We start from the raw sequence: 72,089 nt of genomic DNA, 5'->3' as shown, positions 1-72,089 counted from the left end.
GAATGATCGCTTACCGGGACATAGAGGATGTTATCACGCAAGCCATATATTGCTTGACATCACTCTACAATTCATAGTGTTGCGAACGGCCACGGAGGTTATGTTGACCGATTTTACTGAGATGCACAGATTTCCACGCAGAACAAAAAAACCGTTTGTGACTTGGGTCCTGAAAATATGTGCGTAAATAGCCGAGTATAAAGCGAAACACTAAGTCGCATTCCCTTCATTCCTCCGGGCCAATTGTGGCCAAAGAGTTCCTGGGATGGTCATTGGCTGTCGGGTGGCAAGCCACCGGGATCTGCGTGTGTTTTGCACATGTGCGGTACGCTGAAGAAGTCTTCTTGACCCTTGAGATGCTTTGAGAAGCAGCTACCCGGAAGTGCAGGCATTGATAGCGAAGAGCAGGCACGTACTGCTCACAGCCTCCCCCCCCCCCCCCCCCTGCAGACGCGCGCTTCCGGCGCGGGCACGCCGACACTCGGCTGACGTCACATCTCTGACAGCGCTGGCCGAACCCTCGCCTGACCGGACACCGAGCGGGCCGGACGTCGCCCGGCTCCGCGCGGCGGCCGCTCCTAATGACACGGTGCGCCGCGTCGTTCCCGCAGGGCGCCGTCGCCGCTGGCGGCGACTGTCCGGCCGGCTTTGATGCAACATCGGACTGCAGCTGCTCCGACCTCACGCGCCGTCCAGCGGCGCTCGACGAGCACGCCCCTCGCCAGCAACAAGCGGCACGGACGCTCACATTTTTCGGCCAGCTCGCTAATCTGCCGTGCCGGCTGTCATAACAGCGCTCTCGCTAGGCCACTCTCTCATTTGATATTCATAAGCCAATTTGAACCAGTCATATTGGCGGCGGCGGCCGAGTCGCCGGCGCCGCTCGCTGCTCAAAAGGCGGACAACATTCGGCCTGGCAGTTTCCGATGAGATGTTGTTTAGCGGAGCCCGACTCGGCGCTCGTCTGTTTGATGATGCTCCCAAATCGATGAAAAAGTCCAAAGCAGCGCAGACCGGTTGAGGAAATTTGTGTCGGGCCCCAGCGTGTGTCTAGAAATGGCGGCGCGCGAGTGAAATGGCCGGATGCCAGCCATAAACTGGCGTCTGGCATCAGTTAACTACCACAAACAAAAACTACCAGCAGATATGAACAATCGACTATTCACTCGGTGTGGCATGTCTAATGTGCATTCATTTGGCGTACTGCACCTAGCTTAGCCTTGTACGTCCCCTATAACAGTATTTATAGGTGTTAGTGCGTATAAAGTACGTGGTATACACATCTATGGTACATGTGTACATGCTGTATTTATAGAACTACATCATGATCTACCGCCGTGAGTGCCCCTGAACGTAAATGCGAAGGCTATGGCGCTACAGATAATTCATGGTGCATGACCTACGAAAGATAAGTTTTTCAGAATTGCGAAGAATATGTCAAAGTGCAACGCTCAAGTACTGAAAGCTTCAGTGCCATGCGTTCCATAATTATTCACTCACTCTGCTGCCATTTCATACAGGACCAAATGTGCGCCGACGTGTTTTTATATAGTCTGCCTGTCCTTATGTGTGAGCATTTGGACAAGCAGAGCATACACGGATGGACCAATCGTCGCTAAACCTTCATCGTCGGATTCGACGCGATGGCAGACAGTTAGCAGTGCCGGTTTCGAGCCGATTGACGCCTATTGACACGGGCCACGCGCCGGCCCTCAGAGATATACAAAATTGAACTGTCACAAGTGCGGGTCAAATGGACGGCCGCACGGGCGCACCCGTCGGCGAGAATAGGACCGCAGACGCGATCTACGATCGTGTTAGCGTCCGGCCCGCCTGCGCGGGCGCGAGCCTTCGCCAGGTACGTGTGTGGACCGGGACGCCTCCGGGTCTTCGACGCTCCTGAACGCATCGATACAGTTGCTTGGCCGTGTGCGGTTATCGTCAGAGTCACGAGTGAATTCGAGAGGGAGCGAGTCGAGAGGCTCAGCTCAACATCAGACCTACCCCCCCCCCTTCCGCGCCATAATGCACGTGTGAGTCCAGCCTCAAAGTCAGGAGCATAGTCGAGAGCAAGGGAATCGAGAAGATCAGCTCAACATCAGACCTACCCCACCCCCTCCCTTCCGCGCCATAATGCACGTGTGAGGCCAGCCTCAAAGTCAGGAGCAAAGTCGAGAGCAAGGGAATCGAGAAGATCAGCTCAACATCAGACCTACCCCCCCCCCCCCCCCTCCCTTCCTCGCCATAATGCACGTGTGAGGCCAGCCTCAAAGTCAGGAGCAAAGTCGAGAGTAAGGGAGTTGAGAAGATCAGCTCAATATCACGCCTGCACCTCTCACACATGGGGTGGGCTGTGCCCATATAAGGAGGACCTCGAGTTGCAAAACTTGATACACCGTTGGTATGTACAATATTCAAGACCAACATACCGGCAGATATGCTCCTGCGATTTGGTACTGTCTGCAATGGGCGGTGCGTGGTACATGCGCAGACCTTTTGATGCCCCTCAGCAATTTCCCTTGGTCAGGTGGTGCTCCATGCAATGGATTTCGCACACAAGGTCCTTGAAACATTTCAGACTCACCGGCACGCGTGATTTACCTGCGCGCGGTCGGCAACAGAGCTGGCAACTGCACCCTCTCACATACACACCGTCACGTACCAGACGGGAGGAGTCCATAACGAGATGAGCTAGGACTACGAAAGCTGGTGCACTTCACGACCTATGCAGCTGCTATGAGGGCACTCACTTTTCCGTGACATAGTTGACTTGGGTGGCTCGTGGCACACGTAGTCGCGTTTAATACCCCCTACTTCCTATAGCGATGTCTGACATTCAGACGTGAGGTTTGGACATTGCATGAATGTTCCCTAGGTCCACAGATTTTGTATGCTGGCCATGCCAGTATTTTGTTGGAGTTCGGCCAGTGTCGATACTGGCAGGTACACGTGCAAAGTGGCTCCCCCCCCCCCCCCCCCCCCACACACACACACTGGGAGGGGCCGTGTCGGTGATGGAATGAACCAGGGCGGCCAAAGTTTGCATGCGGCTGGATGTGCGGAGTGCCAAGATGGATGCCAGTATAGTCACATTTGTTTCAGAACGTCGCGTTGAGATGGCTTATGAGGCACATGTGCACTCGGGCATTCGCGCTTGCGATCCTAGAGGGGCCCGGTCCGCGAGCAGCATCGGCTGCCCCGGCAGGTGCACGATTCATGTTTGATTGCAGTGCTTCTCCCCTGAAGTCCTGGAGCCCTCAAACTGCGCATGTGAACACGGCATAAGTGAGGACATCAGGCTATGTGATAATCGTAGCGACTGGAGCCCCCCCCCCCCCCCCCCCATTAGCATGTGTCACATCTCTCGTCCTTAACCGGGCCATTGCTCGTGTTCGGGCGAGGTGTTTGTAGTGTGACAAGCTAGATGGAAAAGCGAAGAGCTAATTCAAGGCATTTGCATCAAGTGGAGGATGCCAGTGAAGTCGGACTGCACGTGGAAGTGGTTTGCCCCCTCCCTCCCCCCCCCCCCCCCATTACCGTCGAGTGGCCAGTGCCCCGTGCGCGACATCCGGGGCACTGGACCTTGGAAGGTAAGACCATCATCAATACACGTGTTTAGGGCCAAGTGCAGTCAGCTTCGAGCTAGGCGGGTGCAAGCGCAGACTTGCCAACAGCTACATGAGTCGAAGTCACCACAAAACGTGCAATGATTGACGCTCATAGTTGTTCGCTGGGAACGAACCTTGTCGTGCAATAGATAGGACAGTAGTATTAGCATTATTCCTCGGAAAAAAAAACGGGAGAACAGGGATATAGTTAGGTTCATATTTCGGCTACATGCTTTTCTCGAAACAAGAGCAGAAGACGGTATAACTGTCATAACAACAACTGTGACAATAACTGTGACAATAACTGTGACAATCTCTGTGACAATAACTGTCTCATCTATGTGCCTAATGTTCCTCGGTAATGCACCGAACAACTTGTCGTGCAACAGCTGCATTGTGGGGCACGTGGGAGCGCAGGCTTCTTTCCAATGCTAAAAGGCCGTGTCCCACAGCTGAAACTTGGCCCACTAGATCCTTATGGATCTGTACCTGATCGATGGGCGTGTTCCATCTGGGTCAAACCTACTGCATGTTTACCATGCCAACTGCAGCCGCAGACGTATTCCATCTGTCATATTTATCATCCGAACTGCAGCTACAGGCGTGTTTCATCTGGTCATGTCTACCACCCGAACTACAGCTACAGGCGTGCTCCATCCGGTCATGTCTACCATCCGAACTGCAGCTACAGACGTGTTCCATCTGGTCACGTCTACCATCCGAACTGCAGCTACAGGCGTGTTTTATCTGGTCATGTCTACCATTCGAACTGCAGCTGCGGGCGTGTTCCATCTGGTCATGTCTACCAGCCGAACCGCAGCTACAGGCGTGTTCCATCTGGTCATGTCTACCATCCGAACTACAACTACAGGCGCGCTCCATCCGGTCATGTCTACCATCCGAACTGCAGCTACAGGCGTGTTCCATCATGTCATGTTTATCATCCGAACTACAGCTGCAGGCTTGCCTTCTGACCGAACATCTGGCGAGCTGTGCCAAGCACGGGATGGCATGGAACCGACAAATCTGGTGCACCGACGTGTGCAACTGGTACGTGGCCACGCACATTTTCTGATGTAGGTGCGCTGCGTGGCTCGTGGTCCATGTGTCCATATCCGTGCCCTTCCTTCATTCAAGCCCCCCGTCTGTAGCGCACTGTTTGGTGCCCGCCATCGCTATGTGAGCGTTTAGTTCTTCTTGGGGTAGGAGCGCTAGTTGGCTTGTGGTGAGCGAGCACATATTTGGTATCAACTACTGTATTTGCGGTAGCCTGTGTTTAGCCTTCGTGTGGGCCATTTTGGCTTTTCGTTGGTGTTGATGCATGATGGCGTGCCGCTGTAAGGGGCAGCCGTCTTCGAAGCGATGGTCAAACCTGACCTCGAGAGTGTCATGCGCGAAAAGATATCCTTAATAACTCCCGGGTGATGCTTTCTGTTCCCTCGGGGAATGTTCAAAAGCAAAATTTATCTCGCTAAAGCTACTTAAATTTTCTTTAAAGTTGAGATGTGTATTATTCTTTACCCAACTTGAGCCACCTGGGGGGGGGGGGGGGGGGAGCATGAGCGGTTAGACCTCATTGTGTCTTTCCTTGGTCAAAGGTCACTGCGCTCTTTCTAGCTATTGATGAGCACACATATGCCCACTTCAATCAGAATATCGGGCACAGAGTGTGCGCGCTGGCCCGCCGTTGGCTTGGTGTTGCCCGATCTAACAACTGATATTTAAAGGCACACCACATTATGCTGTCATCTCCTCGGCTATTTGCGGTCGCTTGGTCATAGACCTTGCCTTTGACGCAAACCAATGTTGGGTATATTTGGTTGACTCCAGTTATAAACGGAAGCAGAAAATAACAAACCCTACATGTGTTTACGTCACCCAGTCCTATGTTCAATAGCGCCACAGATATGATAAACCACCAGGCCTCATAAGCCAACCGTTGGGAACGCCTTCGTGCCTCTTGTCTTGAGGCGCAAGAACAGAAACGAGGTCTCGTAGCTAGTTAGACAATGCGACCTTTTGGTAGAGTATGTGAAATAAAGATACCATCTAATATACATCTTTGTGACTTCATGGTTGCCGTTCAAGTCAGCAATTGTCTATCTGTGTTCAATTATTTGATGCAATCGTAAACCTTGGTCTGTCCCATAACCTGGCGTTGTGTACTTACGCAAATGTCTCCCATGGTCATTGCATTCATTTGGCAACGTTTTGTGACATTGAGAGGATGAAGGCCATTTAAGCGTTTTGTAACTCTATTTCGTGAAACACGGAACGAGTTCCTCGCATGCAACTGCCAGGACATCATAAGGACAAAAACGCTAGCCGAGGGGATTTCCACGTACGCTTAAGGAGGTGAAGCGCTTGCCATAAAGCCGCGATTTGGCCCGCCAGTTCCATCCAGAGGCGTCACGAACAGCGTGTTTTAGTGCCGCGCGCCGTTTCCTTCCAAGCTGTTGGCTCGATAGCCGGATGGCGGCACCCGCCGTGGGCGGCGCCGTGCCCGGAAAGCCCGGGCGTGCCCGGACCCTATGGACACACCATTATACGGACAATCACGCCCGCATCGATTTTCGCCGAGACGCGGCTCGCTTCGGGCGCGGCCAGGCGGCGGCGGCGCCGCTCGTGAGCTGCGGGTGGATGAGACGAGTTCTGGCTGAGCTGCGGGTGGATGAGACGAGCTCTGGCTGAGCTGCGGGTGAATGAGACGAGCTCTGGCTGAGCTGCGGGCGGGTGAGACGAGCTCTCGCTGAGCTGCGGGCGGATGAGACGAGCTCCGGCTGAGCTGCGGACGGGTGAGGCGAGCTCCGGCTTGGTTTCTTGACGGATGAGACGAGCTCCAGCTGAGCTGCGGACGGATGAGACGAGCTCTGGCTGAGCTGCGGACGGATGAGATGAGCTCCGGCTGAGCTGCGGACGAATGTTATGAGCTCCGGCTGAGCTACGAACGGATGAGACGAGCTCTGGCTGAGCTGCGGACGGATGAGACGAGCTCCGGCTGAGCCGTGGGACGCTCGCTTCGGAGATATCTCGCCGCTGACGGTCGGTTTTAAGACATGCTTCTCGTATCTCGGCATTGATGTAAAGTCCGGATAGCTCGAGTTCCGTCGATTTTTGAATGACCTGATTTCTTACATGTAAACATCTGCACGGTATATGTGTGGCGTATGTTTATGGATAAAAGTATGTTCAAGATAAAATGCAGGTAAAATCCACTGCAACGCAACTATGGCGCTATTAACCTATCTTTATTTTTGTGTTAATAATGACATCGGTGACACCAAAAATACCCGGAGGAATCTGAACATCTCATGTAGCTATAATATGGCAAATAAGTGTCACATGATCCTGTTACCTGGCAGCACTTAAGTCGTACGGAAACCCGTCCCTCACTCTCCTCCCCCCCCCCCCTCCCCTCACACGGCCATCCCCCATCAGCAGCACCAAGCCACACCCGTGCCAGGGGTTTGTGTGTGAGTGGACCGCCGTTAGGCCGAGGTCGAGGATGGGTCGGCCCGGGCCGGGGCGGGGCGCCGGCTGACACCGGTCACCGCCGCCGCCGCCGCCGGCTGCCACCGGCTGTCACAGCGCCGGCCGCCCTCGCCTGCCGGCGGCGCGCGCTTCCCCGAACTCGGCCCGTGACACGGCCGTCGCGTATGTCTGTAAGTGGCCGGCCCGCTGCCGGCTCGTTAGCGAGCGCCTAACCGGGCCGGACAGCGTGCCGGCCACGGCCGCTGATGGACCGGAGCTGATGAAGGGGTCGCTGAGGACCAGCTTATGTTAATAAGTCAGGCGGAAATTGCCTGATGCGGACATCTCGCGGTATTTCGGGTCGTCGTCTTTGTTCGTGGACTTGTTCTTAGCTTTACTGCCCTCGTTCCTAATGGGTCAAGGGCTGTGAATAATTCGTGGGGTGCAGTCAGGCTAGCCGAGTTGTTAACTAGCAGGGCGGGTCATAGTGAACTTAGAAGCCGTGGCTACGCCATTAACTTGATGTTGGAGCTGAATCGGTTATTAACATGAAGACCTCTGCAAATGATGAGGCTTATTAGTACCACTTCTGCAGGAGACTTCTGCCGTAGAAGTGCGCGTGCGCGCTGTCCGCAAGTTTGCTTCAAGTCAGATTTGTTTCATGATTAAGCTACCACGCTAAATATTTGTTGGGTAAAATATTATGCTTGTAAGAGGAGTTCGAAAAAACGTTTGCAAGTGCTCTGTAAGTTTGTAAAATGTTTGCAACTACGCTGCAAGTTTGTAAAACACTTAACTGTTGCAAGAAAGAGAACATGGCTAAGTTACAGGCGAACATGCTATGATGATCCTGAATATCACTGGATACCAATAGGCGCATTCAAAAGCCCCAATAGGGCAGAGCAGTTGAGTGACGGGATTGCCGCAGCCACAAATGTGAGCGTCATTCCCCCAGTGAAAATGAGCCTAGCTTTGACATGGACGGTGATCCAATCTTACCGAGTCTCCATTCACATATAAGCGTCCTCACAGTCACCTTTATGTCAACTGTACTGCTCTCGCGGTTCGATCAGTGCTCTTCACGCAAGGCGTGGGAACACCAGCGCCTCTTAACACGCGCCTGGGTGGCCGGCTAGATACCCTTCGCTGGGGTGGGGGGGAGGCAATTTGACCCCCCTGAAGTCTCGAGAACTAAAAAAGCTAGATACACCAAACTCACAGCGTTTGTTGACCTGTACGTGGACTTACTTAGGGCAAAGTTTGAGGTTCCTATGTCATGGCCTTCAGGTTAAATAAGCTCAAACGAGGTCAAACTCCAGGTTGGTCCCAAAGTGCCCCAGAACCTAGACAACTGTTTCTAAGCAAAAGTTCATGTGCTCAGTTCAGGTCAGTGACCTTATTTCACCTTTTGAAGATCATGGTGACCATGATCCTGACCATACAAGACTGCTATGAGTTTTGCATTTGAATAAGTGACAAAGATTACGCTAGGTAGTATGTTTCTAAAACAAAATATTGGCCTGGGTCATTTTAGATCTATGACCTATTGCGACCTCTAAGAAGTCCATGGTAGATGTAGAATGTGGTTCCTGCAATCAATAAATTCGAAATGAGCACCAGAAACTATCCCATACAGCAAGCCATAGGGTAATAAAAACCTTGGTTTTTATCATGGTCTGACCTTTACAACTGACCTTGGGTCAACGTTATTTGCTCATGCAATATTTATGTTGCGCAAGAAAGCATGTCAGCGATGTATGGCTTCGTCTAACACTCCGTTGTTGCATCATATTGAACGATTCCCTAAAAATTGGCTTCGCAGAAACCATGACTGGACTTTGACCTGCCATCATGCCATGCCAACATTTGACGCCAAATGTTGCATAGCTGTAGACAATTGAATAGCAGATCGTTTGGCATCAACAATTTATATGTACCTTGTAAGGTCAGCGACCTTACAAGGTACATATAAATTGTTGATGCCAAACGATCCGCTATTCAATTGTCTACAGCTATGCAACATTTGGCGCGGCTGCGCCGCGCCGTTCGGAAACCATTCTGGGAAAACCTTCGGGAGGTCAATTTGACCCCCTCCCACCCGAGGGCATGCTAATGCTGTGCTGTTCCTGAGGAGAGAGAGAGAGAGAGAGAGAGAGAGAGAGAGAGAGAGAGAGAGAGAGAGAGAGAGAGAGAGAGAGAGAGGAGAGAGAGAGAGAGAGAGAGTGAGAGAGAGAGAGAGAGAGAGGAGAGAAGAGAGAGGGAGGAGAGAGAGAGAGAGGAGTGAGAGAGAGAAGAGAAGAGAGAAGAGAGAGAGAGAGGAAGAGAGAGAGAGAGGAAGAGAGAGAGAGAGAGAGGAAGAGAGAGAGAGAGAGAGGAAGAGAGAGCGCTCTTGCAAACTGAGGCTCACAATGCTGCATCGTCTAGCGAACAGGGCAACGAACCGCTACGGCAAGGAAAGCAAAGCATTTAATGCAGTTATGAACATTTATGAAATCAAAAGACGAAGCTACGCTGTTATGTTTTTGGAGTGGTACTTGAACCAAACGAACCATAGTTCGACCGGATCAAGGGTATGATTTTGACATGCAAGCCTCTGTCGTATGACTCCAAGTTTGAGGGCCACAGCGATGGTTCACTGGGGAAAAACATGCTGTCCGTGCGCTACTAACGTGCCGCGCTGATAATGGATAACTTTGATCCAAATTTAGTGATGCCTCATGCACGTTCATATCTCGTGCAAGGACAATGCGAATCAAGGCGCTTCAGACTGACACGCCAGATATCCAATCCAAAAATATTGGCTTACATCGAGCGTATTCCAATGCTGAGAGATGTAAGCCTGAGCAAGACGGCCATTGCCGTGGCTTTTCCGGCTCCGTTGCTAGCTTGCGGCGGGACCCGAGTCCACGCGTCGTTCTGATTGTCCCGGGTCCTCTCAGCAACTTCAGCGAGTCACGCCACCGTGGCATACGGCATACGGACAACGTAATGATCAACAGTTTACTTGGACCAGTGGTGTCTTTAATTTTGGAAGACGGCTCAACCCACGTGCCGTTCCCTGTTTTCAGCGATTTCCAGCATGTTACAGCCGGTGTGGCTGCTTACGGGACATGCGGCAGCGGTTCACAACCCGACTTTATCAGAGGACGTTGCTATATTTGTGTCCTTCCCCGACACATATTACCCTTAATTCATACCGAAGGCGCAGCGCACAGAAGCTGAACTTAGGGTTATCAAACGCAGTGTGCGATCACTCCACTGGACATATTCAGTGCTTACCTCAAGCAATAGGAGTAATGTCGGCTACGAACTGGTGATGTGGCGACATACCACTGCTATTCTGGCCGCAGTTATGGCATCGCAGCTTGGTGCGGGACATGCACAGCATGTTCTTCCTCGAAACAGCACGCATATGAATGGTCGCTAAGATCCACCTCAGAGGCCCGCGCTATAAATGGGCTAGTCTATAACTCGCCGATCCACGCCCATAAGCTGTCGGGCCCGCACGCTGCTGAGGGGAGGTCCCGCGTGTCCGCGAGCATCTGCACCCGCTTCTGGTGATCATGTGCACTTTCATCGCATAATGTGGGACTGAGCGGACATTTACATTCATCTCACGCATACCGAACGATTTTAGGATTCAGGTTATGTCAGGTCAGTGCCCTAATTTGCATTTTAGTCAGGACATGTCAGGCCAAACCGTCAATGAAAACTTGCAGACGGTGTTCCCAAGGCGGATAAACGCGGCGCGATCGGGTGGAGGGCCGGGCGGACCAATCTGACCTCCCATGGGACCTCAGATCGTAATGGAAATAAGGGCATCTACCTTACAGGTCAGGGAAGGCTATGTGGAGTTTTGAGTGGAGTTGAATTCGCGGTATGCTTGCATGTATCCACGAAAGGTGTGCTGAATAAAGCCTATACGACACTGTACTTGGCTTAACCAGCAAATTTTAATGTTATGCTTATGGTTTGATACCATTTGCCTGCTGATGTGGCGTCACACGGCTTTCATCAGTGCATTGGAAAAACAGATTTTGAAGTGCCCTCGGACCTTCAAAGGCAGCTACCCAAAACCAAAATATATTTTCGACCAAACAGTCATCAAAGGCTATCTCGGGTCAGTGACCTTATCTGACCTGCACAAATGGAGAACACTTTTAAGATCATTTTGGTACCTAAACATCATCTAGGCAGCAAACTCTTTCACGCAAAACATGAAGCAGGGTCATTTAGTCATTGATTTCCCTCGAAGTATTTATTATTTGCAAGACTTATTTCAATTATGCAAGTGTTTAGAAAGTTGCATGCAAATCGAATGATGTCCTCTAAACTATACTCCCGCATTAATTTGAAAGCTGCCCTAAAAGATACATTTGCAGACAACCATGGCTTGACTTTGATCCGCTTGATGTCAGTGACCTTGGCAAACAGCTTTTTGCAGCACATGGTTGGCTATAACAGTTGGCTACAGCTATGCTACCGGCTTGGGGTTACCACACTGTTGTTCGAAATTTGTGTTGGAAGCCTTACTAACTTAGAAAAGGGCCTAATTGACGCCCACCCGGGCTCGTGTGGATGCAGATTTTACCATCAGTAGGTTTTCTTTGGTGATAAGTAGTTCTTACCCATTTGTATCCCCAAAATGAAGCCTTATTGTCTGCAGTTATGCGTTGAGATACCTGTTGGTAACTGGCATAGACTGACCTTTTATTCTCAAATGGTAGTAATAAGTGTTCGAAAAGTGGTCTTATGTTAATTTCATCCGGTTTCCGTATCGGTCCAGCAGTCTTGCAGGCAAATCGAGTTCAAGAATCTCAAGGTCACGAGGTGTTATTGGCGTAGGTTAACCTCTGGCACTAGTTTTGATTAAAAAAAATTTGTTCCGCTTTCGGAGGAGGAAGCGTCATGCTATTCTAGCCATCCCACCAACAACTTGCATAATTCTGCATGAGGTTACATTAAGTCACTGACCTCGGTTTAACACGTTGGTTACATTGTTTGCTAATAATCGTTTCGGTGAGCGTTTTTGTTGTGATGTTATTTTCACATCTCTCCTTTCTATCAAATGTAATCTATAGGATAAAGTGATGTAAAGGCGATTGTGATATATATATATATATATATATATATATATATATATATATATATATATATATATATGCAACCCGTCATGTGTCAGTTTACCAAATCATACACAAACTTTGATTGCATGTATTGCAACGATGCTTGCCTCTTTTCTCAAATGTGTAGTAACTATGTTTATGCCATGTGACAACCTATTTTCCCCCTTACACAAACGTATTACACAGACACATTTTCCCACTAAATGGGAGTGCCTTCGCATGGACGCTGCCAAACATGTAGGCAGTTGGAAATCGATGGCACAGGTTCTGGTCTGTCACGAGCCGTCCACCAGCCGGAGACGGCGCCGGGCCAGCTGCTGCGCTGTCACGCAGATGTTTTATGACCGCATTTGTTTTTGAGCACGTCTGTCTCAACTTGTCGAGGGTGGTGGCAGTGGAATAACCTGCACAACGGAACTGGGTTTTACACTTGTGTGATGATGATTGGGGTTTTAGGGCACGTCGACTTTTAGGGTCATTTTGCCCCCATTTCCACGTGTGTGCGGGAGGATAGAATATATCGGCCGTTTGCTGACCAGATACGCTGAGGCCACATAGAAGTAAATACGTGACCACTTGCACCGTACCTTTGCACAGCGTCTGTGTTTGAAGACATCCATTAGCGTTTTTAGAAGCCGTCCAGGTGCTCTAATAACGTCGTAGAGGAGAAGACCCGATCTGTCACCGAGTCGAGCGACAAACAAAACATCGGCGGCTTTTTGTCGCCGGGTTGGGATGAAGCCTAAAAAGATACCATGGTACCCTAGGGTACAAGGAGCCTTAACGGAAAGGTTCACTTGTGTTGCGTGACGAAATGTGTTACCAGGGAGGCAAAATAGCTAGGTATGGAGGCCTTATGTTCGGTTCTGCATAGTGCGCTGCATTATTTCGTCGTGGCTGTCACTCAAATTTCTCTCAAAGGCATTTTTGGTACCAAGCTTCGCCTGAAAAAATCCATTTTTCGCCGACCTTATCCACCAAGTCGGCACGTTTTACCACCCCTGGTCGGCAAAGACACCACAACATATAAAGTGATGTGCACCAACGAAAATCGTGAAGAAATAAAATAGAAATTCGTGCGGAGCACAGCATAAGAGAATTGGATCAAAAACAAGCCAATGTTTTTACCCGTCTGGGGCAAGGAGCTGCCCACGTTCCAGGCACCGTCCATGCTTTTCACCAGTGGATGGCGTGAAGATGTCCGCGTTCCTCGCACTGTGCATGTTTTCACCGCGTCGGGGTCTGTTTGCGCCGAGCGCCGAAGTCGCGCGAACCCTCCCACCGGCCGTGCGTGGGATGGGAGGAAGGCGCCCTGTTTACTGAGCCGCTGGAATGAACCAAATATCAAAATAACGATGCCATATGTACGCAGCTCAGGTAAGCATAACTTCGTGAAAGTATAGCAGAACTAATGTCGGCTTCTTTCTTTTCTAACTGCAAATAATTTACGTCCATTCCAATGGTGAAATACTTACGCGACAGCATTGGGTCGACTACAGTTGGAACTATGAACACAAACAAGAGGTTCTCTCCGAAAGCGTGCAAGGTCGTCTTTGCTGCCTCGTCCCAGCGCAAGGAGCCGCTGGTCTACCAGCGCACCAGGAGGTCAGAGATGATCTTATGTTGTAGCGTTACGAAGATGCGGACGTGAGTGGTGCCATCATGAATAACTTCGTGAGCTGATGCCTCGTACAACGCCGGCCGTCGTGAATACTCTTCACCATGTCAAGTGCCGCCTGCACGAACGCCTACCGCATCATCACGAGAGACCCGATCTGTACCGCCGCCGACCAAGAGCCCGGAGGACGGACGGGTTCTGTACGAGCGGTAGGGACGGAGCTGCTCGCTGATGAAGGCTGACCACCACGCTGAGCGGACGCGGCAGGCCAGGATATCGTCAGGCGCTCGTTTGTGAAGGCCAAAGAGGGGTCTGAAGACCGGGCGTGCGATTGTGAGGACACGGGCAAGAAATCGCCCTGCGGCGGGAGCTCACCCATGACCCGTCCGAGCCAGTAGCCTGCTCTCCAAGGGAACTGCACCGAAGGCCGGCCGCTGCACCGTCCGACTCCGCGCGAGTCACGGCGAAGGAAGCTAGCGCGCTCCGTTTGATTCGATTTTGGCCGTTCGATGCTCGATTCTCGCACACCTGGTGCACGAGGTGCGAGTGTCCAACGTTTAGCTAGCACGGTCAGCTCACGAGTATGCGCACTCTCAGGGCGGCGAAAAGAAAGCTTCTCGGGCACAACCGCGAGGCACCACTGTATTGACAATGTGCTCCTCTCGTGCCAAGATTATGTGCTCGTCGCTGTGTGTGTTTTCATTGCGTGACAATACAGCCATGCTATTATCAGTCCGAACTGTATTTATTACACAGCTCCTTGGCATTTAGACTGCAATCAGTAACAAAGCACGCAATGCGAAGTAAGATCTTCAAAAATGCTGGTAATCCTAGGCCACGGGCCCAGGCGGGCTTTGGCTCTTGGTACAACCGTTTTTTAGGAGGATGATTTGCCGATTTTGGTGACCTCTTACCAGCCGGCGTCATCTGTTCATCTCAGAGTGGTATGTTGGCCTTCGCTGTCATCACTGATCAGGTTATCAGGTCTTTACCAACCTAATAGACCTTGGAGTCTGCGTTTCAAAACATTGTGGCTCAACACCGTTATGCGTAGGTGTCATTTGAAAATGGAATTTACTCGCACGCAAGCGTTAACTTTGGACCACAAAGGTCATCTGATGGTAGTAGCTGTAGTGACTTAGCATGATGATGATATGTAGCATGTGATTATCAGTGCTTTCCTGACGTCAACTTTGCAAGCGTAGGTCGCTCTTTCGACCACTACACACTCTTGTCAAGATACGGTGCCGTGGCCTAAGGAAGATAAACATAGGCCACTGGCCTAAGCTGAAAACGTAATCCAGATTTTCAAGTCAATCCTGACACCGCGGCGGGGGGCCAATCAACAATAATCGTACATGGCAAGCAAACGCACTTCTTGTTCAATGGTAACAAGAAGTAGTTCTTTGATGATCCATTTTGACCGTTAAAAGTACCTTCGTTTGGTATCAATAGTGTCCCTGCAATCTTGAAAGCGCCATGATAGTAAAATACGCAGAGATAAACTAAAGAGCCGTTGCCTTGAGAATTCCTGATCACGCAGGAAAACATATTGACATAATGTGACTTTGACCGTTACCTAACGCCCAAACATATTTTCAGAAAATGTTGTTGAGCTTTGCATGACTTTCCAATGATATTTCAGTCTTTTTTCCAGCCTCCTCCAGTCCGACAATATCAGAGGACATGCACATACCCTCCCTCCGTCAGGACGATATTGGCGCAGACCAGGGATTAATGGCCCTTGATGTTCACCTAGAGTTGTCTATGTTTCTTGTAGTAACATCTGGAACAGTTTTCTAAATGGAGGCAAGTTACAGATAAACCAAGAGGACATGTCTTGATTTTTCGCGTGCATGCCACCACGTAAATATATATATATATATATATATATATATATATATATATATATATATATATATATATGTGTGTGTGTGTGTGTGTGTGTGTATGTGTGTGTGTGTGTGTGTGTGTGTGTGTGTGTGTGTGTGTGTGTGTGTGTGCGTGTGGGTGTGGGTATGTGGGTGTGGGTGTGGGGGTGTGTATGTGGGTGTGGATGTGGGTGGATGTGCGTGGGTGTGTATGTGGGTGTGGGTGTGGGGGGTGTATGTGGGTGTGTGTGCGTGGGTGTGGGTGTGGGGGGTGTGTATGTGGGTGTGTATATGGGTGTGGATGTGGGCGTGTATGTGGGTGTGGGTATGATGGATACGTCATGGTCTGTGCGTGCAACTGTACAGGGTGAGGCGTGTGACCAGCAGTCGTCAGCCCTGTGGTGCTCAGTGATACAGATGTAAGGGGATACCAGTGTCGATGCTCAGTTATAAACCTGCTCGACCAATCGATAAGATCGGTGTGCTTCGTGGCGCCAAAGTTGATGTTGGACAGCTAATGCGGACGCATTGGTGGTTCCTGATCATTCCTGATCTCGGTATTAAATACCCATAGCCATGGCTTCTCGACGGGTCTACTCGACGCGAGCAGCGAGCATGGCCAAAAGTATAGCCTCTGGATAAGCCTAATATCCGGTGCTCATTCCGCTGGATGACTGGTCGGGCTATGCTTTGTACGGACGGAGCCAAAGCATGGCTTCTGGACAAGTCCAATATCCGATATCCATTCCGCTGGGTAACTGGTCGGGCTATGCTTTGTACGGACGGAACCAAAGCCTTGAATGCCTGGAAGCTTAGGAAGAACTGCTGGAGTTCTTCCTACAACGCCGGTGTCAACACATAAATTCGAACCAGACAGGCATGTAGTAGCTTACAATTAACTTCACAAGTTCTTATAGCGTTTTACATTAGACCGAACATGCCCGTGTTTGATTCCAAGTAGGCTTTCGTTTTCGTTTGATGCGTTGCCATAATGATGCACAAACAGCAATAACTGTTTGTCGCTATTGACCTTACCGATGTCGTTTGTCAGAATAGCGTGGCCGCCACATCTATCCCATTCTTAAGTGATATTCCATTTTGTCAGCACAATCTGGCTTGACGACTGTTTCGTTTTCAACGCTGCTGCCTACAGATAAAATCGGCTGGAAGTGATGTGGACAAACCACGTATGCTAGGCCGGCTTGCTGAGACCATCCATTTTTAATTGCTGCCAAATCAAATTTTTGACTTAAGCTCTAATGTGTCGGAAAGATACAAAGCCATCTCAAGAGTTTTTAGTGCATTTGTTTCTACCTTGTTACATGCCCGAGCTGAAGTTGAAGTAAAAAAGAGCGCTGAACTGAAGCTGAAGCTGTAATATTTAGGGGCTCCATGCCTCTCCCCAGCCACTTCCAACCGATCGCCCACAACGTTTAGCTGCTGGTGTTCTGTTTAAGCGCCTTAAGACCCGATTCGCAGGTCTCAGCAGCCAGTAAACTGCTCTTATTACTGTTCCACTCGAAAGATAGTGCTTGAGAGCGTATTTCGAAATCGGCGCGGAAATTGCAGAAAACCGGTTTGATTATACGAGCATTATAAAACAGCATGTAGACACGTATGGACAGTGAGCCACGCGTGCATGATGAAGCGACACAAATCACTTTTGAGGTCAACTAGCAGTGATCATGAAATTGACAGTTCAAAAAATCATGTTTCGTCATGTTTGAGTTCCAAGTTTTAAAGAAGCATGCAAAAACTCACCCAGCAAACGGCCGGCGGCGATCTCCTAGCTTGATCTACAAGAAAAAGCAAATGACACCATCCAGGTAAGTTTGTATGATGTAGCACCAAAGGATTGCACTATTCATAAGCATTTATTTTACGAAGCGGCCCAATATGCATACCTTTTCAACCACTGAGATGTCTTTTGTGATGTGGGATCAGTGGCACGATCGCAGACGTATGTGATAGCACCGTACCAGTGACACCAAAACTTTATTATGTGGGGGCCGTCTTCTCTGGAGCACCACCCATACGTGCCTTATCGATTAATTTTGGCATTTCTTGAGTCTATTCAATGAGCTCAGTAGGTACAAGTATACTGGCCGTACACTGACGCTCAGCATTCTTGTACAAAAACACGAATAGCATTGCATTACAGGGTTTGTTCCTCATTTGTATGGGACTTGATCTTAGATAACCACATTCAGGACCAGTCAATGCAGTTCACGGCCATGCCCTTTTTCAGGCCTAAGCCCTGTGATTCCGGAGCTTGAGGCCCACGAAGATGTGCTCACTTTTTGCGCAATACTTTTTCAAGGTCACCCTGGCATGCATGGCGCCATAGAAACGTAATACAAGCGCCGTCATCTTACAGGCTGTTTTCTGTCCATAATGAAAATACAGCATGGTCGCTTATGCATTCGTGTTAGCGATGATATGGCGCAAATGGTCCAAACTTCGGTAGGTTATTGGCTACTAGTCAGATTTCGCTGCCGAACGCGCGTTTCAAACGCGACCGTAAACACTGCGGTTTTGCTGCGCCGCTGCGACCGTATTTCGCTACGGTAAATCTGCTAAGCTGCTTTATCGAATTTACACAGGTGTAGTATGCGCACCACAAGTGCTGCGTGTACGGAGGTGACCGGGCGAGGTGGAATCAGATGGCTGCGTTCGCGTATGTACCCCACTCCCAGACTGCAAAATATACCACATGTGCCACCCGTCGCTACCAGTTTTAACGTGTGGAGCCGAAGTTTCTAAGAAATTGTAATATTGCCAAAATCATATCAGACACAAGAAATCTCTCAGAACATTGTGAACCAAAACAATTTACAATTTTGACACAAGTTGGCCTGGGTTGCGTGCAGTGTGCCAGCGCCTCAGGTCCAGTGCCCTGATGTGCAAGTATAGGTGTAGATGCCCAGTGCTGTGGATGGATTGCTTTTAGGCACGGGTCTAGGTCAGATTTCTCGTTATCTACCTGTGTGGATTCCACATTCGACCTGAATTAGAAGGCTGGTAAATGGAAATGCGCTTTTGTGGTGGATAGTCAGACTACAGCAAAATGCAATTTAGAAAATTGCAAACAAATTATGCCCCATACATGGTATTTCGAAGCTGTTTCCTGGCATCAGTGAGCACTACCAACGCATATTAACGCGTATATTAAATCTGAGTGGGCACAGTTTAGCTTGTTCAGCTCGCTTTTGATATATTTTGGAGTGGATATTTCCCCCTGTTGCCCGCTCAACCTACTGCCTCCCCAATTCAATTTGTAAATCTACACCCTGACCATGTGATTTAACCACCTACCTGTCCAAACGTAGGAATTTCAGAATGAATGATGCAGACAAACCGGACCCATAGAGATCTGGTAAAAATGAATCCAGTGCACCAGATGTCGAAGTATGATCATTGCGCTGAACCGTTTACTGAATTGTATGTACAGAAATGTGATGCATGCCAAACTGAGCATTCAAAGTTGGCTCACCACGGACTGGTTGAGCAAGTCCGGCTCGACGACATGCTGAGCATGTCTGGCAAGATGAGCGTGTTCTGTTATTTAGTGTGCAATGAAATGCTATTCAGCGCTATTGTTGTAAAGACGGCGGATCTGAACGTCGGGGCTACGGTGAACGACGGAATTTGATAACAAAATGCACAGAGCCACATCACTACCAGCGCGAAGACTCACCACAGTTTTCTAGTCAAACAAGGGTGTAACATACAGGCTCACATTGGCCAGTCCTGTCCACTTTTACCACAACAATAGTAAAGATTTGTAGATTAATTCACGACTTGAGTTACGTTTTTTATACTCTGACACAGCTACAATTTGACACAGTTACACTTTTCTGTTAGCCTTTGGATGCAAATGAACATTCAAGAACAAAGTACAAAGAAAAAATTGCAGGGCACGTCGCTGGAAGTGAACATTAATACTACAGCACTGCATAGAATGAAAGACCAAAAGCACTGGATTTGTATCCACAGCAGTCTTTCGTATCACAATCATGACCCTATGACGGTTTCGACAACCTGTCCTGACTTGTTATTACTAATATAGTAGGCAATTATTACGTTGTGGATGTCAAACAGTCCATCTAACCTTTATCTATGCATGGTAACCAGGCTCTCAAATCGACAAAAAAGATCCTTATCTGTACCACATTCTCATCCACCACTGTAGCCGCCACGAAGGGAGTCATTGCGCATTCCAAGGTATTCTTTACGCCTGGTTGCCAGTTAATGCCAGGTAGCCCAGACGCTACAAATCCATTCCACGGCGTAACCAAACGATTACGTTATGTGGAGCATATTTACTGATAAGTGAAGTTTTGTTTGGTCGAGAATTTTTCAGCCTTAAATGCACACCAATAGCTACAAGTCAGCTTTTCCATCATATCTGCTGCTTGCCCCAATATTTTCAAACGAGGAACATTTCCTTTACGTTTCACTGTTCTCTGGCCTGGCGAGGTCCGGAAACTTTAATTGACCACTTTTTAAGCTTGAAGTTATCTACATTTTTCGTGACTTGTAGCCAAAGAGTTGAAGCCGTAAAACAGCCTGGTTTTATGTCGCTCCACTGCGGTTTTTTTAATTTCGTAAGCCTCATCTTCAAATTCCCGTCAGCAGGGCTACAGTGCGTCGCATTAGAAAACGTGCTGGGCGATTAAAACAAACGAAAGGTAGTTAGAAAAGGTGAAAAGAGATAGACAAATTAATACCACTTGATTCTGGCCTTCCCCTGGCACCCACATGGGTTAGACGGTGCACCAGAGCACAGCTTCGTGATTTGCAAACGACACATGTGTCTGCTCAGTGCAGTTCGTTTAACGGTGTGGTCCGCTCCAGTCTCCGATATCTCATATTAGTCCTTAAGAACGCTCGACGCTGCCGATCCATGGTTCACGCACGGATGCGTGACTTGCTGAATACATCGACTTGCTCTTTTACAACAAGACTACCCGTCGTTTCCCCTGACAGAATGCGTTGTTGCCGTGGCCGGTGCAAGCGGGCTCTTGGGACCTGCGTCTGCTTTCAACTTGTGTTATTAAGCCTTTTCGCTGAATTTTTGGATTTCTGAGTGCTACCTTTTCTTAAATAAATTGCGTCACTTGTTGGGCAAAACTGCGTGTTAGTAGCACAGCGACTGCAGAAACATACGCCCATCAGAAGAGTGAATTATCGAGCCGGGCCACTGAAGCTACAATGCTACCGGTGAAACGAAATCAAGATTCTGTCGGTCTGCGTCCTCGCTCCTAAAGGAGTACATCCCATTTACTGAGCTCAATGCCGAGCCAGGCGCCTCGCTTGGCGAAGAGTCCATACAGGCGTGTTCGGTGGCACTGTAGGAAGTGGCAGGCCGTCGCTGCATGCCCACTTACACACAATAGCAACTTACATCAATGGCACGACCCTGACATGCAATAAGTGGACAATTCTGTTGAAGCCGTGGGCATTTACACGTCTTTAAGCCGGTTGTAGAGGCACGGCCACTTGCAAGACATCAATAAAGCACATCACCCCGCACGTGTATTGCCGCGTGCATGAGACCCTCCGGAAGCAGACAGCAAAGTGTCCAACTGCAGCAGATCCCAGCGGGGCATCGATCACCTGCGGTAAGTGTAACTGTGCAGCCCACTCAGCGGAGCCATCAGGCAATGGCTATAGTTTGTCAGGCCGGTACACCTTCCAGCAGCAAATGCTCCATTATCGCGGGCGCCCGTCGGTCGCGCGGCGCGCGGCCGACGCCCCCGGCCCTACTGCCGCAGTTTGGATCGCGCCGGTGCGTAGCGGCGGGTCGGAGTGGGCCCGACGGCTGCACCCATCAGTCGAGCGGCGAGGGCCGGCTCGTGTGGCAGTCATCGGTCCAGCTGGCACGTACGCGGCGTCCTGTTTCGGAAGCGCGAGATCACACACTATTGAAGAAAAGTGCCATGTCCGAACGGGAGTACTACGACACAGAAACTTTCCTAGCGCTTCAGCCAGTTGGACTGAGTCAAAAGACAAGAAATGCAGGTATAATTCTAGTAACTTCAGATGTTGGACCGCATTAACCAGGACCACCAATGAATCTTGTTAAGCGGTGGGTTTTCGAAAAGGAACAAATTCCCAGGGCAGTCAACGAGATACGGGGTTGTCAACAGCCTAGATAGATGTTACAGGGCGATACAATGGAAAATTCTGGAACCGCAGAGTGTCGAGAGTGCCTATATGCAAATGTATGTCAAAATATGCGTTCTTTCCGTGCAATGTTCTGGACGGGGGATTCGGCTTCTTCATCTCCCGAGATGTAAGCATTGGACCAGCAGGCTGCCTTGCAGGTGGTGTTATTAAACGCCTGATGATATACTGGTAGAATGGAAAAGGATTCTATCTGCATGCAATCGGAGAGGAAACCTTTCTGCCATAGGTAGAGTAGCCCACAAAACCGAGTTATTTACGGCACCCGCGATGTATGGTGATCTAATCGTGACATTAAACGTAGCGCACGAATTACGGTGGAAAGTGCGAAATACTCGCGTTATATATTGTTATGAATGGTTTTAAAGAATAAGTGTTGTTTCAATTGAAGGTACTCGGCATTTCAAGCTGAGCTTTTGAGCATCCGTGATCTTAAGCACAGGTTAAAACATCGACTGTTGTCAGCGTAACCAATGTCTGCTCTGTAACGTCAATTAACCGGAACTACGGGTATACTTAAGGTCGGCAACTCAGTATTGAACTCATAACGCCAGTCAATTTTGTGCCCATCTTTATATTCATTGTACGACATACGTTTGATAGGGGCATCCACAATGCCAGCGATATGTGTTGAGTGATTGCAGAGTGATGTCAGACAAAAAGCAACGGAAATGTTTCAGGCTCATCGTCCAGCGATGGTAAAATACGGGGTCAAATAAGTGATAAACCCGAGCTGGAATCATTAGCTAATCTAACGCTGGGACAAGAGGAAAAAGCAACTTTGATACCATGGGTTAGATGTGAGCATTGAATTTGCTGACGTAGAGAGCGTATGGACATATGTGTACGCAGTTTGAGAACTGCATAGGCGAGAAGATTTCGTGTTATTTATGAGACAACATGCTCTCGACTGCGCGATGTCCGCACAACCACGGCAACAGCGCGATACACAACATTGCTCAATGTGACGATCTGTTTCTGTTGACTTGTACACACAAATTGTGGGAGAAAACTGTGCCAGATTAACGAGTTCACAAGGTGTTCCATTATGTTGCAAGAGTGTTCACAATACAGATGCCACGTTTTGAAGAACGAGGCTGCACAAGCGCACTCAAGCTGTGCTAAACACGGATTGCAACCGCAGCTTCCTGTTATGCACACGACATCGCAGCCATATACAATAAGTAAATCGCTTACACGCCATATCACGCTGATATTTATCTGCCGAGCCAAGTAGCGGTGGAATCTTTCCCACCTTCGGAATGGTAATGTAAAAATTAAAGTAATGATAGCTATGTTTGATCATTTATTCCTGATCACTGCGCTTATGGCCAGCGTTAAATTTTTAGAAAGTTATGTAAGCTCAAACCCCAGGTGCGTAGTTCCCGCATTCCTGGTAGCTCTTACGCATGACAGACTATGTCCGTTCCAAACATCTTGTTCAATAATCAGACTGCTCCGATCTGATACAGGAAACAGCGCACGCAACCGCAGGAACGTTATAAAAATCCACTGCCATTGGTATATGATGTTTGGCGGCATGATGTTGACGCGGTGGATCGCTATCAAATACCCTTTTCAGTTCATGCGCCACCAATGCCGTATAAAATCACATATATGCATATATATATATATATATATATATATATATATATATATATATATATATACAGGTCCGATACCCCATACAACAAAATCCGACATCACTAACGTCAAAATTGATCGCTTTTTTAGACGGAACAGTCGTCTGTAACAAGTCATAACACATAATAAAAATCAAGAATGACGATGCTTTAGATGCATTTATATTTTACAAGAACGGTATCAGCAAACATGACGGGATACAGATACTTTTCGAAGTTTGTATGGCTCGGAAGTTATTGTACTACCTGTACAGTACCAATCCACTCACCATTTCTGCATTATTTTGCGTGCGTACGTATGCCTAATAAGTCGTCATTAAAGGAGGGGCAGGTAGCCTAAGAACATCCGTGGCGTATTCCATTATGCTGCTTCCTTTCTGTTTTACCATTACAACTGTTGTTTTTACTGTTTTTACCATCATAACTGATGTTGTTATATATATATATATATATATATATATATATATATATATATATATATGCTTATATACACGTATATCTATATATGCATATATATATATATATATATATATATATATATAGCACATTGTGACAATGACCATATCGACCGTGCCATGACATATGTCAGAGATCGCATCGATCATGACATGACATATGAGAGAGATTGTACCGCTAATGACATGACATATGACAGAGATCCTATCGATTATGACATGGACATAGGACAGATCGATCGAGGCGTAGTTGTTGTCCAGGCCTGAACTACGCCTTGCCATAAGGGGATGTCTGCAAGACTTCATTGTACTGTGCAGGATCCAAGCTATCCATTAGCATAACATAAATGGGCTGCGGTAGCGGGTTCCAGCGTAGATTCGCCTTTACGCAGGGTCGTAACTCCCACGAAGTGAGGGGGGGGGGGGGCGAACGCCACATGCTTGAATTTGTTGAACTACGCCGCCGCATGATGTTGAATATATCATCCAACTTGGAGGAGAAAGTACAAGCTCCACCAAAGTTTGAGGGTTGCTGCCCCGAACCGCCTCCCCCCTCCCCCCCTTCCACCCGTGCCCTTACTCCCACCTGTATTGGAAGACCCCAATTTCCTCCATGGTTTCGTAAGGCATCGCAGTCAGGACGCTGACGGAAACAAAACAGCTTGCTCTCCCCCCCCCCCCCCCCCCCCTCCTAGCGTACCGCCGCCGTGACGGCCACTCCGGCCACCGCTGCTGCGAGTGAGCGCCGCACGCGTCGTCCCCGCCCCGGGCCGCTCCATTTCACCGCGCTATAACTCGTATGTAAACAAGGCGGCGGCCGGCGCCGGCTGCCGCTCATTGCGTCTTGGGCCGGCCGGCGGGCTCGACGCTGATTGGCTGGCGGCATCGATGAGTGCTATATGGCCGTAAGCACCGCCCCTCGGCCGGGCGGCCGCGATTGGCATAACATTCTGTTTGATTACACTAAATTGCCACGAGTGGCGCTTTTGTCATCCGCGAACAAGTGGGCGCCGCGGCCGAATGGCAGCGCGCGGCACACGGCGGCGGCGCTGAACGGCGGGCGGAGCGCAGCGGCGGCGGCGGCGGCGGCGGCGGCGCACGCGGTGGGGGCAGCACGCCGGCCGGCGGCGGACGCGTGCGACATGTCGGCCTCGCCGGAGCGGCCGCAGCACGGCGGGCCGCAGCCCTACGAGACGGAGCGCTGCGAGAAGGAGTCCCGCGAGACGGAGCGCTGCGGACCGGAGGCCTGCGTGGTGGAGACGTGCGAGCCAGCGCCGGCGGTGGGCCTGAACCTGAGCACGCGGCCGCGTGCGTCGTTCATGATTGGCGACATCCTGGCGCGGCGGCCGGCGCTGGCCGAGCCGGCTCTGCTGGCCCGGCTGGCCGAGGAGCGCGCCTCGTCACCCGACTCGGCCGCCAGCGCCCGCGGCAGTCCGCCGCTCAGCGCCTGCGGCGATAAGCCAGGTCAGTGGCCCTGCCGGCCGAGCAGACCGCGGCCACTCAGCTCTGACGCCTCCGGTCCCGCTCCTGTGTCCCGGCACCCCTCTGCATGCGTATGTGTGTGTGTATCTGTGTGTATGTGTGTGTCTGTGTCGTGCTGTGGGGTCAGCGTTCTTATGCTGGGCAGAGACGGCTGCCGGCGGAGCTGGACCTAGTCACTGTGCATCATCTTGGCTTACCCCAACCCGTCCGGTGGACGCCTACAGTCTTGCACAAGTGCCCGCCAGGCCCAGGCAGAGTAAAAGCAGCACTTTGGAGCTGCTGTGGTGGCCTCTTAACTCGCGATTTGATGCTCATTCTGGCATTAACCAGGCCCTAATTATCAGCTCAGATAAAACACTCAGCTGGCATGGCTCAGCCCTGCCCAAAACTGCCAGAGTACGACCACTTACTGCTCTGCGCGAGTGTCAATTTCTGTTATTTATCAGTTGCGGGCGGTCGTTGACCCTGAGTTCAAGCCGTTCAAGCCCAAAAGGATAGCAGGGTACCGGTGGCCAGACTCCGGCCTTGTTAGCCACCTGAACCGCGAATGACCTTGCTGACGTCCAGTGACCTGCCCGCGGCGGCTGGGCGTCCGGCTGCTAGGCTGAGTGGCTGCGCGTGCTGCTTGCAAATGTGCCGTCCTCACAAGCTGACTATACAAACGACTGGTACGCTGGCAGCATGAGAGATGCTGCGGGATACCCCCTGATCGGCAGCTTAAGGTAGGCAACACGAAATAAAGTCCGCTATTTTTGATAAAATAGCAACTGTATGCGGGGTTATGCGTACGGAGCTCGCACTGGACCGCGGGAGTTTGAAGCATATGCCTATTTGCTGATCGTCTGCTCTGTCGCCATTGGTTACACCCTTCTAGTCGTCCGTTTCTCAGGTAGCCCTTAAGCATGGTGCCGGGTGTCGGTTGTCAGCATGTAGAAGCCGGAATGACTGAATGACTGGTGGCTTAAAGAAGTACATTTCTGGCCTTAGATTCGGTTATGGTCATCGAGACCTCCTGGCTTAGACGTCCGTTGTGCAGCTCTTTACAGAGGTCCATGTATCGTGCCTCATTCTGAGATGCATTACTGATCGATCATCTTGGCATCTTTTCATTGGTGGAGTCTGCTCAGATCCAGACCAATTTCCTTCCTGTATGCACCTCATGTTTTGTAATATTAACTTTTGTGCAGCTTTGTACACTGGTGACGTTAGACCCTGCCTTATGAAGTGAAGTTCATTCATGAATCATGCCAGCTCTACACGGCCGCACAAGCCAGAGGGTCTCGATATATTGAAGGTCGGCTATTTTCCACAGAAAAACTCATGATGCTAAGAATCCAGAAGCTGAATGCTTTTGTTTTCATATGACCTTCTGCTGAGAAATCCCTCCTTAGCGTCCTGAAACGGCACAATATATAACAACCCTATTAACCAAAACAACTTGAACTTTTTGGATGGTTGCGTTCACTGGCGATATTTGACAGCGTTATGCATTCATTGTTTTTTCTTGCGCAGCTTGCCCGGTGCGCAGATGCTCTGATTACCAAGCAATGAAAGGAATGATTTAGGGATGATGATTTAGCGCAGGGCGCTTCACCAGCTCGGTTATACAGCACCCACGATCACTAAACTAAGAGGTGTGAAGCAAATTGGTTTAAGTGCACAGTTAGTTACGTTATCGTGCCAGGAAAAGCACACAGCAATTAACTGCGATGGGATGCACGCCCTGTACCTTCCACCGTCCACACCTGTCACTGTGCAGCCGCCTTCCATGCCTGCTGTGTGAGCGTGGACTTGATTTACTATGCGATCATGATTATTTGCGATGACGTTTCCTTTGGGTGCGATCTTGATTCATACTTAACATGTTACCGGGAACAGAAAAGGCGTGCCAGCATTTCGATTGGATTTCCATGGCGAGTGTATTGAACGAGTGATGATAAATATGGAACATATAGAACTTTTGGTAGTTTCGATTTTCGGCTCCCCAGACATTATTGGGGAGCGGTGTGCCAGAGATGTCCAGAGAACTTGCTCGTCCTTGACGGGGATGAGTCTCTTGGAAGGGATTCGCTTTTCCCCTAAAATTTCATTTTCTATCGTTCTTTTTCGTCGAAGAGAAACATAGCTTGAAACTGCACCAAATGCACGTTGTTCTATCGTGTTACTAGCGCATAATGCATTGTACTGCAGTTTCAGCATCCTTGCTGCAAGTTATGTACCAAAAATTGATTCTGTGTGGCGTTAATGGCTGACTGTCGTATGCAGTCACTAGCTATTATTTCAGCTGTGGATTTGCCCTCCGATGACAAAGGCCGCGATTGCATAACCATTACGATGAGCAAGCCTGGCCGGCAGCAAGTGTTTTAAATATGCGTCACCGTTCTCTACGTTGTTTGTTGAAGCCCGTGCAGAAACATCCACCCTTCAAAGCTACCGGCACCTTTGTTTCTACCCAAGATTAACAAGCGGCGGGAAGACGTTCTTGCAGCGGCAAGTGTCACTGATGGCTACTAAAAACACACATTGATAGCCTGGTCTGGTGGCTCGCTATAGCATTACCCTTTGCCATTGGGAACACACGTTTGTGTGCGCGTCAAACAAAGCTGTTTGTTGCCACCGCGTCTGTGTGTACTGGTCCGGCTCAATCAACAATCTAATTATGTCACAAAAAGTAATCTCGCCTAAAGCAAAGATAACCTTAAAAATATATCCTAACACCCATGTCATTGGATATTCTAAGAGAACAAGCGATTGCTTGGGACCTTTTAGTGACCCTTTAGGGCACCACATGTGTCTTCAGTTTGCATTACTTCCATGGCAGCAGGGCCAGCATATCATACCGTTTAAGGCAATGCCAACTTACCATGAGGTTTCGACGAAGTAAGTATACATGTATCGCATATTGCAGATGTTAGATAGCATCGTTTTACGGGTAACCGTTGTGCGTTAAACTATCTTCATGGAGCTGTTATCAGCGCTGAGAATGAGGCTTCGTGCAGGCCGTTCGCAGCCATCTTTTCAAGCTGACCAGAAATCGCGGGCCATGTCAAGAGCTCTTTGGGGCTTGGAATGGCTGGACCATCCTTCGACGCTTATTTCTTCCGAAAAAATGTGACTTTGTAAGCGGAGCCTTACAACATAGATTTGAGGTGGTCAGAGTTAAAGTTCCCGAAAGCGTGAGAGGTTTGCCTTTGTTGGTGTTTTTGGACAAGTATTTGGCGATTTAGGTCAAACGCTGCAGAGGCCGAGACAATCGTGGGGGGGGGGGGGGGGCAAGGCCCTTTGCTATAACTCCACTGTAATGGGAGAACACTACACGTAACTAGGGCACAACCATTTGTACCGATTTATGAGCTCGTTTTGACAGGTACAGGTGACACAGAAGGATTACACTCGAGAGAGTCGACTCTGCGCTGCCTGCAGTGAATGCGAGGTGGAAAGGCGGCGGCCTGTAGTGATGCAAATTTACTGATCACATGACGTATTCAACCTGAAATGGTTTTTGAGGTCAGACCCTTTGAGGTCAGAAAACATCCGCTGTCTCAACTGATATTACACCAGCTCAGATCACAGCCAGCGTGATTTGTTATTCGAATTGGTAAACATGCAGTTCACATATCTATGCATGCCAATCGCCGCGATTTCTGATTTGACATTACCTGAACTGAGCAACAACGAGGAGGATAAAAACGGTAAGAGCAAATGCATGTCGTAGGTGGACACAGTTTGCATAAGCCATTGGTATCATGTTGCAAGCCTGTAAATAAGTCTGAAATATTCATATGTTCGGAACAAATACCGTGGCACTTGCTTTGCCTCCGACTTGGCTGGACTGTACGATAATGTATCCCAGGTAATTGAAAGTAAACCATTTCCTAAAAGGGCCTAGAACTCATGATCATTCGTGCCGTATGCAAATACCGGATCAGCGACACACTATCTTGGCAGCCCTTACCTGCATGGCCCTGACATGGGAACACAAACTGCCTTTGACAGTCGAAGGTACTCCAAAATTCCTTGAACAGTTGACCGTCCACTGTATCTGGTTTGTTATTTCATGCTTGCTTTAGGCTGGTACGGTAATACCCTCAAACAGATAAACTGCCAGCTTGATAACTTTATTCAGTTTCCTGTTACCTAAAAATGTATTATTGCTTAACATCCCGTCATGTAAATTCAGAGTTTAAAGAAACAGAGCGTAGTTTTTCCACGTGAAGCAGCAGCTTAATTAGCAACCAAGCGGTAAGGAACTCGATGTTAATAAGAGCTGTCCCGGCTAGTGAGAGTTCGAAGTGAGGTACACATTTTGATGGCTATCATGCAAACCCCCTGCAGCGTCTTTTGATGCTACCACAGCTAGCCTTTTGATGGTTTCCACACAAACCCTCCGGAACAAATCCGCGAGACTAGGATTTGTAGTGTGCGACGTTACAAAAGATGCCTGGGCAATCAGTGCATCAGAAAATCAAATAATCTTGTCTCATAAACCGCAGCGAACACGCCGCGTCACACGCCGCCGACGATCTAACACTTTGTACAGCTGCTATGACGTCATCATCGGGGACAGAGAGCCGAAGTCGGATGACTATTGCAGAATGGTACTACCAGCGGCTGTGTCAAATCGTCCTGCCTACGCGAGCGGAAAGACATCGGTGTTGCTTGCAAATGGACCTCGTTCTTAAAGTACGGGAGAAGTGAAATTAACATGCTGGAAATTCTCTGCCAAACACGCAGGCACTCGCAGCTAGCACAATGAGACTCCGACAAGAACGGGAAATCGCACCTACACCCGGTTTTTGTGATGTGCACCGCCTGGTGTAGTTACATGTGGTGGCCATCAATGACCCAGCCGTCTCAACGTCGTACCACCACTCACGCTTCTCAAAGGTGCGCAAGAATTTGACCGGGAAGCGCCACTATCGTTTGTCAGTGACTTGTTCCCACATACAAAACGCTGGGGCATAAGCCGGGAGAGACAGACGCATAAAAGTTAAACAGCTCGAATTAAAAAATATGAGGTTTGAAGCAGTGTCTCCAAGCATACTTTAATGTAGTCAACACGGGGCAAGAATATCAGCTGAGTTGAACGGTGTTTGAACAGGCTTTAGTCTGCGTACACGTTGTGTTTCTTGATCAAGATACACTTGGTTCTTGACATATGGATGAATCAATGGCAGGTCCGATAGGTCGGTGACATCAAAACTGATCAGAATAAATCGCAATGCACTCCAAGAAAAAAGTTTGTTTTCGGATTTGACCCATAACCTTCCCAAAATTGGGGGAGGGAGCCGACCCGAACAAGAAACTAAGCTACTGGAAGTAATTTAATGTGTACTATGTCGTATGTGTATAATATCTGTTTTGGCTGCTTTGCCATAAAGAGAAGAAAACAAATTGTATAACAGCGCGTCTCCATCGCATTATTAAATCTAGAACCAGCTGCAATGCACGTGGATACACGTACACGTAAGAAAGCGAAGCAATGCGCCCCAGGACGTGTCATAGGTGGATAATCTCGACTGGTCCTCGGCTCGTACACTGTCGACGAGGCAGATTGGTTGTCGGATTTGTTCGTGTGTTCGGCTTCGGCTGACAGCCTCCGTCACGCGTGACATTGGCCGCGGGGTGCCGGCGCCGACGCGAATCCCGCAGCGCGGCCAGGCGGTCCGCGGCGGCGGCGGCGGCCGGCCGCAAATCGGTTCAGCGCGGCACCGGCGCCGCTGCCGGAGCGCACCAAGTGTTTACCGTATTGTGGGCCGCACATGTGGCTCATCTGCTCGCAATAAAGACAGACAGCCAGCCGATGTGGAAACGCTTGTGTGCCACTCGGCCCGACAATGAGCAGGCCACTTACGCGGCGCGGCGGCCGAACACCTGTGCCGATGGGTGCCGGTCGGCCGCGCTGCGCCCAGCCCTCCCGCGCCCGTCCACGTCGCGCGCGACGCCTGAGTCACAGTCGCACCGCCGTGCGGCCGCCGTCGCGCTACCGCCAGCGCACGCCGACACCCCACACAAAGACGCGTGGGAATCACAGTCAGCGCCACTCACCATTCCCGTCGGCCAGCGTCAGCATTTCAACAACCGGCTGTGCGCTCTGTTGCCTTATGAACCCGTTGTAAGGTGGCAGCATTAACTGGTAATTGTTGCTAAAAGCGTCGCGTGATTCGTTTGTGGGACGTCTAAGGCAGGTTATAAAATGTTCAATGGCAAAGTACGGCGGCCACTTTAGTGTTCAGCGTAGGCAGCACCATCATGCCCGCGTTGGTTCCCGGCATCGTACTGTTCAGAGGAGTCACCGGGCATGCTCCAAAGTTGTTAACGCTTCCCTGCGTCGCCTGTTGATGCGTCGTGTATCGCTGCCTAATTCGCCTTCTGTCGCCCTCTCATACGCCTTCTGTCGCCGCCTGATACGCCTTCTGTCGCCGCCTGATGCGCCGTGTGTCGCCACACGATGCGCCGTGCGTCGCTGCCTGTCGCGCCGTGTGTCGCTGTCTGATTCGCCGTGTGCTACTGATTATCACGCCGTGTGTCATGACTTGATGCGCCGTGTGTCGCCGCCTGATGCACCGTGCGTCGCCGCCTGATGAGCCTTCTGTTGGTGCCTGATGCGCCTTCTGTCGATGCCTGATGCGCCGTGTCTCATCTGATGCGGCGTGTGTCGCCACCTGATGTGTCGTGCGTTGCTGCCTGATGCCCCGTGTGTCGCCGCCTGATGCCCCGTGTGTCGCCGCCTGATGCGCTGTGTGTCCCCCGCCTGATACGTCTCCTGTCGTCGCCTAATGCGCCGTGCGTCGCCGCCTGATGCGCGGCGCGCCCGCGCCGGTCGCCAGCTCGGCGGGAGCCGTTTAGGCGCAGAAAGTGATGCGGTAATTGTGAGAACGTCCCGGCCGCTGATCGGGGCGATATCCGGCGACCACGCTGTGAATGTATCATTAGGCCACTCTAACCCCATATGCCGCCGCGTCGACGCCGGCACCGAAGAAAGTGGAGCGCATTTTCTAATTAGGCCCGCCGTTGGCGCGCTGCTGCGAGGGCGCGCGGTGATTCGCGCGCGAAACGGTCGCGGGGCGGCGGGCGGCGGGCCGACGGCGGGCCAAGCGTGAGGTCGGCCGCGGGCTAACGACGCGCGCAGCTGAGCAGCGCCGGGGAAGGAAGAGGCCCACAATGAGGACTGTAAGCCAGGTGTCACTGTCAGCGTGCGCCATTCGCAGTATCGTTGAGCACCAGCCCAGCGCAACATACGCTGGAGATTGACAGTTCGAGTGTTGACCGCACGCGAATAGTGCTAGGCTAGTTAATGATATGCGTAGCGACATGGTAAGACTCTCGCTCAAAAGTTGCCGTTAGATCGCAGGTACCGTTTCGTGCTTGTTTACTTGACGAACTAGTGGCAGGGACCACTCATTTCGTCCAGTTTAACTTTTCATGAACGTCAGGCAAGCGTGGTGAACGGATAGGCAGCGGGTGACACAGCGTGTTGTATCAAAACACAGTCGCAAATCTCTTCAACTTATGAGCTACACCGTAGTAAACGTTGTTTACAACGGTGAAGTACTTTTGTGGAGTGTTTTGCACTCATTAATGGTTTCCGCAAACGAAACTGATGTCACTTAGTTACAAGCATGAGAAAAGTGTACGTTATTAGTGCACGATGATCTCTTGGTGGCTTTTCTTAGGGGGCTACATGTATGCACAAAAATGAAGTGGTCAAAGTCACATAGCTAAATGTCCCATGCTCCATTATGTAGTGTGACAGATATTTGCAAGATTTCTTGGTGACATGCTGCATCAAACAGCTGAGATTTGGAAAGCTTGCTAAAGTGGTTTTTGCACATTGTTTTCATTCATTTGTTTCAATTTTCGGAACACCAGGGGTATTGTTTCATATTGTTAGGCGACATTAGCACTCCCAACTCTAATACAAAAGTGGGAATAGGCTTAGCCATTTTCCCTGAATTATTTTGAAATATTGTGCCCCTGAGTAACACCTTGCTGAACCTAGAAAAACAAGGCTGACAAAGTCCCTGGTACGGTTCAAGCTCTTACTGCTTGCATTGGCATCACTGCTGACCACAAAGAGGTTTTTGCTGGATCCCAGTTTACTTGTGAGCTGAATCTTGGTTCCTGCTGGATCTCTTTATGTCCCAGGCCAGATTGTGGCTCTTGCTGGATGTCTTGCCGTAACATGAGATTGAATCCTGGTTCTTGCTGGATCTTTTGACTTGATATGAGGCTGGATCCTGATTCCTGCTGGATCACTCGGCTTGATACTAGACTCGTTCCCGGGTTCTTCCTAATTCTGAAATATAGACGCAATTTTCTCCAAAATATCAGTGCGCCGCCCAGCCCGCCCCGCCCAGCTAGTGACCCAGCCCGCAAAAACTCGCTTCGGTGCTGATTCGCCATTAAGCCGCAAGTACTAAGTTATTACAATATGCATTTTATCATCTCACCTTAATGCCGCTACACTAAAGTGTGCATAAAATGATATTTAAGTGCCATCTAATGCGCAGTATAATTTGACGAACACCAGTGGTATTGCTCAGAGAGCAGTAATCCAAGTACCTACACAATGGGATTTAGAATGTATCAATATAAATCTTCAACACTGTAATGGAAGTTTTCAACTAAAAATGAGAGACAGAGTGTGAAAATTAAATTTGCCCTTAAAAAAGGTCCGAAAGATTTCACACCTTCTACATCATCTCAATAGACCACCGTCTATTTCTGCAAAAATTGCATGCGTCAACGGATAGCTTTGCACTGACAGAGTAAAAAATGCGGGATATTTCAAGTCATGGGGCGTCTTAGTTTATTACAATGCACATAAGCTTAATCATTATTCGACTGCGTCACAATCGCTATGTCATATTTCTTATTGAAGAACCAGAGCCAGTTTCCAATATGGTGTCTGCTGTCGTTAAGTGGATACATCATGTAACAGCACCACGTACAACCTCATGGTAGCTTTGAAACGATCCACATTCCTCTCTTACCAACCACCATCCGCATTCCGTCCCACCACCATCGCCGCGACGCTGTGATATGACGTGAAAGCAAGGGAAGCAATGTTTTGTCCAAGAATATTTTTCCCTCCAGTGACAACATTGACATTTATCAATCCCATCAATAGCTCTGGTATATTGTTGCATGCTTCAGGAAAACGTGTATGAAAGCAAACGAACGCTGTAAGAAAAATTTCAAGACCTTTTTCTAGAGTTAACACAGCTTGCAGTATGCAACTTTAAATTTTTAACGAATGCTGTATTGACGTCATATGTCGAGGTGAATTTGTTCACACAGATCCACATGCAGATAAAAGTATCGGAATAATGAACAAATCAGACAGAACAAAAGCCATTGTTAAAAATAGGTTGCAGAATAGCAACAATCGCAGTAAGGAAACCCGTAATGTGTTAGTGCCCTGTAGCCGTGGTCGCAAATTGCATATATTTCCAGGCATAAATAAGCAAACTCAATGCCACCACTTCTTTTCAGTTTCGACAACTGTTGCGCTTTAAGTACACCAGCAACTGCTGGCTGTGCTGACAAGCGGGTGAAGCTAAGGAAATGGAAGGCTTACAGCTTCCCATACATTTAATTAATCATGGATATTGGTTATGATTTGTGAGGAATGGTTTTGTGTAAACCGAATAAGGTTAAGTGCACCTCACTTTCACAATAGCAGCCAAGTGCAGCGCATAGCCGTATTTATCTGAAGGACCCGCCTAACTGCTGCTCAATGCAATCACGCTATGGTTGAGAAAATTTGGGTTGATTTTCTTGATTTTTCTGCGAGACGTTTTCTTCAAGCCGCTTGTGCAGCCTGGTTTAGTGGTGCGTAATGTCTGTCATGGGTTTTCTGTCACTAGTTGTTTCATGATTGTGTGTTTGTTGGTACACTCTGATTTGGGGATTATTTTTCATTTATAAATTCAGCATGTCAGGAATAGTAAAAATACCTTATCTATCCGTTTATATTTTTTACCCGCAAAAATTCGCCAAGTCTGGTCCATAACCCAGCCAAAGGCCCGCGGGTTCTTGCGGGTCAGAAATTGGCGGGTTGGCGGGATGAAAGGCTGCGTCTCTATTCCCGAACCAGGAACCAGGAGGCGGTTTCCGGCAAAAAATATTGGGAACCAGACACATGCTTAGTATGGACTGGTTCATGCTGCGTCCCACTGGAACAAATAGCGCAGTGGACCGTGCATTATTGAAAGCAGACACTGTTCAGAAAGACTCCTACCGGGGCCAGCTAGCATTGCATGCCCGACCCACTGTCTTTAACGTTTGTTTTGTCGGCTGATTTGCACTAGTCACAGTTGCAAGTCACTGTTTTTAAATCAATTGAACAGCCTGCTCGGAGCAGTTTTCCAGATCGACGGCTTAGAATGGGGGAAAAATTGCACTTTGCAACACCTGATTTCCACTTTCATTCGCTACAAAACAGCCGTGAAATTTGCATACGCCAACTGTCATCTCGACTCACTGGTGCGCGACGCTGTGCTGTGAATAATGCACCATAATGCTTGTGGACAGTGGCGCAGGTAGGGGGGGGGGGGGGGGGCACAGAGGGCATGTTCTCCTATCCGTTAGGTTTCGTTACCGATTAGTAAGGGCCCGAAGGACCCAAAAGCCGACCAGAGAACGCATTCACGGGTCCGGCTTGCAGGACCGGAAACTCCAATGCCAGGCAGAGGGCCCTTTGCGCCAAGGGCCCCTTGTTCCGGGGCGCCTGAATAGATAAGGGACTATGTTTCGGTCAGACACCACCATCATGACACAGTCCGCTCTGTTTCGGTATGGGCCTTAGGGCCCATTTTCAAAGAAGGGACAAAGCCGAGACTAGCCATTTATATTGGTCGGGACCCCTTCGTCTGTTAGAGCCCAAAACGTCCAATCGGAAGCACTGTGTTGATAATTGGTCCCCAGTCGGGGGTCTGCAGGGTTGAGTCCTTAAATGGCAGTGAACGGACCCTTTGCGCCGATCGAGGACCCCCTGAGTCTATAAGGGCCTTTATGTCGCCCCGCCCGTAGAACCATGGCCTCAGATGTAAGGCAAAGGGCCTCTTGCATCGTTTGAGGGCCCTGGGACATTTCGGGTCTCCACAGTATGGTGACACTAAGCAGTCGGTTCCGTGTCACTCTAAGCCGTAGGGTCAATTTCCCAAGCACGTGTAAGGCCGTGCCCGCGATTTGCATTGTCATGGCCATTGAAACAATGAGGGTGCCGGCTAGGGGCCCACATTGCCTAACAGGGGCTCCTGCGTCAGGAAGCGGCCTCGAGTCGGCCAGGAACCGTGCTTGAGGGGGCCCGAAAGGGAGTCCGAAGGATCTCTCGATACAAAAGATCGGGGGCTTATTGGAAGGCTGAAGGGTCGAAGGGCTTGCTGTGGGTCATAGTGAGGACCCACGCCAGTGGTTTCGTGATCTCAAATGGCATTTGGAGGGCCTTTTGCGCCATTTGGGGACCCCTGAGGCAGTGCGTTTCTCTATTCCGGAAAGAGATCACCAACATAGAACAGTCAGCTCCGGGTCGGTCTGAGTTTTGGAGGTTTATTTTCGAAGCAAAGACAAGGTCGGATCCGCAATTTGCATTGAACGGAGCGCCTACAACAATGTGGGGCCTCTGTGTTGGTCAGGGGCCCAAAGTTCTCAGTAAGGTGCCCTGTGTCAACAAGAGGCCTCGGGTCGGTCAGGGAAACATTTACTGAACGGGGAGGGGGATTGAACCCTGAATGCCAGAGGGCCTCTAGCGTTGTTCGGGGCTCTCTGAAAATTAAAGGAATCACGATAACTTATCATTCGAGTTGACATTCAGACCATGAAAGAGCCCTGTGTCATTCAGTGTCTCCAGTACCGAACGGTGGACCCTCCAGCCCAATTCCAGCCGTGGGTCCGTTAAGCCGAACTCTATCCGTGTGCCCGGTTTTGGATCAACCGTACGGCGACCAGGGATCTTTTGCGTCATTGAGGGTTCCTGCATCGATCACGGACCAATTGCGCGGGTCAGCAGGCGTCCTGCGTCAGAGAGGGGGCTAATGTGATGTGATGTGTAGCTCCAAGGGCGTCCAGATCGACAAGGAGATCTCGCCCCGCGTCGCCAGAATGGCGGCCTGAAGGTACCCAGCGCTGGCACGAAGTAACTCTTTAGCCCTTCATCGGAAGCGATAATGTGTCCCCTAGTGTTATGCTCAGTAGGACCCCTTGCCTCCGGGAACGATGCTTTACCTTCCCCGGGAGTGATAATGTGTCCTCTAGTGTTCTGCTCAATAGGGTACCTTGCCGCCGGGAAAAGTAAAGGGTCTCATTAATGTTGAATAGATTGAGTCGAAATGAGTTCAAAAATGAACAAAGCTGACCCGTATTCACTTGCAAACGTTCAGTGTTTTTTCACAATGTACTAGTGAAACAAATTGCATACAATTTTTTAGCCTGCGTGCTCTCAATCTCAGGAGTGATCAGCACTGTAGCCACAGGAGCGTAGTGTCACAAAATGAGTTGGGGGGGGGGGGGGGGCTGAACAGGGAAAAATGATCCAACCTACCCCAAAATCAGCTAACAAACAGGTCTTTCTGCAAATTTGGCCCGCAATCCTTCCCAAAGTTGGGGGAGGGGGCTGAAGTCCAGGTTGGGGGATTCAGCCCCCACAACGGAATAGGAAACTACACCCATGCTCCGTAAAACCGAACAGAGTAGCACAGCAACAAGGATCCTATCTTTACTTTTTCAGCTCCACCACCACATTTCAGCATTATTTCGCAGTGCTGTAAACGTTAATCTGCTCTTACTAACAATCCTAAAGCGACACAGGTGAAATGTACGTCCACAATGCCTTCTCAAATGTTCGAAATGATGTCCTAAAGCATTCAGAGGCACTCCTTTCAAATGCGTCTCCATTTCCGTCCGCCCGTTCACCGCCCTTTGTTGTCAGCTGCTAGTCCAACGCCGCGTGGCCGGTGGAGGCTGCAACGCTGTGTTTGTTAGTTTTTGCTGTTAAGAGTTGCAAGTGTGTTTGTTAAAACTGCGTTACATAATTTTTCTCGGTAAGCGATGCTGGCTTAATGTTGAAAATTTCAACACAATCATTAGTTGGCAATGTCAACACCATTTTTGACCCATTTCTATATTCGATCTACATTAACCAGGTTATCAATATCTTCGCAGTAGCCTCTTCAGAATTCTGGGAAAGCTTCTTAGCTCCATCCAAATTTCCATGATGCCATTTAACGCCTGTTTTTTTCAATCTATTCACTTCAAAATGCAAATACTTCTAGTTTCTGTTCCAGTGTAAGAAGGTAAAAGTCATAACAAATAAAAGAAAACCGTACCCCGCGTTCACAAATGGGTCATATCCGGTGATTTTTAGGGGGGCTTTCACTATGAGGGGCCATTTGTCATTTGTCAGCCCTGTGCCCCCCCCCCCCCCCTCTTTGCCAAGGCTTTAGCTCCGCCGCTACTTGTCAGTGCACCAGGTCTTCTCTAGTGTTGAAGCAAAAACTGTGCATGGGTATATGTTTCGGCAGCGAACGGCAGCAACAAAAAAAAAAAACAATAAGGAGAACGTGGATGGGGAGGTAACACCGCAACTTTTTGGCACCTGAAAATGTTGTGTACAGGCTTAACCCCCCCTCCCCCCCCCTAGTCAGACGTCATTCAGCTCAGCCATGTTTTGCCACTCTAACCCGTGTTTGGTCCAGCCATTACGGCAACGGCGACAGTCTGCCACCCACCCGCTCCAATGTGACACTCCGTTTGGGGCTCTGAGGGGAACACGGTCGCCGTGCTTTACGCCGCGGCAGTTCTGGACTTGGAGACCGTCCCACACCCGCCGCGCTCCGCTCCAGACCGTTCCAAACTCGCTGCGTTCCGTTCCAGACTCTGAGGAGGACACGGCCTCAGTGGCGGCCGACTCCCAGTCAGGCTCGGCCAGCAAGAAGTCGAGGAAGGCACGCACTGCCTTCACCGATCACCAGCTGCAGACACTGGAGAAGAGCTTCGAGCGGCAAAAGTACCTGAGCGTGCAGGACCGGATGGAGCTGGCGGCCAAGCTGAACCTCACCGACACCCAGGTCAAGACCTGGTACCAGAACAGGAGGTGAGTAGGGAGGCATCAGGACATATAACCAATACCGAAGTCAAGATCTTGCACCAGAGGAGTCTATGAGTGACTGTGGCCACAACCAGATCATAAACCAGACGCAAGCTGGTGGCGTCACAGTCGCAGGCCGACCAGCTTAGGCTCCTTGCACTGCGGGGGAGGGACAAGGGAAGCTGATTGCCGACTCTTTGACAAGCGGCCATTTTCTGAGCTGAGCTATTGTTCACCTGGGTTTGTGTGTGGGTTGACAAGACTGACACTATCTAACAGGGGAAAGAGGGGAAAAGGGAAAGAAAAGCAGGCAGGAAGTAAGAAAGACTGGACGGGCGCACGGACGGACGGACGGACGAAAGGCAGGAAGGTTAGAATGGCAGAAGGATATTTGACCCACATTTACTTAAAATGTATTTGCTGAGTTTATGGCACAGCCCATTTACAAATTGTGTTACATAACCCAGTTATAATATCATTCCAAAGCGCCTCGCAATGTTTCCGCTTCGAGGAAAAGAAACACAAGGCCAAGGATGGACGATATATATATATATATATATATATATATATATATATATATATATATATATATATGTGTGTGTGTGTGTGTGTGTGTGTGTGTGTGTGTGTGTGTGTGTGTGTGTGTGTGTGTGTGTGTTGGTTAATTAGGAGCACCAGGCAGAGTGCAATTGATTTTTGGTAATTTGTTCAGTCAACTCGGTCGAGTCAAGTCAAGCCATGGACTGAGAGCATGGTCTACATTTTTACCCTTTGTTCGACTCGCATGCGTCTCGTCGCAACCTTAAGCTTGAGATGTCTGCACGGTCTAAGCAAATGTCTGGGCTACAATGCACGAGCATCTCAAAAGTGTCAAACCCATAGCTGCACAAGCATCCAATCGGAAATTGGGCGTCGCTTTCTCTGAAACTGGTCTCGAGCAGGAGACGCTGTGCTCTGAGCCAGGAGACGCTGTGCTCTGAGCCAGGAGACGCTGTGCTCTGAGCCAGGGGAGGCTGTGCTCTGAGCCAGGAGACGCTGTGCTCTGAGCCAGGAGATGCTGTGCTCTGAGCCAGGAGACGCTGTGCTCTGAGCCAGGAGACGCTGTGCTCTGAGCCAGGAGAGGCTGTGCTCTGAGCCAGGAGACGCTGGGCTCTGAGCCAGGAGAGGCTGTGCTCTGAGCCAGGAGACGCTGTGCTCTGAGCCAGGAGACGCTGTGCTCTGAGCCAGGAGACGCTGTGCTCTGAGCCAGGAGAGGCTGGGCCGTGAAACCTGCACGGGCGTGCAGTCTTGACATTGTCGCAAAAGCACACCCATAATGGCTGGGTGGTGTCGTTCAGATTAGCCTCAAACCTGAAATCATTTCATTGTTTTCGTCAGCTGAAATTGCGGACCACTGATGAAGCCATTCTATGTGATGTTGAAGGATCCAGAGGTCGTGTGGATCTGACACGTTGTCCCGGATTTCATGGATCTGTATAGTGTCTGTGCAGGGTATAGTTGTTTACTGGCATCACGTTGGAATGACTGAGCACGGTTTTGAATGCTATCTCAAGCACCATCCACCACACACCTTTTGGACCCTGTTGCCGTACCTGCGGACTAAGGCACGTGCGGACTAAAGCATGCCTTCCCCGGACAAGGCGTACATTACGCCATTAGTCCTGAGCAGCTGCCTGGCGGGGCGTGGGCCAGCGGACAGCGGGTCTGCCGTCAGCATCTAACGAGCCTTCTTCAGCCTGGTGGACTCCTCATATGATGCGTCCTAGCCCGTCCCCCCCCCCCTTTGCGACGGCTTTATCTCTGCCTTCGTACAATAGCGATTTAAATTCACTATCTGCGCAGTGTAACGTGTCCATCTGGTCAGATAGGTTGTTGGCGGCATAGTTTTCAGGCGCATTGTGCTTATGGTCTCGTTTGTAAAGTAAGACGCTTGCCGCGATAGCGAAGATCACGGCTCGCTACACCGTGGCAGTGACAACAGTGAACTGTATCCAATGCTGCTTATTACGCCCCGCGCCCTAGCGATAGAGGCAACAGTGAAAACACAGTAGGAGTTGGAGTTGTACGATGGTTGGTGTTGTACGATGGTGCCACCAGTTAGACACCGTATTTGACATGGTGCGAGCTAGGTGATGAGAGATAGGTGTTGCATCGTCAACATGCTAAATATGCTTAAATCCGACATCATCGGCCATGGCGCCTCTCAGGAGAGCCTAGATGGCGAAGAGGCTCATGGACCTATCGTCCATACGTTCGTCGCGCGCAGCTTTGCCTCGATGTCGACCGTCGACGGCCCAGGCCATTTTGGCCAACAAGGGTGATAATCGCTGTTCATTTACTTTCGCATCGATTGCATCTGAATGAGTCAGATGCTCTCCATGTTGTGCATGGATGCTACTCTCAGTGGAGAGGGCCAGTCGTGTCTGTGATTTCCATGACCTTAGCTTCTCCGTTCAGGCCCCAGAGATCGGGATCCAGGACCGGTTCTTAAAAAGGCTGCCATGACCTAGCATGCTGGCAAGGTGATCTATAAATGGTGCAGAGGTGCATACATGCGCCAACTCCGTGCAGTTGCTTTCAAGCCTTATTTGCTTCGGTTGTAGCGATCCGATGGTCAGACCCAGAAGGCATCAAAACAGGTGGATCGGCGGTGTGGTCCGCTGGAGCACGTGGAATGTATTCTGCCCGCAATCTCAATCAATGGTGCTGCTCTCGTCTTACAGCAACCTCGGGTTGTGACCGTGGCCTGATCAGACCCGTGGCGAGCCGGTCTTTTCCAATTCGCCAACTGTATGCCCCGTACATTGATGGACCACGAAACAAAAGCTTGGTGCTACTGCAGTGCTACAAGGAAACCACACCTAGTTAAACAGCTCACATATAAATGTATTTAACATTCCACAGTATATCTTCGTATCTTGTTAACCGCTGCAGGTAGGTTCGCACTATGGTGATTTCAGCACTTGTTTTGGTGCACCGCTCGGTCCTGGATGTGGGGCTCTGACGAGTGTCCCGGCGCGGTGTTACGTCCGTGGCGCCCGTTCTGGTGCGGCGCTGAGTCCCGGTCGTGTTCCCGTACTGGTGGTTGACTAGGTACGGTGTTGAGTCCCGGTCGTGTTCCCGTACTGGTGGTTGACTAGGTACGGTGTTGAGTCCCGGTCGTGTCCCCGTACTGGTGGTTGACTAGGTACGGTGTTGAGTCCCGGTCGGGTTCCCGTGCCGGTGGTTGACTGGACACGGCGTTGAGTCCCGGTCGTGTTCCCGTACTGGTGGTTGACTGGGCGCGGTGTCCGGCCGCGCGTTGTCCCCGCCCGGCCCGCCTGTCGCCGTCTCGGTCGTGGACCAGCCCCGGCTCGCAGCCAGCGCTAATCAACTGGAACATAACTGACGCGATCAGCCCGCAACTGGCGATATCGCTGCGTTTGTCATGGGAGAAACCGACCGCGCGGCCGGCCCGACGAAAATGGACTCTCATGCCGCCTGATCGATGGCCGGCTACGTAACGCAGTAATTAAATGATAATTGCCGCTGCGCCAGACGCGGCGCGACGCTCCGTTTGGCAACTGGTCCGGCTGAGATTCACACCGGGCCGGGCTGAGGCTCGCGACCCTCGCTGGCGGCGCCGCGCTGGGAACGCGGCGATCACATGCGAAGGCCGCGCTGTGGCAGTCTGCGCCGACTGAGCTATGGGGGAGCAGGGACGGAGCTGTGGTCATTGGCCACCGCTGTAGCAGTCTGCGCCGACTGAGCTATGGAGACGCGGGGATAGAGCTGTGGTCATTGGCCACTGCTGTAGCAGTCTGCACCGACTAAGCAGAGGCGCGGGGACGGGGCTGTGGTTATTGGCCGATGCTGTGGCAGTCTGCGCCGATCGAGCTATGGAGCCGCGGGGCTGGACTCGGGTCATTGGCTACACTAGAACGCAATGACGCGTTTCCTGAAACCACTGATACATGTTGGCGCGTAAGGGCTGCGCTAGCCTTGAGTTCGGCACTCGCCACTGAAATATGGCAATAGCTGGTGCGATGACGGTTCGGGTGTCCCGCAATACTCGGAGTTGGACAGAAGCCGCTGGGCCACAGTGAGCGGCTGAAACAGCCGTGGTCCTGACCTGAGCGGCTGGACTAGCCATGATTCGCGGTTATTTGGCGATGCATGCAACTGAAATGGCCGTTTATGACACAGTTTGTCACGCAATATTTAGTGGGAGATACCGAGCCACACTCGGCGGAGGTTCTCGAACCACCAACCCTGTCATTATCACACAAATCGTCCGCCACTTAACTGCAGAGCCACTCTCAGGCTGGCTGTTCATGGCCAGCACTGTGCGCCGGCTTCACTGGCGCTGGTGCTGGCGCTGGTCGGGACCAGATCAGCGGATCGGTGGCCTCCGGTCGGGCCTGAGCGTGCATCAGCCGCAGCCCGCGCCCGTCACCCACCAACACCCACAACATGACGTGCCGCGGCGCGGCGCGGCGTTGCATGCCGCCGTAATTGCATTTTGATTCGAACGGAAAGCCGCGGCCGCTCCGGCGGAATGGAAATCACTCGGGCCCGATTCAGTTTCGGACAACAATGCGCCCATTATCCGGTGATGCTGTGCTGCCTGAAACGTGGGCGTGCTCGGTGACGGCCCGAAGGCTGCCGTCGCCCTCTGTGACGTCACTCAATTGTCAGTCAGCTGACTAATGATGGCAGGCGGGACGAGCGGGGCCCGCCCGCGCCCCCGCTCGCCCCGCGTGAAAACTTAATCGATTCGGCGGAATAAATCCCGCCCGATTGTCTGTGCCCGGCTGCAAGATGACGGGGCATTTCCGCTGAATGCAGCTGCAACTGTTTTGTTGTCGCGCCGGGCCGGTGGACGCGATCGATGCCGAGCGCGCTCGAGTCGGTCTCGAGTCGGCTCAGCTGGCGCCGCGGACGTCTCGGCGCGTCTCCCACGGAGACCAGGCTCAGGCCCGGCCAGCGCCAGCGGCTAAATTGCCCACTTGCTTTAGGCAGAGGCGCGCACGGCCCGCGCTGAAAACACCAAAAGCTGCAAATCATTTTGACGGCGTGATGAATAATACGGGATCAGTTTGATTAATGTCGCGGCGTTAACGCCGGCCACAATGGCGCTGGGTGTAAATCGTCGACGGCGGCCGAATCGCACCCATCGCCAGCTTTTATGCCCGGTGTACATGAATACGCACTATACGGGTTCGTAACTGTATTCAGATGGCCGTGATAGTCCGGAAAAAAAACGCCCGTCCGGCACCACTAGCGTGCTGACTCGCGGGAAGGGGTAGGGGAGGGAGGCGGCGACGGACCACCCAACATGGGCCAAATTGTCCTAGAAACGGGTAGTGTTTGCGCAATGGAGAGCCCTAGCGGGGATGTTGATATGAAGAATAAACATGGGTGCTGTGGTGATGAGAATTCCTGGGCTAGACAGGCGTGATGGACATTTATAAGGACATTTTGAAATGTCATACGCATTCATCGTTACTGGCATATTGGTTTCGTTGTCAATTTGCCTTGATGATCTCATGATGTGACCTTCCATCTGCGATTTTGTCCAGATGGTTTGCTCAGAGTAAAAGATTGTTTCGGGTGCAAAGGTCGTGTTCAGCAACCAAACACATCAAGGTGACAAAATCAAATCAGACATTAGTCTGGGGACCATATAGCCTTGACCAGTAGCTCACTTTGCCGCGTACTCAGGCTTCAAAAACCTGTCGACGCGTGGCAAGCATGGCGGCCTTCACTTCTTGGCACGTGGGTAGACGTCATTGATACCAAGCATGCAGTGATTCACTCGTATTTGAAATAATCATCGTCACATTTTCATCACATTCTTTTCCAGCAAGCAAATAACTGTTCCGAAAAACACTTTCTCCAACACTGTTAGTAAAACATTCCATGATGCTGGTTCCTCACCACTCGTCAGAATGCAGTAGTGCTAGCATATGTGAAGTACAACGGGTAACCTCCACTTCACCCTGCCTTCGTGTACAAGACATCTGCTATGCTGGCCTTTACCAAAAAACGTCGCGATCATTTCCAAGCACTCCATTATTTGCCAAATGGCGCCACGTCTTCTGCATTGCTCTGTCATCTGAAGTTTTTTTGTTTTGGTGACGTGAATAAAAACAGCACAAATTATCCAATGCTACAGCATTTAGGGGCCTAGATCACGACCGAGTGACCGCAAAAAAGCTGTTTTCACCTTTTAAGTTTGTGACTGGAGCGCATATAGGTGCACATGGTTCCTCATTTCGAGAAGATGCTGGTGATTACTGACTGCCATCGCTTCGTACCACATATTGGCATGCTATGAAGAGACTCTACCGGGTAAAAGGTAGGAAGTGGTTTGAATACAATTTTACGTCCTGAAGTGGTGCGCTTGCTGCAAGGAACCCCGAAAAAAATAACGATTCCCTGAATAGCGAGCCACTCAGGTTAGTAATAAGCGTGCCGAGGACATTATATATATATATATATATATATATATATATATATATATATATATATATGAGCGCAATCGTCCGGGAAAGGACCTCACGGAAGTTCTACAGTGGACAAAGGTCGCCTTACTTGTAGAGGCCAAAAAAAAAAAAACGGATAGCGGTGCTCCTGCGATCGTGGGGACTCCTGAGCTTCCCGAAAGAAAGCGATTGTCAGAGGTCATGATATTGTCTAATGATAATGAGCCAAGTGTGTGGTAAACACCGCGAACCACTGCCGGAGGCTAGGGTGGAGCAATGTTTGTCTCTTCGCCTCCTGCATGTATAGACAAGAACTGGTTGGGAATAGGTCTTCTCGGTCAGCTCTTCATAAGAAGGCAGTCATAAAGGGGCTGAAACGCAGCACGTGCTTTTATGTGGATAGAAAACACGATCCCAGTGGCGACGGTAGTAGTCCAGGCGGGCATAGATGTAAGAGGCGTGTAGCATGCACACGTAACTGCCACGAAAACGAAGGTCATATTGTGTTTGTGGTTAGATTGATAGTAGATAACTACAATAAGCATAAGAACGGATAGTTTCCTATCCATTTGCCGTATTTGTGATTTGGAGAATTTTCCGGGGGCGGGAGCCTCTTTCAATAAGACCCAACTTGTAGGGATCCATGACCCGTAAAAGCACTTAACACTCGCAAAGCGGAGATTTTTGCACTTGCCATTAGAACGGGAGGGTTTCTGAAGCCTCTCCACAAAGACCCTGAAAGCTAAGCAAGCTAGAGCCACACGGAAAACGGCACTGGAAGGCTCAAGTCTGATGTAGTTTGACCTGTCAAAGCGGTCAAACTCGCACCACGCAGACCCGCCATTTTAACCTACGAACTAAGTATGATAAGCCAGTGCAAAAGATGGGGTGAATAGCTCTTGGAAAACTCCATCAAACAGGCACTAATGGACCTCGACATTTGACCTGTCATGTCATGTCAGGTCAAAGGTGAGGACTATTTTTGCATTATCCCGTGCGGCTATATCAAGAATGTGCAAGCCACATCAAGGGGGGGAACATGCTTAGAAAAGTCTTCCCAAGCCTAGAATAAGTGGCATTATGTTATAAATCGTATAATCCTCAGATGCTCAAATCTGGTCACAGCGGTCCAAGTTTGATGTGGCTTGACTCGGGGCGGTCTGACCTTGCAAAGGTCACCAGAACGATAGTAATGCACTTCAGGGTGATAAAGTCTGGAAAAGCGACCAAAAAGCAGTCTAGTACTGCTCTTTCAAATGCTACTTTACCAAAAATAAACTATATCTGCCGCTTTTGAACAAAACATCACTGACATGACCATGAGGAAGAGGTTTTAGATCTTGAGTCGTGGAGACCAAAGACGTCAAATTTTTCCTAGAAGTGTACAAACATTAACTCAAATGCCAAAAATTTCACCGCGTGCTAAAAGGCACTTGGAAGCTATTTTTGGAAAACCTTAAGGGTCTTTGATGCACTTTCCCTAGTATGGTGAACGTTTAAGCTATATTCATGCTATACATCTAGAATAAACTGCGCTCAAATGCTAGTTGATTATGCTTGAAGGGGAGACGTATAGTTCTCCAGCTAGCTTTCACCTACTGCAAAGACATGCTTGGAATTCTGCGCCGACATGTTTTCTCCGAATGCTTTTCATAACACTCGCTTGTGCAGTTCAGTGTGTTCCCCTCCGGTGTGTGACGCGCGCTCGAGCACCAATTGAGTGATGTTCTGACCCAGCGCTGCGCGTCGACGGCGTCTGAGCCGTCGTGCGCCGGCTGGAGACGCCGTCTGTAACGCGCCGGCCGGGGTTCCGTCGCTGGAGGTGCCGTCGCCGGGGGTGCCGTCGCCGGGGTTCTGTCGCCGGAGGTGTCGTCGCCGGGGGTGCCGTCGCCGGGGTTCTGTCGCCGGGGTTGCCGTCGCCGGGGGTTCCGTCGCCGGAGGTGCCGTCGCCGGGGTTGCCGTCGCCGGGGTTGCCGTCGCCGGGGTTGCCGTCGCCGGGGTTGCCGTCGCCGGGGTTCCGTCGCCGGAGGTGCCGTCGCCGGAGGTGCCGTCGTCGGAGGTGCCGTCGCCGAAGGTGCCGTCGCCGGAGGTGCCGTCGCCGGGGGTGCCGTCGCCGGGGTTGCCGTCGCCGGGGGTGCCGTCGCCGGAGGTGCCGTCGCGGGGGGTGCCGTCGCCGGAGGTGCCGTCGCCGGGGTTGCCGTCGCCGGGGGTGCCGTCGCCGGAGGTGCCGTCGCCGGGGGTGCCGTCGCCGGAGGTGCCGTCGCCGGAGGTGCCGTCGCCGGGGGTTCCGTCGCCGGAGGTGCCGTCGCCGGGGGTGCCGTCGCCGGGGGTTCCGTCGCCGGAGGTGCCGTCGCCGGAGGTGCCGTCGCCGGGGTTGCCGTCGCCGGGGGTGCCGTCGCCGGAGGTGCCGTCGCCGGGGTTGCCGTCGCCGGGGGTGCCGTCGCCGGAGGTGCCGTCGCCGGGGGTGCCGTCGCCGGAGGTGCCGTCGCCCGCCGTCTGGCCGTAACGCACCGCTGCGGGTGTTGCAGGACCAAGTGGAAGCGGCAGACGGCCGTCGGTCTGGAGCTGCTGAGCGAGGCCGGCAACTACGCGGCCGTGCAGCGGCTGTACGGCACGCCCTACTGGCCGTACGCGTCTGCCTCCAGTGAGTGCTCGACGCCGGCGCATAGCCGCGCTCCCCCGAGCCGGCGGCCGCCTCTCCGGCTGTCCGGCGTAGATCCCGAGGAACCGCCCGCCCCGCCCGGCCTCGCACGATGCTGCACCGCAGCTCACATCTCAGTGCGCTACCCATGTACTGGCCACGATGTCAAGCATTGTATCTGCTGCTCAGCGATGGGGGCGTTGCCAACGCAGGCGACGAGCCCCTAAACGCCTTTGTTCAAGCTGTCCGTGAGATCATGAGCTGACCTACAGTCAGTGACAAAGCAAATTACATCCTTGCGAATATATTGGCCCGAGTGCACCCGTAAGGATCACATCAAACCTATCTCTGAAGCACAGTCGTTGCTCCTTCACAGCAGCGAGAGTAAGTGTACAGCGTCCCCTCCGCCATCATACTTCTCCTCCGCACTGCATTCTGCTCCTGCGAGATCGCACCGACGCATGTATAAGCACCTCGCCACCCTCCGCGCGCGCTCCAGCACTCGGCGCGACGGCGCTTATCTCTGTTGTCCGACGTCCCACGGTTTTCTGGTGCAGACGCGGAGCCAGGCAGGCTGGAGAACGCGGCGGAGCCTCCAGCTACCCCTCACGATGCCTGGGTGCACGCCTGTTCACCATTCTGCGGTGGTCCCAATTTAGCCGCTCCAGCATTCAGCACGATTTGACACCACCTGCAGATGGACCGCCCGGCCACTTATGCATGCTCGCTGTCCCATGTAGCTGTTATGTCGATGCAATCGGATGATTTATGGCCATCTGACGCCGGGGACCGTCGCAGGGTGCGCCTGAGGCGCCGTCTCTGACACCCTCTGACACCGGCGTCACTCTGTGCGCAGATCTGGACTTCTACTATCGGCAGGCGGCGGCGGCGCTGGCGCAGCGCTCCGCGGCCGTGCCGCGCCTGCTGCTGCCGCCGGCGGCCGGCGCCGCGCCCGCGCTCGCCTCCTTCGGCGGCCTCCACTCGGCCGCGCACTACCTGACCGCCCTCTCCGGCAACAGCAAGCCGGGCGCCGAGCCCACGTGATCGCGCCGCCTCGGGTCGCCGGTGGGTCGTCAGGTCAGCCGGGGTCAGCCGGAGGTCGGCCGGGGTGGCAGCCGGCGTGACCCGATGACCTCGGGGTGGCGCGTGCACACCCCGTCCCGGGCGGCTAGAGACGGTCTCGACGGCTGTCTGGTTGCCCGTCGGTGATGCTGTCGGAGCTGAGAGACCTGCCGAAGGGCGGCTCCCGGCCCTGATTCCGCCAGAGGGGCCGTGGCCGACCCTGGGCCGTGTACCGGCGCCGGGCCGGCCAGCCGCGGCGTCAACGCTGTGATCGTGCCGCCGCGTGCTGTCGTGATTACGCAGCGCTTCGCGGGGTCGAGCGCCGGACCGTCACGACCCGGTGCGCCGGCGGTTTGACCCGGCTCGCTCCTGTGTCACGCAGGCACGCCGCCGCCGGAGGGGAACGCTGGCGGCCGAGGACCGCGTGCGTGCCGCGGAACATTGGTTGTTCGAGTGATGACGTGGGGCGAACGCAGTCTGCGTCAGTAAACCTGGTGATGACACGCCAGTTGTCAACTGGTGAAATGTTGGTTCCGTTTAATGTGTTGTGCTCTCGCGTCGAACAGTATTATACGCCCTTAGTTAATATGGGTGGGCTCCTATCGTAGCAATTATTTCTGCTGCATTGGAGTAAAGCATAATTGTTACGGAGCACGCTGATTTTTGTCACTTCCTTTTTCAGTGCGATTTTTGTGCGTTTGGCTAGTATTTGGTCTGCATTGTTTTGTCCTCCGGTTGTTTATTACTGAACGTCAATCGATGGACGTTAATCGATGATCAATAACGTTAATCGGTCGTTAATCCTTCGAATATATAACAGCCGATCGTTTATCGATCGCATGCATTGCAAAGTTCAATTAAAATATTTCCCTTACTAAGGCGCATGATGAATGAGTGGCATTGCTGTTATCTATGTGGGTTGAGAGCGGAGATTCCACGCTGTTTTGCTTTGTGCTAGTAGCACTGTTTCAGGATGATTCATCCTTTAATACAGCCATCACTTGTGAGTGTGTGTTTTTCAGGGCAGACAGCAAACAGGTGGGAATGGTTATGGCGCTGTTGAGTGCAATACGCTCGAGTAAATGTATATTTAGCGACTTTTTGAAAACATGCAGCTTGGGAGCAAAAAAAAACATCATAATGCGCTAACTAACCTTATCAATTTAATTGTCCCAGTTAGCGTCATGCCAAGCAAACGGAAGCAGAGGATCCACTACGTGATATGCGTCTTTTTTTCTTTTTTTAGAGTTGACTGAAATGCCTACCTTCACCTTCAATGCTATTATTAAGTCTCCTCCAGATTCCCACACGGTTATTACCAACAATTAAAACTCCTCATTGCCTGCGTTGCTTCCCGATCTACGAGTAAATCAAATATTGCAGTATTGGCGCGGGCCTTGAGCATGGTTCCTCCTCCTCATCAGTGATCCTGATCTGTGAAGCAATCGCCTTTTCATTTGACGATACCCGGCATTGGTGAAAAGCTGCACTCAGGTGTTCCTTATTATTTCTCGATTATCCTTTCGCGGTGTCTAAATAGTTGCCCAATAATTGTAAGAAATGACGAGCATGCACCTCATTGGTGGCTGTGATTGACGATCCGCTACGAATTGGCCAGCTTTTCTGATCGGCGGCTTGTCAATTTCTATTGAAATCAAACATGCTTAGAGCTTAGGCTACCAGAGAATTTTTACGCACAAACATGTAAAAATGCGCTGCATCCTGAATTTCTGTGACAATGTTTCGTTTGTTCGTTTTTTTTTTTTTTTTGCTAGCCATTTGCTTTTCACAATTTCTGGCTCTAACTCGCACAAAGAGAGGGTTACCAAACGTCAGGGCGTATCACGTCCGGCTCGCACCAAGCCGAAACCAAAAGTTTTCTGAATTATTTCAAATGAAAAAGCATCATACAAACAGAAATATAAATGCTATAAAATGCAGGACAATTTGTAGCAGTCACCTACGTAAGTTCGTGACACGTAGGGTACATCATTGCTATATTTTCGATGGCTTCTATATTTTCTGGTATCTTCCCTGGAAACGACAGAAAGGCTTATGGAAGGATTATGCAAACATTATATAAGAGTGTTATAAGCAAGAAAATATTGAACTCCTGATTTTTCGACACGACCAGTGTAGAGTACCTGTGATGACAGTTTTCAGTTCTTCCTTATACCATGATTTACTGACTGGGTGACGTTATCAAAATATTGCATCAGGTTAGCCGTTTTCACGATGGACTTTTGATTCAAAACTAAACAGTTATTTAAAAGTTTTAGCGTCTTTTTTGTACTGGCACAAATTTTAGCAGTGATTTTAGGCTACCAGTGTCATGCTGAGGTTTGAAAAAGACATCTTCGTACAAACGCATGTTTTTATAAAACTGCGGCCGGCAGGCTATTAACAAGAAAATAATTATTCGTGTTCCTGTTTATGGCTACGCAGTGCTTGTAGGGAGAACATATCTAAGGATAACCCACGGTTAGTGATGCTTGAATTGAATTATTCTCGAAGCCCGCCTGGCCTCATTCATGTATGATGTAAGCAATAATGGCGCAGTCAACGTCAAACGCCCTGCACCAATCCACCTAAATGATCATCAGATCTGGTATTCTCTGAGAATTTGAGCCAAAGGCATGAACTGAAGAAATGAATATTTATAAAGAGTCTCGTTTCATGTTTTGTATATCAGGCTAGCACGTGCTTGGAAAAGCGTGGCTTAACCGCTGCATGCTAATGAAATTGCCTGGAAACAATAATTTCCTTGTAAGGGAGCACAGCACATGCTAAAACTTTATGGAAACAGCTTTAAAAACTTTTCAGCGCACTTATCCACCGTGAAAAGGGCTATTTTCAAAACTCCACGTTTAAGGTTAAAAGAAATTCACATTTTGCGAATTAAGATATTTCAATCCCGACAATCAATGCATGGAACTCGTACAGATACTGTAATACAAAATAACTCTGAACAGGCCATCATTCGAGCTCCCCCATTCCAACATCCGACACATGGTACCTCGACAGAAGCTTTCAGCCGGAGGTTAAGCCTGTGTTTCGGGCAGCCCCACAAGAGAACCGAGAGCTGGGTGCTTGGTCTAGGAGCCTGAACAAGCAACATGCTGGTGATGTTCGCGTGATGTTCGTCATATCTGTCGTTCGAGATAAGTAATTTTCTAACGTTCTACATGGTATCGGCCATTGTATGATTTCGGCTCAGCCGCCTGTGTTTTGTGCGATTCTTGGCGTACATATGACCCTGTATCAGATGTAGGATCTGGTAGCTCGAGAAATTGCCTACTCTGGCATATCCTTGCTAACAATTCCCTGACAGATTCAATACATGTTCTGGGATTATACGTATTGACCATTAAAATGTTTATCCGTAACAATCAGCAAAGCTTGAAACGCCCAGCTTTGATATAAAAAACAAAATTTCCCGTGATAACATCGCGTAACTTCTTCTAGTCCCCGCAGTTCTAGTCCCTGAAGAACTGCCCGCCGCGTTCGGTCGAGTCCACAGGATGAGTGTCCGCCACAAACCTGTGGACATGCGGGCACCTCTGTGTGTTGTTAAGGTGGATTCGACACTTGCCAGCTGATCGTAAAGCGAGGGTCCCTGGGATAACGTACTAGAGACCGAAGTCAGGATGAGTGAGGGGCTTCCGCAGGGCGGGTTCTATCATGTTTTGCTCCCTTAATTTTCTTTTTCTAACCATCACCCAATAGAAGACAAGCAGGAACGCTCCTTTCACTATCCCAGAGCGCAAAGAACCGTACGTTACCACCAAAGAGCATAATGAACAAGCCGCCGCACTCTCTGCTGAGCGGTGGGAATGTGCTTAAAACAACTTGAAAAGCTCAGCAACAGAATCCGTGTTAGACGTTTATGCATAACGCAACAGGGGGTTGAAAGCAGTCATTGCTGTAGCCAGCTATAACTAACCCCTACACCATGTCAGGAGGTCCGCTCGCGTTCGTCATGTTTATAGCCCACACGCACACACGGGTCGAAGGGACTGGGCTCAGCTGTCTATGTTCTTTCCTGGGTATTTTTCTGCCTCCAATGAGTCCACCCAGCTAGGTGGAGCTCGTTGCTGGGTTTGCGCTGTTCTGGGTTGTCTATTACAACGACCTCGCCCTGATGCTGTGTCGTCGCCGAGTCCGGCTAGGTATGTACGCACAAAACATGGCCATTTACCCGGACGGTGGAAATGTAGAGACCATAGTGCTCAAGGTACAACCCGATGTTGGTACAAGCCGATGTTGGTGAGGTGCTGGAGTGGGTCAAACCAAGGTCAACGGAAGTCAGCAAAGACAAGATCAAGATCGCACTGTGCACGTGGAACGCACGCAAAGTAAAAAGCATAGTGTTCTCATGTGCCTGAGTCACAAAGCGGTGGAGCAGATCGGTAGCCTATTCATGCTTGGTGTCACTTCGACTCATATTTGACCTTTTCATCGCACGTCGAACAGCTGGAGACCATGATAGTGAAACGGCTCCAGATGGTAAACCCCTTGGTCGGCCATACGGCGGACTGCAGTGCACCTGTCCTCCGTAGGAAGTAAGTGCAATTCATCCAGCAAGTGGCATTGACAACAATGCCACACCCGTACAGTTTATCAGCCAGGCAAGCAGAGACAAGGCGACCAATTTGCCGTCACGGGTGTGCAAAGCATTGTAGGCTGCTCCGTTGGCACCAGGGGGAGAACCGCACTTGCCGAAGCAAACGTTAGGAGTATCTTTCCCTAACCGAGCAACGAGGGACGACGCTACGGGGGAGGGTCTCGCGCCTCCCACCGCGGGTCTTATCCTGCCTTCCGGCCGACAGGTAGACGCAACGCAGCCTCCGGAACAGGAAGAGTAGCAAGCCGATCAGCTGTCTCCCATTCAAAGGGGCTTCAATGCCCCAGCGTCCTCTCTGGCAGCGCACCGGAAAGGGCACGATCGTGTTCGACACGTCGGCCAGGGGAATAAGAGACGGTAGACTCTTTGATTGACGACTCAGCTGTGCCTGCAGCGGACAGAATTTAATTTACCGATGGCTCTCCCGAGTACGGGTTTGATACGGGTTATGGTGACGTCATGAGAGGAGAACGACACAAAATAAATTTCGCTTGGAGCTAACCCGGCGATGGGTGGACAGGCTCATACCGATGAGAACGGGGGTACCTTAGAACAGGTCCTAATGGCCTCTCAGAACACCAGCGAGTCCTCAAATGATTTCGAGACTAGCAGGCTATGCAAGGACTCACTCTCTGTGTCCAACTCAACAGAGGCGCGAGGAACAATGGCCTGAAAACCATCCCGAAAATATGATCATCCATGACCAGCCTGAGCCGGGATAAGACGAACGTGAAGTCGTCTGGAAATGGGCCATGCGAAAATGGGGAACAACGAGGGGGCGGATGTAGCAGCTAATGAGGTCAGCAAGCTACCCCAGGAAACTGTAGGCGTCGACCTTCACTTGGCTAGAGTGGCTTTCCAGAGTGCGTGCCTGAAGAAGTGGAAGCGACTCTACCACACACAGGAAGTGGTGCTGGATCAGTTCTGCGGTGACAAATGCCCGATGTTTCCTTCTAGGCTGCTCTCGTGGAGCAGCTGGACAATGACGCCCTGTGCCCAGAGTGTGGGTTGAAGGAGACACTGAGCACATCACCTGTGATGAGAACCCTCCAAGGCGGCTAGGTCAGCCTTCCTTGGGCACACCCCAACGCTAGCAGTGGTGCCGAACGACTCAGGCGACGTACTTCGCTTCCTGCAACGGACAGACCTCCTGCGGGAGGGGGAAGGTGGTCGGCCCACCAGAATCGCAGGAGAACAGCAGAAGTCGAAGCACAGGACTTCGTATGACTTGTTTGACTGCGACGCTTTGCGTGCGCACAACGTTGTACCGCATGCCTCTGACAGTTGTATTCGTAAGCTAAATATCTGTAAGTACGAAACTTCGTGAGAAGAAACCTTTGCAGCACCGCTGTCGTCCCTGCAAGCCTTGTTACATGGAATTTAGCGAGCCGCATTTGTGTATGCATTTTGCCGTACCATATTTTTCCGCACACGAAATTGTTCGCATCTGTAATGGTTGTTATCTCATTTGCTTGTATCGTTTTCTTTCGCATACGCAATGCGTCGTTGCGCATTTCCCCGAAGAAGCAATTGTTTGTGTCTGCTGTGTCAATCATTAGTTGTGTGAGGATTGTTTGCAACGCCCACCACTGGCTTTTGAAAACTAGTTGGTATTTTACAGGGCAAGGGACCAGGGCTGATTTTATGGATGCGCACATGGGACGTACCTCTTCGTAACCCCAGTGAAGACCTCTCCGCCCGGAAGACAGATAGGAGTGGATGTTTCGTGCAGCTGGTGTATATATTCCCTGGAGACTCAAGGGAGACAATAGTGCCGATGCATGAAACCCATTAAGCCTTGGGGGTATTCATAACTAATACACATACAGAGACCCAACGACAACAAACAATGGAAACATCCGGATTGAACATGCCCAGGGGAGTTATCTTTAAAACTTTGATTGAACTGGGCAGTTGACGAAATATTGTACAGGGTTCTCATAGGATTGGGAACTACTGTCTCCAGACCACCCTAGGCAAGGCAGCAGGAAGCTTTCGGCGTGTGCTTTCTAGGATGCAAGCTCAAATGTCTGATACGCTGACATGAGTACCCAACGTCCTTTATGAATTAGTGCAGTCGAAAACAAATCGAACGTAGTATTGTGTATCCGATACCCATCTCTTATATGCTGACAAAACTTAGTGCATAAACCGTGAGCAGGAGATTGGCCGTTTGAAGTTTTAGGCATTTTGACCAAGGCACGAGGCTGATCTTAATGGTTTTGATATTGGTTCTACATTTATTCCGGTGTCGGTTACATGATCTCTTGACCTGATACCACGCTATCTATAGTGTTTTCAAGCCGTCTGCAAATAACCGACTTAAACGATCCATCAGTTGTCGAGGGTGATCTTGATCTGAATGTATTAAGGTGTTTCGCCTTGCAGCCTAACGATGGTAGTTTGCAACTCATTTTACGAACAGCATTTCTCTCTCATATAGTTCGTGGTACGCTGTTGTGGGCATATATTCCCGTGCTCTTGAAAGATCTGATGTAATTATGTGCAACCAGCATTTGGGTTTTACATAATCAGATCAGGTTAAGATTTCTTGAAGGCGTCAAGAGCCATTAGCTGAATTCGCAGCATGTTCCCAAGCAGAATGCTACTTCGCCCTTGTTTGCAGACACATTTGCGATTACATGCATGCGGCTACGATGCATTTTGATGTTGCAGAAACATTATGGTCTGTATATTTTATATTATATATATATGTATATATATGCATATATATATATATACATATATATATATATATATATATATATATATATATATATATATATAGCACCACTCACATGAAAATTTCATGTTGTTGGTGCTACAATTATTGTTATTCCGGACAATACTAGTCTAACAAAAAATCGGCTTCTGCCATCTTTTTCTACAAATTAGTGTGAAATTCGTCGACATTAGTTCCATGCAGTCCATGAAAATAGGGCTCCATAATCAGTAGGCACCTGAATCACGAGACGATACCGAAGTGGTATGCTGTCATGTAAGATGCCTGGGAAACTCAAGCTAATTACTTACTTTCTGATCATCGATACTTGTAATGGATGGTTGGGTGTCAATGCCCAGGCGAATCCGCCACGTGTTTTTACTGCACTGACAAGCTGAGCACCAAGGCTCCACCGGCCCCATGGTGCGAGTCAAGATAGGTAATAACGTTGCATCTGAATTCATTGCTGTATTGCATGCATAGGGATAAAAACTTAACACTCCGTCCCGATATTGTCTTTCTATGCACTTTGCATCATAATTGTGCAGCAAGAATATTTGCTTAAGCCCCACATGCACGTTAAGTGTGGTGCATTGCATTTTAGGGCCACGCCGATATAATAGATTGGTAAATTTTATTGCAAATCACCGATTCCATAGACTGCAATTGCAAGTCAACCTGAAACTATGAAGCTTCCCTGCGTATTGATGAGGTATTGGCACAATGAGTCGCGTTCACCGGCTTTATAAGGTCATGTTTGGAGACAGGTGATGATAAGCTCCTAGACTGGGCAAAATCGACATTCAAGGTGCCAGGAATTTAGCAATTCAATCATTGCAATTCTGGCACAAATTCCCAATAATGACTGCATAATTTGGCATTTTGGAGGCTAGTCAAATTCGTGATAAGAGTTAATAAAAAACAAAAATCTGCAGGTCTTTCTTGCTCATGTCGAGCCAGGTGCTTATGAGATACACGCCAAGGTGCCAGGAGTGCTCACTGGGACGGGTCATAGCCAGGCAGCAAAGGAAGAAGGACAAGATTAAATCAACAGCGTCTGTGCTTCCCATGCCACATGTTCCACGCAAATGCCTGCATACATCAAAACATCCGGTCACAAAGGTGTCTACGGAAATATGTAATGTAAAAAGCGGTACAAGAAATTACATATCCTCACAAAAATGGCACGAAGAATAGTGTTTACGAAGAAAGACGATACGAAGATATGGCTATGCGAAGACCTGGGGGCCACGAAATGGATATGCGTGCGAAAACGCGCTGCAAAAATTGCACATCGTGAAAAATTACGTGTTGAAAACTGCGTGCGCACGAACAACTGCAACACAAAAAATTACGAGCGAAGACTTGCGTGTAAAGAGCTTCGATACAAAAGCTTGTGTGCTAAGTTTGCGTGTGAGGAAATGCTTTACGATTACGTACCATACTAAGATCCCGGTAATCACGCGTTTAATGCTGCTGTCAGTGCCGCCAGCGTGATCGGTAGAGGTAGATGGGCTGAACTGGTTGGTCGTCCCATCAAACGAGTCACCCGAGACGCGTAGTAAGTCACCCGAGACGCGTAGTAAGTCACCTGAGGCGCGCAGGGACTCATCAGCGGCAATATCACTTCGTGGGGGCTGATATGTTGCCCAATGCTGAGTTGAGCCCCCTAGTGTTCTTTGGAGCCCCAGCAATGCATTTAAGCGAAACGGGAATACTGTGTCAATAAAATGCAGCAAATGTCTGAATCCCTGGCACACTAGGTCCAAAAAGCATCATCTTTATCATCATTATAGATCATCGTTACCGATATCATATCGGCTTCAAATGGGACGTCATTTCTCAACAGGAAACGGTCTTGGAACTGACGAAATAACTGTTTTATTTTAATTTTAACCTGAGCGACTCGAATCAAAGTGGCTCAAATTCGTGGAAATACCAGCCTTTGGGGACAGGTTAGATCAACGTTACTGGCTTAGCCCTTTCCCCAAACCGATCTTCGAAAGTGACGCCCCTGGTCAGGAGCATTGGGTCCTGGGTCCACCATCGGTATGATTTGTGTCCGCTCCAGCTCATATCAATGTTGACCATAAAATGAGCTCACGCCCGCTTAAGCTGAGCTGATATTCAGGTGAGCAGCGTGGAGAACACCTGCCCCGGCCATACCGCTAGCTGAATATCTCGCATAAACACAAGTAGACGCTTCGACGTCACGCGATTGATCTTCTTCGATGCGGGGCAAACCTTTGCATCGCACTCATCATGGCTGAGAACACATTTGTTGCTCTTGACGCACGAAGTAGCCCAGGTGAATTCAATCGCATCAGCCGAAGGACGGAGAGTACGTCTGTGCCTAAAAATGACAAAGCGTTTGAATAATTAACTTTATTGTGGTGCGCGCGTTGTCGTAAATCACATCGTTTGCATGGTGATTTCAGCCACCTGGCGCCATTCGTACACCTGGAGCAGCGAATGTGTTTTAGACCATGATAGGTGCAATGCATAAAGCTTTGCTCTGAACACTGTTCAGTCTGCTAACTGCATCCACTTCACAGGAATGGAACCGGCCCTAACTCACAAAATCAAACATTTCAACGCGGCCCAATCCGCGTAATTTGCTATTAATGCTTCAATCCGGATAATGCGGCTGCGGCAATAGCGGTGTGTGTTCAGGCCGGGCGCGGCACACCCAGCCTCGCCACAGTGCGCTGTCATACGCCGCTGCCGCTACAAATTGGCTGCCATTAAATCGGTAGCCACCTAGCTCTGCGGCTGCCGACCGGCCCTGTTTGTCGGCCACGCCCGCGGAGGTCGTGGCGCGCACGGAGGCACGAACACGGCTGCGAGCGCAGAAACACGGACACGCGTGCGCAGAGCGCGGAGACACGAGCGCGCATGCGCAAGGTACAGAGACACAAACACGTCTGCGACGTCGTGATCATTTTTAGACCCGTACGATTACTTATGCTAGCTGCCGTCAAACATGGTCGCATTAAGAGCTTATTTGGGGACATTTACTTCAAGTAGACACACTCGACTGGCAACCCATTGCTTCACTGTTAAACGCGGCGCCCCAGCGCTCACGACCATTCAGAGCAGCTGTGCTGACGCTCGCCGCAGGTCGGTGCCTCCACTCCATCGCCCCTAATGAATTTACGCCCTGTTTACACGACGATTTCCCGGCCTCGGCCTGCTGACCAGCAAGCTGCGCCGCCAGAGGACGCCTGAGGGCGGGCCAGGTCACGGTTCGACGTCGCTCTCCGGGCGAGGCTGACCTGGGTCCTCCGAGCCCGGTCAGGTCACGGCCCGAACGATCCCGCGCCTGGGCCGGGCCACGCCACCAGCGGCGTGTTCGGGGCGTCACAGCGCCCCGTCCGTCAGTGGCGGCCGGCGCCTCTGACCCGACATTATCCGCTCCACAGCCGCACGTAATCCGCGCCAGCCGCACCACCAAACGGTACACAAATGCGGCGCACCGGCGTAATTACATATTCAGGCGGCGCAGTAATTGGAGTAAATATCGAGCAATTTCACCGAATCAACCGGCGACCGGCGATAATGGTCCGGGCTGATTCCTTGGAAATGACCCGAAATACCGTGCGCTCGGAGGTCACCGTGTGGAACCACTCCGCGTGCCTCGTTCATGGTTTTGCGCAGATTGGTTCATATTCGAACCCGATCTTCTCATCACTTTGTCAATTGCAGACTGCTGACTGGACGAGGGCGTGTTTATGAGAGGTAGGTGTATGAGCCAATTTGCAAATCCTGAGGCAATTGATTGGCATTTGTATGATCAACGAATGTTTCCGTGAACTCTGAACTCGTCAAAGAGATAGGAGCAATGCCGAAGAAGCCTTGATCTCCTGTTTTTGGTATTGGGAGATGAGAGTTCTCGTTATGGCAGTAATCGATCTTCGTTGACAAGGCTCAATAAAGCCTATGGTTGCTAGATAACGTGGTTAACAAGTACTTCCTGGTATATTATAGGTACATTACTGTCAGAATAAAACTGCAAACTAACGACGTCGAAGAGCTAATTACAGCGAACACCGATACTCATGTCATTTCCAATACGATCGTTGATTAGCCAAATGGGCAATATTGCATGATGGCTTCAAGCTGCCCTGAAAAAATGAATGAAGCACCGCGTCACATAACTCCTTTTAGTGGTTTATGAAGAATAAGTATAGAGGAAATGTATGTGTTTGTATCGCTGAGGTATATTGAAAATTAATGGCAGGCTTTATTACGTGATACACACGGGCCTCAAATCACGTGTTGTCATTAGCTTGAGACACCATAGGATATTCTGCACATGACCAGCCACTGCAATGTTTCTCTTAAACAGACCCGACCGTGCCACGATTACGTCATTGGTATCTGACCTCCCAGTTGGCCTGTTTTGCGGTGTCCTTGGCTGTTGTGCAGCTGTTCAATAGGTATTGACCAGACAGCACGCCTTTGAACTGTACATTATATGTCAGCTGTTGCATAATGTCCCCTGACGCTGATTACTCGTTAGACTCTCCTTATGCAAACCGTTGAGACAGGATAAATCGGAGTCCTGAGGCCAGTATTGTAACACAAGACAGCATTGCTGACTCATGCTTTTTGACAAAGCTTGCCATTTTTATTTTCATCACCTGCTTGAGCAAATGTGCATTTAAGAACCAGATCTTCGGGGGCTACTTCTTAAGGTACATTTATTTTGTGAGTTGGCTAAGATCCAGAGTAATCTAAGCCCAAGGGGGGGGGGAGGGCCTTATGTCAGAACTCCAAACCAAGAAACGCACGGATCCTTCATGCATTTACAAAGAAACTCTGTGAACTACGACGAATCGCTCACTTAAGGTGCAGTTAATCACCCAAGTGTTACGCTGCTTTCATGAAGCACGAAACACATTTATGGTCTCACACCACTGCAAATAATGTCCAGAAGAGGGTTTGCACCATAAGCATCTTTGCAAAATTCAACATTACGCCAATGAGCCGGAAAAGCGGTGTGAAACCTCGCTCGCCCCCCCCCCCGCCCCAACTTCATCACCGACTGCGAAATTAAGACAGGATATTTGTTGGACTGTTTTAGAGAAACTGGTCAACACCTGGGAACAGTCTAGAAGTTGTTTTTTTTTTACTTCACAGTCTCGGAAAAAATACAGTTTGTGTTCAGTCGTATAATTTTCTAGTGACACCATACATGCCAGCGGTCGAGTTGCCCAAAACAGGAAAAAAGATGACGATTGTTTTCAACCATAATGAACTACCCTGCTTCAATTCTGAAATCACCACCCTTGAGGAAGCACGTGAAACTGCACACATCTTGTATTTGTGTGGCCTTAAAACTAAACGCACGGTTCTGTAGGTCCGGGTATTAGCATATCCCAGCCTATGATATATGCCCCATCATTGAACGTCAGAAAACCTACACACATCCCTCCGTCTGGGGGTTGCCATCACCTCAAGCTGATTCAACTGACGCCCAAAAGCTCGTCCCGTCACCGGAGACAGCCTGCAGCACCACACGGCCCGTGCCGTCGGCGGGTTGCATTTCTCCGGGGCCGTCACCCCCGGAAGGCGGCTGGCGACCCTCACGCCGGCCGGTCGCCGCAGCCGCGGCTCGGCCGCCGGCCGGCGCCAGGCTTCCGGTCGGAAGTGCGCGATCGCTGCAGATCATCGGCAGCGACGAGCGCCGGTGACGACGCAGCAGCGCGGCCGGATGCCGGTGTATGGGGCCGGCCGCGGTCGCCGGCCGCACGCCGCGTCGCATGATAGGCCGGAAGCCGACAGAGATGCTGCGGAAGGCATTTGATTTGGCGTGGCGCGCGCGCCGCGGGGGGGGGGGGGGGGCGGCGGTTGCGGAGAGGCGGCCATTCGTGGGACACGCTCGGAGACACTGCCAACTGGAGGCGGCCGGGGATGTGACGTGGCCGGGCGACGGAGCAGCTGCTGGCATCGTCGGCCAGCGGGCAGCGTCCAGCGTCGGCCAGCGGGCAGCGAACAGCGTCGGCCAGCGGCCAGCGTCGGCCAGCGGCCAGCACCGGCCGGTGGCGGGCCTGCGCGACCACCCGGTGTCAACGGCCGCTCTGATTGGCTTCACTGCTGTTCAAAAGTATTTTAATTATTTGAAGTTATCCGCTCTCGGGTATTGCCGTCGTAAATGCAGCTGTTTAGTTGTAGTCTTTGGTACTGAAATAGTGCTTGATCTTTGACTCGCACGAGCAGAAGTCGAACTGGTGCGGATGCTTTTCAAAACAATTGGGTCCCAGCTCATGCCGGCAACGATTTGACGGAGCTACGGATACCGCTGCCTGGAACAAGGACGAAATCATTAGCACTTTGAGCAGTTCTACCGTCCCCCCCCCCCCCCTCCCAAACAACGCAGAATAAAAGTGAACTGCCGTTTGTAAAACGGAAGATCTGGCTCACAGCACGCCTTTAGGTTTGTGCCAGACGGGCAGACGCCCAAGACCTGTAAGGGGCTAGCCTCTGGAGGTTATGTAAGCTAGACCTGTAAGTGGCTAGCCTCTGGAGGCTGTGTAAGCTAGACCTGTAAGTGGCTAGCCCCTGGAGGCTGTGTAAGCTAGACCTGTAAGTGGCTAGCCCCTGGAGGCTGTGTAGGCTAGACCTGTAAGTCGCCAGCCCCTGGAGGCTGTGTAGGCTAGACCTGTAAGTGGCTAGCCCCTGGAGGCTGTGTAAGCTAAGTGGCTAGCCTCTGGAGGTTGTGTAAGCTAGACTTGTAAGTGGCTAGTCTCGGGAGGCTGTGTAAGCTAGACCTGTAAGTGGCTAGCCCCTGGAGGCTGTGTAAGCTAGACCTGTAAGTGGCTAGCCTCTGGAGGTTGTGTAAGCTTCCCTGTGACCGAAGACCCTAGTTCTTTCTGGTGATCAAAGTATTTAAGTATAGTTAATTGACTTATGACCGATTGCCCCAGCTTTTCTCTGGAAGTCAACGTAACCAATAAAAATAAAAATACTTTGCTATCCTTTAGTGTACGAAGCATCAACGGGACAGTTTCAGGACAAATTTGTTCATGTTAAGGCCCGTTTTCCTCATGCACAAAATGGCCATTTAACGAGACAATCATACGGTAAATTAGGCGCCGAGAAACCTCTGGTATTAGCTAAACAACTTTAACAGGCGAGACCTGAAAGGAAAAGTTGTTATCTCAACTAAGGCCTTATCAAAATCAGAGGAAATTTTAAAAATCTTCAGCAAGCACTTAGTAGGGAAGTAGAGAAGACTCTAGAAATTTGCTCCACCCAAATTAAGCGCTTAAATTTTCGGCATTCTGTTACACTTTGACGTTAATGGCATGGTAAACAAGCAGACACAAGCAAGCGATTTTCTATCAGCGGTAGAGACGGAATCTTCAAAAGAGGAGTTAATTGCATATGCTTAACCCTTAAAACAAACTTAAGCCCTCGGCGTTGTTCACGCCTCTCCTCATATTATGACACTTGTATTGACACTGATCTGACATATTGCCTTCGGCAATATGCCAGATCAGTGTCAGAATAAGGATATGGAAATCGGTATCGGAAACAGATCTTCCGTGAAAGCACAGCCTTCCCTGGATCCGCCTTTTTCAGTGTGAATTGCGGTGCACGTCATTCGTACCGCCGCCACTTGACGCATCTTAACACGCGCCCGGGTGGCCGACTGGATACCCTTCGCCCTGGTGGGAGGTCAATTTGACCCCAGCTGAGGTCTCAAGAACTATGAGAGCTACAGACACCAAATTCACAGGGCATGTTGACCTGTATGTGAACTCACTTAGGCAAGGGTTTGAGGTTCCTAGGTCATGACCTTCGGGTCAAATAAGGTTACACAAGGTCAAATTCCAGGCTGGTCTCTAAAGTGCCCCAGAACCTAGATAACTGTTTCTAAGCGAAAGGTTACATGCTCATTTAAGCTCAGTGACTTTGTTTGACCTTCTGAATGTCATGGTGACCAAAGTCATACAAGACTGCTCTGAGTTTTGCATTTGAATAAGTGACAAAGATTACGCTAGGCAATATGCTCCTAAAGACCAAATGTTCCTGGGTCATGTTAGGTCAATGATCTATTCTAATCGCAAGAAGCCCATGTAAGATGTAGAACGCGGTTCCTGCTATCAATAAATTCGAAATGAGCACCAGAAATTATCACATACAGCAAGCCCTAGAGTGGGTGAAAACAGGTTGGTTTTGACTCTGGTCTGACCTTCATACCTGACCTTAGGTCAACATAAATTGCTCATTTCATTGTTGTGTTGTCTAAGACAGCACTTCAGAGATGTATGGCTTCGTCTAACAGTCCGTTGTTGCAGCAGATTGAACGATTCCCCAGAAATTGGTTCCGCTGAAACTATGGCCTGACTTTGACCTGCTATAGGCCAGCGACCTTACAAGGTACGTCTAATTTTTTTACCAAACGATCTGCTATTTAATTATCTACAGTTATGCCAAATTTGGCGCGGCTACGCCACGCCGTTCGGAAACCATTCCGGAAAAACTGCGGGGGGTCAATTCCACCCCCACCCGAGCGCGTGTTAACCTTGCGTCTGCTTTAACACGCGCCCGGGTGGGGGGTCAACTTGACAGCCCCCCAAAAGGTTTTCCGGAATGGTTTCCGAAAGGCGAGACGTAGCCGCGCCCCGTGTTGCATAGATGAACACAAATGAATAGCGGATCGTTTGGCCTAAAAAATTAGATGTTCTTTGTAAGGTCTCTGACCTACGGCAGGTCAAAATCAGGCCATGATTTCTGCGAAGTCAAATTCCAGAGAATCTTTGAATCTTATCCAACAACGGAGTGTTATACGAAGCCCTACATCTCTGAGATGCTTTCTTAGGCAACACCAATGTTGAATGAGGAAATTAAGTCGGCCTAATGTCAGTATGAAGGTCAGACCAAGGTCAAAATCAATGTGTTGTATTACTCTAGAGTTCGCTGTATGACATAGTTTCTGGTGCTCATTTCGAATTTATTGAGAGCAAGGACCGCATTATACATCTTTCATGGGCTTCTTAGAGGTCAGAACAGGTTACTGATCTAAAATGACCCAGGTCAACATTTCGTTTTTAGGAGCATACTGCCTAGCGTAATCTTTGTCGGTTATTCAAATGCACAACTCAGAGCAGCCTAAAATGATTTTGGTCACCATGGCCTTTAAAAGGTTAAACAAGGTCACTGACCTTAAATGAGCATGTCATCTTTTGCTCAGAAACAGTTATCTAGGCTCTGGGGGCACTTTGGAGGCCAACCTGTAATTTGACCTTGTTTCACCTTATTAGACCCGAAGGCCATGACGTTGGAGTCTCAAACTTTGACCTAAATGAGTTCATGTACAGGTCAACACACTGTAAATTTGGTGTCTCTAGCTTCCTTCGTTCCCGAGATCTCAAGGAGGGGGGGGGGCAAATTGACCCTCACCCGAACGAAGGGCATCCAGCCGGGCACCCGAGCGCGTTTTAAGACTATGGGTCTTTTGCAGTCATTTTTCTAAGTTTTATGGATTTCATGCGCATTAAATCGAGTGTGCTGCCCAGCATATCTATGCCTGGATTTAAAGCACTTCATTAAAGCACTTCATTGAAACAAGCTTAGGAAGGCTCACCTCTTGGTTTAGTTACAGTTATGGAAGGCTCACCTCTTGGTTTAGTTATAGTTGTGTTAAAGTTGGAACGATATGATCTACCATACAGACCAAGCGCATTTTAAAATGCAATGAATGGTGTCGAGCAGTATGTCCTAAAAATTCGACGGTGAAAAACATATGGGTTGAAAATATCTGTCGCATTTGACAATAACTCCTTTATTCATTGCTGTGGAGCGACGCAAACGTGTCTGGCAAAACACAGGGCCGCTGAGAGCAATGCAACTACTTCCCTCCTAGTCGTATAGCCTGTCTCCAGTTTGCATGTGTTTGCTAACGTCCAGGAAGGCTTGGCCATTGGATAAAAACTTTACCATAGCATTGGAAGAAAAGGGTTTACAAATAAACTAGAACTCCAAGGTGTGTTGGCTATACGACGTTTACTCTAATAAGTTTGAGTGAAAGGACGGAAAGCTTTAGGATTGCTGGCTAGGCTGGAAAATAGGTTTGAGTGTCATCAAAAAGAATATAGGCTTATAGAGTTCAGTAGAGCCATATGGCATAACCATAGAACTTGGATATTTCGGCATGCGTCGTAAATACATTCAGATGGATTAAGCAAAACCAGGCATTAAATATTAATATGCTTCTAATTATCCATGGGAGACGGAAGTGGATCAAAAACTGTCAGCCGACATCATTTCTCACGCTCAAACTATTGACATAGCGTAGAAATATTCAACTATATTTCAATGAGCATCTTCAGCGTGCAAATTAATTCCAAGGAGACATAATGAGCCATTCCGGTACGTGTGGATGAGGTTAATCGTGACTAGTGTGGGCACTGCAGAGTCCGGCGTGGGCCACCGCCCACCGGTGACCGCTGACGTCAGCACAGTCACGTGACCTCGGTCCTCGGTGGCAGCACCGTGGTCGGCTGGACCGCAGGACGGAACGGTCAAGCCCTGCCGGTGGGGGGGGGGGGGGGGGGAGGGTCCCAGCCGACCGACAGCCCCAGCGCGGCAGCCGAGCGGGCCTCCCCTGGCGCTGTGGCGGCCCCCACGTGCTGCGGCGGAGGCGGACGGCGCGCGCCAGGCCAGCGTCGGTCATTACGCGTATAAGTAACGATCTGTCGCCGTCTGAGAGCCCGCGCAATGGCGCGGAAATCTCGTATTGGCCCAATCCGAAAGAATTCGCGCCAAAAAGCGGTCGTTTATCACCGAACGGCGCGAGCGCATCATCATCTGTGTCAGCGGTTTATGCTTAGTGGTGGGTTAGTTGTGTCGGTGGCGCCGCGACGGCGGCCACTCTAGCTCATTAGCCACGACATTTATGGGATGCAACCGGCGCCTCTGACGATGCCAGCAGGCACAAAGGAGACCATTCTTTCATCCGGCCATCTATGACAGTCGGATAAAAGCATCGAATAATAGATGGAAGAACAGGGTAAATGAAACGGAAAAGAAAATGTGAAGAATGAAATGGGAGGCAATAAACTGGAGCAATGGCACCGAGGGCAGGGCGTAAGTCTATTTGTATAAGGATACGACTACTAATGTTGCCAAATGGATAATAAACGACCATCTCCATTGGCTGAATGATGGGCTGTCGGGCCGAAAAGGGAAACTCCATTGGCCGGCCGTGGCGGCCCGCCGGGCCGGATCTGACAGATGCCCAGGAGGAGGGGAGGGGAGGGACGCCCGACCCCCGCCCGCTCCAACGGGTCGCCACCCACACCTCAGCGGGTGCTGCCGGCGCCGACACAACCCGGTCCGTGCCGACGTGTCCCGGTCCGCGTCGACATGACCCGGTCTACGCCGACATGACCCGGTCTACGCCGACATGACCCGGCCTACGCCGACGTGACCCGGTCCGCGCCGACATGACCCGGTCTACGCCGACACGACCCGGTCCGCGCAGACGTGACCCGGTCCGCACCGACGTGACCTGGTCCGCGCCGACATGACCCGGTCTACGCCAACATGACCCGGTCTACGCTGACATGACCCGGTCCGCGCCGACATGACCCGGTCTACGCCGACATGACCCGGTCTACGCCGACATGACCCGGTCCGCGCCGACGTGACCCGGTCCGCGCCGACGTGACGCCTCCTGCTCGGTTGTCATGCCTAGTTACACGCTTGCTGCCGGTTTCGGTTTCGAGTTAACTGGGTCAGTTCCATGGTCGCATAAGTTGACTGGCCAGTATCTGCACAAATTTTTATCGATATCCATGACCAGTATGGAAGCATCACATATCTGAGCGTGAATAATACATGGAAGGCCGAGCTTTGAACTGTCTATGGCAGGCTTGGTCTGGAAAAACAGCTGCGGAATATAAACCTGCTTTTGAGGAGACGATCGGAATCGCAATGTCTGTTTTGGATCCCGTGTTACTTCCTTTTTTGCCTTCAGCGCATCGTGTGGTATGCTATTGAAGAGCGCGCTGCCACACAATGTCGCCTGGAGTCCGACCGCTCAGGTGTGACCAGTGAAAGTCGTAGGTGCCCTGGCAGCGGCATCCTGGCGATGCTGTGCAGCCGTGTAGGCCGGCCCTGCTAAACACTGCAGCCTCGCGTGCGGAGGTGGCACCCAGGCAGGCGGACACGAGAGGGAACCATCGGATACCAGACAGGATAGGTGACCCCGGTCACGCAGACTGGCACCAAAGGTAACCTTCAGACATGCAGGCAGGATAGGTGACCCCGGTCACGCAGACTGGCACCAAAGGTAACCCTCGGACATGCAGGCAGGATAGGTGACCCCGGTCACGCAGACTGGCACCAAAAGTAACCCTCAGACATGCAGGCAGGATAGGTGACCCCGGTCACGCAGACTGGCACCAAAGGTAGCCTTCGGACATGCAGGCAGGATAGGTGACCCCGGTCACGCAGGCTGGCACCAAAGGTAACCTTCAGACATGCAGGCAGGACAGGTGACCCCAGTCATGCGGACTGACAGTATAGGTAACCCTCAGACATGCAGGAAGGATAGGCGACCCCAGTCACGCGGACTGACAGTAGAGGTAACCTTCAGATATGCAGGCAGGATAGGTGACCCCAGTCGCGCGGACTGACAGTATAGGTAACCCTCAGACATGCAGGCAGGATAGGTGACCCCGGTCACACGGACTGACAGTAGAGGTAACCTCCAGACATGCAGGCAGGATAGGTGACCCCGGCCAAACGGACTGGCAGCAAAGGTAACCCCCAGACATGCAGGCAGAATAGGCGACCCCAGTCACACGGACTGACAGTAGAGGTAAACCCCAGACATGCAGGCAGGATAGGTGATCCCGGCCAAGCGGACTGGCAGCAAAGGTAACCCTCAGACATGCGGGCAGACAGGATAGGTGATCCAGAAGCGCCGACAAACATGGATGTAGCCCCTGGATATGCATGAGCAGGAAAAGGGACCATCAGGCAATCAGGAGAGGTGGCTCTCAGGCAGGGAGAAGGGATGACCCCTACACAGACGGGGGTGGCCCTCAGACAGCAGGACGCGTTGCCCTCAGCCAAACAGGAGAGGTGACTGATAAGGACGAACAGACAAGAGAAGGGACCATCAGACAGCCGGGAGAAGAAACCCCCAGGCATGGAGAAGGATATGTGAGGGGACTCCCAACTAGGGCAGCGAGACCACCGCGCCTGACCAAAACCATTCCCTGCCGGTGCAGCACCACCGTTGTAACGAGTGTGACTTTTGTGTTGGATTCAAACTGTCCTGCTACTGAAGGTAGTCAAATGTAGTTTCCACGAAAACCTTTTGAAAAGGCGTCGTGCGTAAACTTCATTAGTGTCTAAATAAAAATGCATGCAAATTGGTAGGAAAAGCTAAGAAAGGTAACAAAATAAACATTGCATGTTATGACAACATAAAAAATAACCGATCCATTTCACTACAGCGACGTTTTGTTCCTTTCCCAACATAGCTGTTTTGAGAAACGCAAGGCAAAGCCGTGGCAAGATGGGCCCGTCCCTCCGTAGGCTGGAGCGCGGCAGATATGTAAATCCACATCTCCGGGTGGGTGGCAGACGCCTTGCTGACCCTCTCGGCAGCAGGTCTCCGGACTGATCATGACTACCGGGCCGTGCTGCTGCCGGCCACGGCTGAGCGTCACCACCAGTGACGCGTCCAGACAATGCCGGCCGGCCCGGTATCAATTACAGCAGCGCCCACCGACGTCACCCGGCTGCCAAAACAGCCTCCAGTCCGGCAGGCCGCGCAACAAAAGAGCATCCGATTATAGCCCAACAATGGTTGTTTAAGGCATTCGTGTTTCTGAATTGACGTTTAAATTGAATCACGCCGGTGAGCCAACAGAATGGGAACGGAAAAACAGCTTTGACGATAGTAATGGTGCATTAGGAATGGCTTTCGCTATGCAAACTCCGCAGTCGGTACACCGGCTGTTTTCCTGTCATTTTTAATCAGGACTGAGCTCCCTTTGATTGTTTCGGACATGTTTGACCGCAAACTTTTACACGCACAGCCTCGGCGTTTGGGTCGTCGGGAGCGGTGTGCGTTTTTAAGCTCGCTGGCGCTGGACCAGCGGAAACATGTGAATACAACAGAATTTGGAGTTCAGCACCTACCAGCATGGCGGCGCCGCCAGTGCTTTCCAAAGGAGTTGACGTTTATCTATCCAGCACGTATGCTGAATGCGTTGTGGGCTGAATTCAGCTTTTGCTGACTGCATATATGAAGTGCGTACAAGACTGCATACGTCGTCGTTGACGTATACTGCACATCAGACTCAGTTGCAGTTATGTGTTTTTGTTTTCAGCATTTACTTGCGGGTAGGCTGAATTGAAACTCGCATTTGCATGGGTAAGCTTTCACAATGCGCTTACTGTACGCTTTGAAACACCGTACCTTGGGGGAATTGAAGGTGATAATGGCCTAAGTCCATGCGGTTGAGACGGAGATCCTTTCCGGTTCAGAACACGTCAGAGTCGGACAGACTCGGGCCTCTCCACCACCGGACCAGACCCATCACTCTCTCATAGCCTAGTTACAAATCCCATCAAACTTGCCCTGTTCGTATCAGGAGGTGTGTATTAAGAGGCGATCGTGAACCTTCTACGCCCTCCAGAGCTAATGGCGATCGTGATCTGGTCCATATGATGTTTGTTGTTCTGCGATTGTTGATCTTAAACAGCTATGACGGAGATACCACAACTCCTTGTTAGCGTCAGAAGGCACTGCACCGATACCCCACCGCTTTCCTCGAATTCCAACTCCACTGGAACTCTGCTGGAACTACAAGCCCCTACTATTTGTACCAGATGAGGACTTCTCCCCTGAGCATTCTCTGTCAGGACACCCTGTCCCCATGAGGTGTCGCGTCCAACGCCAGAGCCTCCTGCCCGCATCAGGAGGCGGCGCACGAGCCTCGGCCCATCAGCGCCAATGAGCAGCTTTCAACACCAGGACAGCTGCCC

The 72,089-nt window shown here is 50.5% G+C and overlaps 1 protein-coding gene across 1 annotated transcript; it reads left to right on the top strand.

The window, feature by feature from the left end:
• The first annotated feature begins 25,123 nt into the window (after nt 1–25,123).
• On the top strand, nt 25,124–50,182 carry LOC119100344 (homeobox protein B-H2). Its single transcript, XM_037223446.1, has 6 exons — nt 25,124–25,289; nt 25,356–25,445; nt 39,342–39,561; nt 48,551–48,666; nt 49,520–49,557; nt 50,108–50,182. Exons 1-6 carry the CDS (start codon nt 25,124–25,126, stop codon nt 50,180–50,182), a joined length of 705 nt encoding a protein of 234 aa, XP_037079341.1.
• Nucleotides 50,183–72,089: the final 21,907 nt, after the last annotated feature.

The sequence above is a fragment of the Pollicipes pollicipes genome, unplaced genomic scaffold (genome assembly GCF_011947565.3).
Source record: "Pollicipes pollicipes isolate AB1234 unplaced genomic scaffold, Ppol_2.1 Scaffold_4881;HRSCAF=5763_pilon_pilon_pilon, whole genome shotgun sequence".
In the NCBI taxonomy this organism is placed as follows: domain Eukaryota; kingdom Metazoa; phylum Arthropoda; class Thecostraca; order Pollicipedomorpha; family Pollicipedidae; genus Pollicipes; species Pollicipes pollicipes.
The sequence above is the reverse complement of the archived record's forward strand: the minus strand, read 5'-3'. Positions and strand labels throughout refer to the sequence as shown.

Bases quoted from the DNA above. Each gene is read 5' to 3' on its own strand.
- LOC119100344 (XM_037223446.1), top strand. From the start codon at position 25,124: ATGTCGGCCTCGCCGGAGCGGCCGCAGCACGGCGGGCCGCAGCCCTAC. The intron at 25,290-25,355 runs GTGCGTCGTTCA...CGGCTCTGCTGG, and splicing joins GAACCTGAGCACGCGGCCGC to CCCGGCTGGCCGAGGAGCGC. The intron at 39,562-48,550 runs GTGAGTAGGGAG...CGGGTGTTGCAG, and splicing joins ACCTGGTACCAGAACAGGAG to GACCAAGTGGAAGCGGCAGA.